At 43.3% G+C, this 70,614-nt stretch overlaps 4 protein-coding genes across 7 annotated transcripts; 2 read left to right on the plus strand and 2 right to left on the minus strand.

Annotated features, from left to right (window-relative positions):
* Window positions 1–254: 254 nt before the first annotated feature.
* CLN5 (CLN5 intracellular trafficking protein) lies at window positions 255–7,752 on the minus strand. 2 transcript variants are annotated; one of them, XM_052785947.1, is made up of 4 exons: window positions 7,589–7,752; window positions 5,417–5,582; window positions 4,037–4,262; window positions 255–1,453 (listed from the first exon to the last, which is right to left on the minus strand). In XM_052785947.1, the coding sequence occupies exons 1-4, from the start codon at window positions 7,705–7,707 to the stop codon at window positions 942–944; spliced, it is 1,023 nt and encodes a 340-aa protein (XP_052641907.1). In that variant the 5' UTR covers window positions 7,708–7,752; the 3' UTR covers window positions 255–941. The 2 variants fall into 2 exon arrangements, with proteins under 2 accessions (XP_052641907.1, XP_052641908.1); XM_052785948.1 differs by lacking the exon at window positions 7,589–7,752 and adding an exon at window positions 6,724–6,754.
* A 6,366-nt stretch (window positions 7,753–14,118) lies between these two features.
* On the plus strand, window positions 14,119–18,581 carry LOC128141328 (glutamine amidotransferase-like class 1 domain-containing protein 3, mitochondrial). Its single transcript, XM_052785949.1, has 4 exons — window positions 14,119–14,260; window positions 15,609–15,780; window positions 17,668–17,872; window positions 18,288–18,581. Exons 1-4 carry the CDS (start codon window positions 14,153–14,155, stop codon window positions 18,478–18,480), a joined length of 678 nt encoding a protein of 225 aa, XP_052641909.1. The 5' UTR covers window positions 14,119–14,152; the 3' UTR covers window positions 18,481–18,581.
* A 489-nt stretch (window positions 18,582–19,070) lies between these two features.
* Window positions 19,071–34,920, minus strand: ACOD1 (aconitate decarboxylase 1). 3 transcript variants are annotated; one of them, XM_052785944.1, is made up of 7 exons: window positions 34,649–34,920; window positions 33,579–33,712; window positions 29,274–29,370; window positions 26,002–26,163; window positions 24,799–24,888; window positions 22,008–22,213; window positions 19,071–21,174 (listed from the first exon to the last, which is right to left on the minus strand). In XM_052785944.1, the coding sequence occupies exons 3-7, from the start codon at window positions 29,298–29,300 to the stop codon at window positions 20,220–20,222; spliced, it is 1,440 nt and encodes a 479-aa protein (XP_052641904.1). In that variant the 5' UTR covers window positions 29,301–29,370; window positions 33,579–33,712; window positions 34,649–34,920; the 3' UTR covers window positions 19,071–20,219. The 3 variants fall into 3 exon arrangements, with proteins under 3 accessions (XP_052641904.1, XP_052641905.1, XP_052641906.1); XM_052785945.1 differs by lacking the exons at window positions 33,579–33,712; window positions 34,649–34,920 and adding an exon at window positions 32,231–32,353; XM_052785946.1 differs by lacking the exons at window positions 29,274–29,370; window positions 33,579–33,712; window positions 34,649–34,920 and adding an exon at window positions 27,549–27,629.
* Window positions 34,921–55,187: 20,267 nt separating this feature from the next.
* KCTD12 (potassium channel tetramerization domain containing 12) lies at window positions 55,188–59,904 on the plus strand. The gene has a single exon (XM_052785950.1). It carries the CDS (start codon window positions 55,470–55,472, stop codon window positions 56,466–56,468), a length of 999 nt encoding a protein of 332 aa, XP_052641910.1. The 5' UTR covers window positions 55,188–55,469; the 3' UTR covers window positions 56,469–59,904.
* Window positions 59,905–70,614: the final 10,710 nt, after the last annotated feature.

Here is a 70,614-nt window from a genome sequence, read left to right on the forward strand (position 1 = left end):
TGACAAGTGCAGATTTTTAATTGCAACTTTGACACCCAAACTGTGATTGCTTCTTTCACATTAAAGATTCTATGCTTTTTAAAGAAATTTAAAAGGAATATAAACATGACTTCTATGAAACTGACCTATTTGAAGCCTCAAGTAGACTTTAAGACAGGAGACTGCTAGAACACTGCAGTTGTTAGTTATGCACCAAAGTTGACATCAAAACAGGGTGTTTGCCTTCTATCTGTGCTAGAAAACACACACAAATCTTAGGAAGAGCCATATGTATTATGTTTACAGTACAGGTGAAGGAAGCGAAGTGGTGAAAAGATACCACCCATGCCATCTTCTAACAGATTCACTGCCCCTTCCCACCACACTGAATGCCTGTGATGTCATGAACCAGAGAACAGTTCATAGGTCCCAGTTGTACAAACCAAAGAAATACAGACCAATCTAAGGCACATGTTGAGGGAACTGGGCACATCTAGGCACTCAGGTTTGTTAGCTCCAACATAAGGATTAGCCAAGCTGGTCAGACCAGAAGGTCCTTGTAACGCTTGTGTCCCATCTCTGCTGGTGGCCAGGTGCTATCTGTCGCCACATGGCCATGTATGTGGAGAGTGCCTGAGACCAGAGCAGGCAGGCTGCCTCCCACTCACCCTCTGGCACTGCAGAGTTTAGCCAAGAGGAGCCACATCAGCCTACCTTCGGGCAGCAGGTGTCCATGATTACACAGAAGCTGGCCAAGTCAGAGATGCTGAAGCGTTCATGAATGTGTTATACAGGTAACAAGAAAAAAAGGCATAGTCTTTCATGTGGTTGAGCAAACCCTTCCCAACACAACTTTCACAGTTGGCAGTGAAACATACAACACTTCAATACCATCATGGTAGAGCGCCAAAATCCTTAAGGATATTCTGACATAAGGGCAAGTTCAGTTCTTCGGTAAGCAATTATACACCAAAGGATGTTTTGCTTCCAATAGGTAAAGGGACCTCTTCATAAATTATTTTGAGATAAGGGAACTTCATAGGTAAAAACCAGTATTCCAAGTTATAGAAGAGGTAAAACTGATGATTCAAGATGACACGATCAATTATTTTTAAAAGATCCACAAAAAACTCTCCAACTGTCCGATGAGGTTTGAATGGATAGTAGAAGTCTCTTATAGCTGCTGCCAATGTCCGGTTTCCTAGTGGTCCAAAAATAGATGTTTCATTTCCCAAATAAATAGGTTCTCCACTGAATAAAATTATGCTCGTATAGTTTGTTTGTATCTTCTTAAATACAGCTCCTAAGTCAGCTAGCTTCTGGTATGTTCTCAGTATGAATTTAGAGCATTCATAAGAGTCAAACCATACTGTTGACTGTTTGTCGGGACTTGCTTGAACTGTCCAGGTCTCATAGTAAATGCCAGTCTCATTGTCGTATTTTACCCATTTTGCCATTTCGTTAAACATGGTTCCTGTAAGAGATGAAAGTAAGTATTACAGAGACAAGGTAACAAATACGTGACTCAAAATAGTTTCCATCTATTTCAAGGTTCACCTCCCTTCCCTGCAAAAGTTTACCTACAATATTACCTAACCATACAAAGACACAAGGCTTGGGTTGGAGGGAGAAGTGATACATGTAAATATAGTTTATTCAGTGGGGTAAGTTATTTAAACTGTAATTCCTTTTTCTGCCCCATTTCCTGCTACTATGCCAGAACATCCAAATGTCAGAGAACCATGACACTTTGTTTTATCCATGTAGACAAACAGGGCAGGTAGTACAATCCAGAAGAGATCCTGACAAAGTGCTCACCAGTGCAACAGGTGTTTCTGCACTTCCTCAAGTTTTAACTAAATTCAGCAATTCAGGGCAGAAGTTTTCATGTCTCTCCACAAAAAAAACCTTAGACTGAGCCACCCTGCTTTTCTAGTTCAGCTTTGCTGGCTGAGCAGCTGCTAGGCTAAACAATGTGAATTGGATGTGAAGACCAGTAAACTTAAAGACCTTGTGGGTTATTTTTTTATTTAGAATACATTTGGAGTGTTTTGGTGATTTCACAGCTGGAATGAGGAAGACATCTTTAACTCAGCTCATCCCCCCGGTAGCTCCTTTCATTTGATGCATCTGCTGCCCCAAAATAGAGCTGAAGCACAGGACTAATCTTTCATTTGTTTTTCCTGTAGTCCTAGCACTGCAAGTCAGCCTAGCCCTTCATGCCCTCTCTTTCCTCAGTCACAGCACAAGGTACAACCATCTATGACTCAAATCCATCTAGCACCTCACACTCACAGCATGACCAAATTTTGCAGATTCTTCTTGTGCGATACATCAGAAGACACAGTCAGACAACAGATTGCAATTGTGATGGTGTTCCAAGCCATGATCTCTCTTTAGCTGCAAGTGTTACTGCTGTGGGTACAGTAACTGTGCTTGGTAGCTGCTGAAAGATAGGCAAAACTTGCAAGCCAAGAGACTGGCAGCAGTTACCTCGCAGTTCAGAGGTGGCAGACACCAGACAGATCTGTGTCACTAACACTGCCCTGCACGCAACAGCCAGACTCTTGCATTAAGTCTGAATTCGCTGCAATGTTGCATTTGTCAAGACCAGTGAAGAGCACTGCATGCCACACATATCCCCCCAAAACAAGATGCAAAGGTCAGACTGCCGGCTTTGCTCTTCATCAGAGAGTAAACACATCTCACACTTAACTCTAAGGTAAGGCATGTGTGCAAGCTACTAACAAGACCAGGATGGACTTAATGAAGTTCTCGCCTTAACATCTTAAATTAAACAAAAGTATTACAGGTTAATGCATGGCTCCATGATAATCTGTTGGAAAATGCCTAGACAATCAAAAATCAGACTTTGGATATTCCTGCCATATTTTCACAGAAGAAACATACCCCTAAATAACACTAACCTGGCCAATGGGCTTTAAAAGAAAATGAGATTGCTTCACTGCGGTCTCTGACACTGCTGACAAACAGCTCTATAGGATCTCACAAGGGCAAAGAGGGTCCAGCTGTTTCATACATTAAAGTCCTCTCCCATGAGATGGGATGCTTTTTGCCTGCTCTCTGATATCAGGCATCAAAGATTTAAGTTATGAGCTACAAACTCACAGGAAAGCAGCTCCGCTTATTTAATTGCTTAAAGAACAGCCTAGAATGTCTTAGCAGCACTGGATAGATTGTCTAGAGACTAAGTCTAGCAAAGCTACTAAAGGTGGAAGCAGGCAAACATAAAGCACCACATCACACTAGCTGTAATGTGACTCTCCACTGTGCCTTGTACACTCCACTAACTTCAGAGAGTAAGTGGTTTTGGTCACACAAAATGCAACTCTCCAAGTCCTCAGTGGACTTTGTTCGTAAGTCATTCACTGTATTACTACAGTGATCAACCAGATTTATTTAAATGACCTTTTTATTTTAGGATTTCAGTGCTCAGTATATACCAGGAAGCTATTCTGGTGATCATCCACATAGAGGTGTAAATCCTGGTTTTGTTCTACAACATATGACAGAGACCTATTACTGGGGACATTTGCGCAGTTTTTATGACACATAATGGGGGAGATGGAAATAGAGATTAATATTTTTTATATTTTTGAGACTATTTCTAAAAAAGCCTTATTTGTTTGCTCAGTAATGTATACATTTTCACCAGTTTTTCTATCATCTCAGCAGTCATCTGCCACTTCACAATAGAAGGTTTTGTTTTGGTGAAGCCACGTGAAAAGAGTCCATAATGGTTCTGTATAAGCTGTTTTGCTATTTTTACACTCAAGAGACTCAAGTGTTTTTGTACAGCAACACCAAATGACTCTCATTTAACAACTCTTCAGTGTGCGTTGCTCAAAAAGCAGCAGCCTCATACCGCTTTCTGTATTAAAGAGAGTGCAGAGATAGTATTTCAGTTTGAAATTAGCATCAATGACTAACATTGTGAATAACCTACAAAACATAAATTAAAAGATACTGCTTGACACGAAGACAAGGCTGACTATATTTTATGATATTAGCACTATCCAAAGCATTTGAAATCTACCTGATATTGTGGTCACAAGAACTAAAGTTCCATTTTCCTTCCAGTGTGCATCATCTATTCCTTCATAAAAGCAGGCAGCTCCCTGGTTACACCAGAATGGTGCATCCATGCCAGGCCGGAGATGTGGAAATGTGCAGTTCCCAAGTTGGAAGAGCTCATACCACTCCATTGTGTAGTTTTTGCCCGTTAGAGAGCTCTTGAAACCCACAGCATCATGCATAATTTTCTGGAAAAGAAAATAACAACCAAAACCCCCAAACTTTAACATAAAACCAACTTCAGCTTGACCTGTACAGAAAATGCAATGCTTGGGAGCTGTTGTGTAACAGGGTGAGAAGAGGGGAAGGGGCTCCTCTAACATCTTGGATTCAGTAGCATCGATGCACAACATACTATATTGTATCACACACATACTTTTGTCACAGTCACACTGTCTCAGTGGTTGTCCATCCATCCACTGTAAATTCTGTTATTTGGAGGCAGATACTTAGTGGGAGCTCATCATCAAAACTCAAGCTTACTGTTCAATCCTTAACCTCACAGGGGTATCAAAGAAATAAAGAGCAGAACTGAGTTACCAAAACCAGATCTTAAAAGGAATGAGATAAATATTTCTTTTAAAAGCTTTATAGTAAATAATACATAAATTCAGCCTTAGTTTAACAACTGAGATAACGATATTTGAAGCTATTTCTATTTTCGACTCTGTGCTTGGTTTTATGTTGCTATTTCATGTTCACTAGTATTTCTTTATTTGTTAGAGATCATGCTTTGAAGCTTAATTATGCTACTGCTATAGCTATAAATATTACTAAAGTTTAGATTCTTTCATATTTGCATGACTCTATGAATGGAGACTTTAATTCAATAGTGATCATAACATTGAAGAAAGAACCATAAAAGCAACCAACTCCCCATGATCCACCGTTCTGACCAGCTAGCCGTCCACTCCTGACAGATGTCCATGTTCATGCAAATATGTAAGTTTTTAACAACAGAAAAGTTAATACATTAAGCAAGCATTTAATCTGATTTAAGGGGACAAATAAATGTATTTTCCTGATGCAGTGCTAGTGCAGGAAAAAAAAGACACCCAAAACGTAATGGGGTGTGTATACAAAACACTCCCAATATGCAGCTCTGGGGGGGAACACATTCAAACCCACTAACAGTGCTGGTCATACCCTTTTCTTTAGCCGAGCTAAGTTCTGTAACTTCTGTTTGAAACTTACTGCTCTTTGGGTATCTTTCCTATAAATAGCCTAGCTTGTGTGCTCCAATACTCTTCCATACAACCTTACAGCTCCCATTCTTGACACCTGCTGTTGAATTCAGCTGAGTTTGCCACTATAACTTTGTTAAACAAAAACATCACTTTACCAAATGTCCCAGTAGGTCTCCATATTTGAATTCCCATACTGGAGCCTGTAATCGATACACTTCAATGACATCCTCCTCTTTCATAACTGGAATGGCAGAGCCAGTGGGACAGAAGGTGTAACGAGCTTGGCAGTAAGGATCAGTTTTTGGACGGTAATCAAAGCGCCTGTGTTGAGAAAAAGAAGCACACAGAATGATAAGCACAGCTTCATGGCCGGAGTAACTGTCTCATGGCTTCCTAAGGGCTGAGCGGAAGAGGTCAAGAGTCCAGCCACCCCCAAAGACATATTCTGTGATCCAGATGCTGTAACACTTGGAGTACACAAGTTTGTAAAGCTACTGAGGTGCATGTCTGCAGAAACAGGACTTAAGGACTTAAGACTCATGAATGCAAGTCACACTGTACACAGTACTGATAGCGAAGGAGTGGAAATGATGCAGATTACAAAAGGGGACTTGTATTCACAAAATCAGAGACACATAGATGCTGGGTAGAGGACAGTTTGAGACGTGCCTCAGAAGACTCTCCTAACAGTTTGTCTACACAGGGATTGACCAGTTTGCTCTGGGAAACTATTCTACACTAAGAGCTCCCCAGATGGAGCTATTTTTACTCTAGAATATTGCCAATATCAGAAATATTCTATTCCTCTATGCTAATTTAGATAAAGAGGCCTAAGAATCTAGCTAGGATCACTGTTTTCATTCATCATTCCTATTAAAACTCAAAAACTGAAAACCGAATCCACTTACAAACCACACTATATACGAACAGCAAAAAACCTTTCTGACAAGTCTTCCTTTCCCAATTTCCTTCAGATTCACTCACTGTATTTCACTTAAAACAAGGTTCCTATATTCCTGTTACCAAGGCAGATTTGGCTACACAGGTTGCCCAGAGCACAGCCTGAAAGTCTAACACACTCAGTTGCCCAGGGCTACTGAATGGCACAAATACCCCAGCCATGAGATGACTCAAGGACACAGGACTTCCTGAGCCATAGTCCAGTAGCCCTGCTGAAACACCACTGATTTTGGACTTCTTCTCCAAGCTTGCTGGGTACTTTAGCATGTCTGCCTTTATTTTGTCCAGGGGAAAAAAAGAATAAAAAAAAAAAAGAAAGAAAGAAAGAAAGAAAAAGAAAAAAAACAACCACCAAAGACTTATGCCAGACACACATTTAAGTCCTGTTTCTAAACTGCGCACCTAACATTTTCAATTTCCCCTCCCACTGCACCTTGCATCTGACAAGAAGGTAACAAGCATGTTAAGAAGCATTAAAATACCACATTTCTGAGTGTCTCACACTGACAGGCTCATACTCCAATTTTGACCATCCCGAGACCCAGCCTTTCAACTACTGAACTTGCTGGAAAACCCGAATGCCTCGTGACTGCAAGATCTGCGCCTTCTGGCATCACCTGATAGAAATTTAACTGATAGGAATTACGCAACAGGATTTCAAAACTTCAGGCGTGCATTAGATAGCAGCTAAACTATAATGCCTCCCTTTACAAACAGGAAGCTCACACAAAATACACATGCAAGCGTAGCCCTTCTCCTGAAGAGGGTTATTTCCTCAGCATAACCAAAGCCGTAGCGACTCGCTTCAGCAGAATGCGGAACATGCACTGTTCTGCTTTCCCCAACACCACCAGGTCTCCTCCTGGAGCTAAGACAGCTCCAGAGCCGCGAAGGGGATTTTATACCATTTCACTTATCATGAACCGAAGTATGAAGCAAACTTAAATTTTAAAAATAAAATAAATCGTAGCCAGGCTTCCTCATCACAACTTTTTGCTAGAATAGGAATGAAAGGACCATCTTCAAAGCAAGGGCTGCCGTTCCCGGGGGCAGCAATCCCGCTGCCGCCAGAGCCAGCGCAGCTCTAGGCCAGGGACGGGGCACCCGTTCCCTTATGCTTGTGAGCTGAACACACTACATACCGTATAAATGACAAACACCCCCGTGATTAAAAAAGGGGAAACTACTCATGGCCTAGTTAGTCTAAAACTTAAATAAACAAACGGAAAGCTGGCGGGCCGAGGAGGAGGAGGGGGGCGGTTAGGCGCAGGCAGCCGGGCCGGCCGACCGGGAGACGGTGCCGGGCGGCCGCGAGGACGCGCCTCTCTCCCCCGCTCCGGCCGCCGGGCCCCCGCCGCCTCACTCACCTGTAAGGCACCGGCCACCGCCGCTGCGGGGAGCGAAGCTCCCCCGAGAAACACGGCCCCCAAGCCGCCGCCAGCAGCAGCAGCAGCAGCCGCCGCCGGCAGTAGCGGGCGGCGCCCATGGCGGCGCGGCCTGCGGGGCTGCGAGCCGAGCCCCGGTGCTGCGGGCGGGCAGGGGAAGCGGCGGGGCTGAGGCGGGCTGGGCGGGAAGGAGGCCGCCCCTGCGCCCGCCCACAGGGCCCGGGGCGGCCGGCGGTGCCCGCCGAGGGCCCGCGCTGGAGGGCGTGAGGCGGGCAGCGAGCTACATGCAGGGTCCTGAGCAAACGCGGGTTTTTCGTCCTCCTCCTGAGGAACACCAGCCGTGTGCTGAATCGTCCCTTAAAGACGTCACCTGACTGAACTACGGTTTCAGTTTTCTGGAGACCCGGACAGCTACGCATTCTTTTAATGTAGCCGAAGTCCTTGTCAGCAGCCCGGTATGCTGTTTCAAGCATTGCTTCGGAGCCACTTTAAAACGCATATCCAATGCCCATCCTTACGACCAGAATCCACCGAGAGGGATGACTTCTGGGTCTGGACCCGGCACGATGAGGTGAGGCCTCACCAAATGGCAGAAGGGCTTCTGCTGTGGTAAACGGCATAGCCCTGAGCCTCTTCTGGCTGCCCAGAAGTCTTGTCTGAAGCCTTTCAGGGCTTCAAGCTAAATTGTTTGCGTACCCGTCACCCATTTCAGAACACTTACTCAGGTTGTAACAAGTTACATTGCTGGGATTATAGCGGTTTATTCTCTCATTTTTATGACAATAGCGAGAACTATCTTTAAGATGAACTCTGGCTAAGAGAAACAGAGAGGACAGGTTGGCTGGGAGGATCCCTGCAGCAAACGCAGCTTTTTCTAGCTCTGTAGAGTTCAAAACCGGCTATGCTGGCATCAGAGTCCAGGAGGCTAAGTTTGGTAGTTGGCATCAGCAGTGAAAGCGCTGGTGTGTGCTGTTCAGTGGGTAAATAATTGTGCTGTGAACTTTTGACTATCGGGAGCCAAATATCCCTGCTCATTGCATATGAGCCCCTAAAGAACAACCAGTTCTCTAGTCAGCACTATGCTAGGCTATACCCAAACAAAACGAGGTGGAAAACCCTGCATCCTACATAAAAATGCAGGATAGGCTGCTGAATATCAGTTTCAGTAATGCTGGAGGTACTAAAGGTGTTCAGAAAACCGTAAGATGGCTCAGCTATTAAAATATTTAATTTCAGCAACATTTCTGTCTCTCACTTCATTGCTGTCTGATTCTATACTGCTTATCTTCAAAATCCATGCCATTCAGCACAATACATTAATTTCATGTGTGTATACATAATCTATACACACCTATATTTCTGTATTTCATTTTAATCTCATGCATGTTGTGTCTACTTTAAAGTAAAGCTCTGGTTTTGTTCTTTATAAAATAAAGTGTCCTATTACTCATATGTGTTTCCTAGCTTGAGTGTAGTACAAGATGCCAGCTCTTTCATCTGTTCAAAAAGGTATGTGTTTGTATGGAATATAGCCATAATTCCTAGTTTTAGATATTTTGATGTGTAAATCGGGAAGTGCTTTATGAAATACGGGAAGCATAATTTATCCCTTCTATGAAACCAGGATGCAGGGAAGTGAAATGACATAATTAAGGTGCTGTAACTGCTTGTTAGTCAAACTAGAAATACAGTATGAACTGGTTCTTAGTCCTGGCTCTATTAAGTCTCCATTCAGGCACTGCTGTGGTTGCTGAAGGTGTCAGGTCAAACGACTAAGATGGCAAAGCTATTGTTTTGGGTTTTTTTTTTTCTTCATTTTAGTAGCATTTTTGTATCTTACTTCATTGCATCCTGTAGGAGTCTCTTGCAGCACAGTACTGTTTTTTCTTCTCATATGACCTAAGTTATGTTGTGAACCATATTTTAACATAGAAAATAAATGACTAATAAATTTGTGAATAAAAATACTGGAGCTAAAAAGCTCACGTCAGCAATTTCTGAGTCGGCAGATGTCTCGTTTATTACCCAGAAACATGTCAAAGTGCCCTTTATAAACCCACAGAGCTGATCTGCATCTTTGTCCACTAGCAGGCTTAGAGGACAGATTGAGACTGGCTACAAAGATCAGCTTCTGGAGTTGAAAGGATTCCTAAATTTTTCTCATTTCCCAGAGTATTTTCTTTTGATTAGTGAAAACCAAAACATTTTCCTGAAACAATGAAGAAGACTCTCGGCAATTTCCCATTATAAAACAGTACCTTCTCCATCTCTGCCCTTGACAGCAACAGGATGGAAGGAACAGAGAGAAAGGGGAAAATAAACCCTGCTGCAGCAGCCAAAAGTTGTGGGTTTGAACAGCTAGTTTTGTTTTGAACATCTACATGAGTCATCACACTGTAATAGTCACAGCAAAGAGGCTGTTGAACCTGAAGTAACAGCTCTTATCTCACAAAAATGAGCTTCTCTGGATGGTGCTTACATCTTCAGGTGCACATCTGCCAGCCTATATACTGGCAATATGCCATTCCGTAAGAAATTTACAGTTATATATGGAACACAGTAGACAAAACTACATAACTGGCAGTTTTGCTGCTCGCGGGGTTTTTTTATACTCACGCTGGCATACGTTAGCTATTGAGTCAGCTGGATGCACACTGAAAAATATAAATGTTACCTGAACTCATATTGAAGCCAGACATCTTGAGAAAAGGAGCCAGATACAGGACTCCTCTGCACCTATACTCTGCTACATAGCCTGAAATGCAATCTGAACTGTGTGTTGGGGTGGGAGAAAGTCAGATGCCATGTCTTTTTTAGAAGAAAGGAGAATGGCTGGGCTTTGTGACTGTGTACGGTAGGGCTAAGGGTTCCCCTCAGGTCCTCCTCAACCCTGAGAGCTAGGATGAGGGCTGTGCTCAGGACAGATGTGCAGTTCAGTGGGCATTTGGGACTGCAGGGCAGCCCCTGATTTGTCTGGCAGCTTAGGGGGCAAGTGAGGGAAATGATTTCTTTCCAAGCTGGAATTCCATAGGGGCTCTGCTGAAGCCTGAGAGATAGGATGAGGGCTGGGATAAGGATGCAGATGAAGTTCATCATGAGTTTTAAGCTAAGAGTGACTCTGAGATCTGCTGCAGGGTAGGGATAAGTGAATTGATGAGTCAACTGGATGCAGTCTGTGAAATACAGAGAGCTACCCAAGTCAAACTGAAGCTAATCTGACAATCTGTTGTTAGGCAACTAAGGCCCTTCAGAGCAGGATTTCCACTAGAGAAAATACCTTTCTCAAATCCTGAGCAGTAGGAAAATGGCTGGGGTCCAGGACAGAGCTGCAATTCAACCAGTTGGAGCCTGAAGGGGACAGTATGCCAAAGCCCAGGGCACACTTACCCCTTCAGGGTGTGTAGCTGGTTTCTCAAGGTCTGATAAGAACTGTTGTGAAGAAAGCCAGAAACGGCTCCTGCCTAGGCTCTCCCAAACAGCTCTGCTGAGACACCTCAGCAGGGGCTCCCTGCTCCTTTCCTGGGCAGCTGCTTTTAAGCTGAGGCTCTTGCCTCCCACCTGAGTTACACTGCAGCCACGCCTGGGCCCAGCCCCATACCCCATTGATGCAGACCCCAACCCATGCATCTGTCATTCCAGCTTGACCTTGGATCTGCTCCATCACCATGGACTTGCCTCGTGATCGGACTCTTGGGGGAATGTCACTGCTATCACCAGAGCTGCCCTGCTCGCCTTGCTCAAGGAGGGTGGGACTGGGCCAGGCTGCTGGGACACCTGCCTCCACTTGCCCTGTTATTGTGCTCAGCTCCCCTTGGGGAGCATCCAACCCTCGCTGTGCCCTGGCACCCTAACTCTGATGCTGCCACATAGCAGAGCAGTGAATTCTCTTCCCCACTCCAAATACACATTTATCTGAAGTCAGATAACACCTTTTGTCAGTTATGCTCGCTCTAGGGGTGTCAGGGAGCAGCAGGAGTAGGGCTGCTTTGCAAGGGAGGACGAGCCAGGAGCAGAGGTGACCACAGTGCAAGCAAGGGCAGTGACCTCAATGACCACAGTGCAGTCCTGAAGTTTCTGAATGGGAACAGGTATGTAGTAGTGGCTGGATCCAGCAACAGCCCCAGACACAGCAAAGTAGAGTCAAGCCCAGGACTACCTATAATATGTGTCCCAGGTCCATCCAGGAGGCAGGACTGAAGATGAGGCTACCTGCAGCACAGGTTCACAGTCTGTGCAAGAAGACCAGCCGGTATGTCAGGACAACAGGAAACAGGACTGGACATGCATACCTACAGCACAGTCTCCATGTCCAGGCCTAAGTTCACATGTTGCCCATGGGTTCATGGCCAGAGGGTGTGTGGGTGGAGGCCACAGCTGAGGCTGGCCAGGTTAATTACAGGGCTACTAGTGCACTCAGGGCTCTGACAGCAGCTTCTTCTCCCATCAAGGTGTGTCCTCTCACCTTGCAAAGATCTGGCTTCAGAGGTGTACTCCTTGTGAAATGGTCTTGTGGCTACTTGCTGTTGTGGGCCCAGGCTAAGGAAGAGTCATCACAGGGCTACTTCAGGGTGATACAGAGCCAGGGCAAGAACATGTCATGAGCTGGGATGAAAACATGGACATAAGACAGACACAGAGGACCATGACAAGGTCACAAAGCCAAGGCAGGGACATGGCATGAGCAAGTTGAAGCTAGACCATGGAACAGAGCCAGGGCAGTTATGGAGCTGGCACAGAGATGTGACATGGGGGACCTGAAGTGGGACAGGAATATCAAATCCCAATCAAGTCCAAGGTCCATCCAAGAAAAAGGGCTACCTATAATGTGAGTCTGAGGTCCACTCAAGAGACGGGGCCAGAAACAAGACTGGAGATGAGGTTACTGACAATTCAGGTCCGTGGTCCATCCAGGAAGACTAGCCAGTAAGCCAGAACAGAAAGGAGCAGGGAATTCCAGCTCTGAAGGTGCTCAGTTCCCTAGCTCTAACATTAACCATGGCCCTAACACACAGGAGTTTGGGACTCCACTCCAAACGTATCTCCAAACGTGCATTGAACTTAAACTCCTTCCAGACAGCAGCCTCTTCATAGCTCTCAAGCATGAGGAGGACTCCAGTGGGATTCCAGCTCTGGAGACTCAGTTCCCCAATCTCCATACGACCACCACCCCCACTCTCCTGCAGCTGAGCCTAAGGAGTCCCATGCCAGTAAGTATGTTGAACTGCCACCCCACTCTCACCAAACATCTCTGGGTTGAGATGGCTCCGCTGGAATCTCCCTGTGGTCCTACTCAGCCTGGAAAGTAAGGTGAGGGTTTGGTGCTGTACAGAGCTCTAACTCTAGGGTTTTGAGCTGAGAGGCATCTCCCAGTCTATGACTGTGGATTAGGTGGTCAGGCAATCGAGAGCTTTCTAAGCTGGAGCTGCACTGCAGTCCTGATAAATCCTGAGAGGCAGAGTGTGGACTGTGGTAGAGACCGAGCTGTAGCCCTACATTCATTTGGAGCAAACATTGCTCAGCAGACAGCATCTGCCCTTAAGCAGGGAGTTTCCCTATCTTGGCCCTTTCCTGTTCAGTTATCTCCCTATCCATCATTCCACACAGAATCCTGACCTCTCAATGTATCACTGAATGCATTTTACTACAGAAAGAGACTTTGCTTTCATATGCCATTTTTGTTCTGCCCAGTCTATGCACTGTCATGTCCCCTTCAGAACCCCCATACTCCAAATTTTTGGAAGACACTCATTTTTCTGCAAGATCCAGCTTTTCAACCCTCTGGTCCAGTAAAATTGCAGGTTTTCATTATTAAGCCCAAGTTTCTTATAAGAGAAGCAGCTCATGAAAAATAAAGGACCGAGAGTTGAGAGATCTTGCTAAAATTAAATGCAACTTGTTGCCGGTATGGCATTTGTGTGCACAGTTGTAAGGACTGGAGGTGAATGTCTGCCTTGGCCCAAGCGAGCCCTTTGGTTCCCTAGGGCAATGCCTTAATGACTAACCTGGGAGCGGGTGAAAGAAGAAAGGTTTGTTTTCCAAAGAAACTCTTGTTTTTCCTGGTAAAATGGAGCTGCTCCCTAGAACACAATATGAGGTTAAGGGAGCCAAATAGGGTACGTGGGTCTGATGACTAAGGGTATCACTGAAACAAACAGCATCAGGACCCAGCAATACTGCTGGCCTCTACCCAAACTCCACTTTTTTTGGCTTTCAAAGCAGTATATTTATCACACCTACGTGTAGAACAACGAACCAACCTCACACGTACACTGCTGAGCCTCTGCGAGGTCCTACTGGAAGCAGAGCAACTTTCAGACGTGCTAGGGGAATGCAGATGCGTAACAGCATTGCAAGGGTCACCCTGCAGCACCTTCTCTGCCTTACCACCCCGCTGCTGCGACCAGGCCCGAAGCTGCAAAATGGAGGCCGCGCCGGCTCCCAGCGCGCAGGCGCAGCAGCAGCGAGGGTGCTGCGCGGCCCGGGATCGCCGGCTTGAGCGGCCTCTGCGCGGGCCCGAGGGGCGGACGGCGGCGGGGGGAGGCAGCCATGGGCAAGCGGGTGGCTCTGGTTCTCGCCGGCTGCGGGGTCTTCGATGGCAGCGAGATTCACGAGGCCTCGGCGGCGCTGGTGCACCTCAGCCGCGGCGGCGCGGAGGTAGGGGGGCGGCGGGGCCCCGCTCGCCGGCACCCCCGCGGGGTGTGTGCGGAGCCGGTTGTGCAGGCTCCCCGGGGGCGGGGAGGAGGAGGAGGTATGTCTCCCCCGTCGCTTTGAGCCCCTCAGCAGCCGAGGGACCCCCTGTGCCGGGGCAGGCCATCCTGCAGCTCTGGCTGTTTGCGGGATAGGAGCCTCTCCCGCCTCACGGCGGTCTTTTCCCCGCCGCTGCGCACCACCAAGCCTGCTCATAACCTCTCTCCCTACCTTTTCCCTCCCGTCCTGTTTCACCCCCCTCCCCAGCGGTGCGAATGTCCCCCTGACAGGAGCAGCGGCCGCGGGCAGGCGGCTGAACCGGGGAGCGAGGAGTGGCGGGAGGCCTTGCCCTGCTCCTGAAGACGGGACCCGGCTAAAATTCCTGATCGGCTTTCCCATCGCTTTTGCAGAAGTCGGGCGCTCGCCCTCGCTCGGGTTCGCCTGCTCGTTTTCTGCTAGCTGTTCCTGGGCTTTTCGGTAACCCGGGTTCCACGGAGAAGCCTGGACCGGGATGTGGTGTGCTTTGGTCCCGTCCGTGGCTTCAGATGGCGGAAGGTGGTCGGTCACTTTCTGTCTGTGTGTAGCTGCGCTCAGGTGTCTGATGGTAACAGTAGCACCCCACGTTTACCACAAAATTGTCTTCTCTAAAATTAACTAAAGCGGCGAGCGCTGAGAAGTCTGCAAAGCAAGCATCAAAACAGATACGTGAAAACAGCTCCTGCAGTATGCCTTTCACAGAACTTTACCGTTTTGATGCAACTTTCCCCTTTTGTGCTTAACCAGAGTATGTTCTTCCATTTTTTGCTTTTCCTTCCTGCTACCAGTCTTGTAGGAAAGTGAGTAACTCTAATGTCTGCACTAGAAATGCTTCTAAAGTTTGCATCTTTATGTTTTAAACTTTTTTTTCTAAAGCTCTTTTAGCACTCTGATACCATAACAGTTAAGAGCAACCTTTCTGTGGACTCAGCTGTGTGTCTAGTCAGGCTGCTGGTATAAATTGTGGTGCTCTGTTTGTCCTTGGGGTTATCTGCAGAGGGAAGGTAGGCCCTGGCAAAATCAGTAAGTTTAATGTTGGCATAAGAGTGGAATCCTGTCAAAAACCTGCAGGAATAGGATAGGATGGCCAGGTTTACCCATCCTAATATGTCACCTGTCACTTTAGGTATTTAATGTGATAGATCCATCCTGTGGAATCCACTTCTCTTGGATAAGAGACTTCAGGAACAAAAACTGTATTGATTAAATGTTCTTTATTGTGGTCAATATGTATGAGTTCTGTTTATGTTCACAAAATTGCTTCATCCCTATATTCTAGGTGAAGATATTTGCCCCCGATATTGAGCAAAAGGATGTAGTCAATCACCTAAAAGGAAGTCCAACAGAAGAGAAGAGAAATGTGTTAGTTGAAAGTGCCAGACTGGCAAGAGGAAACATTCAGGATTTGGCTGAACTGAAAGCTAGTGAATTTGATGCGGTCATTTTCCCTGGTAGGTGCTTTTAAAAGAAAATCAATTGTGGTTTTTCAATTGCAAATAACTGCTTTGCCTCTGCAACTTTTTTATTTTTAAATCCGTTTAGAAAATAAATCATACTCTTGAATTTGCGAGGTGTGTGGGTTTTCTCTTTCTTTTTACTTATTTTCTTTTGAGGATGAGAAAATGTTTCAGCAAGCTCTCATGCTCAGTTTATTTATTAATTTATAGTTCATTAATTTTAAATGCCAGGGTGTTCTTTTGGTGTTAGGTCATACATTGCACTGTTCCTTCTTTCTTAAGGTTGTGAAAACTTTAGTACCTACTTGTGGACAAGAACACTGAACAGAGTAAAAAAGTAAGGCCAGAACTTGACATTACATGGTAATGCCTTATTTTTAGGGCCTCTGAAATTGTTGGCAGAATAGTAGGTTGCCAGGTAGACTATATTCCCTGTCAGATGTGAGTACATTTTGTTTTAATTATGTATCTGGTCTGCTGCTGATCAAGTTATACTAAATGTGTTTATGGATAATTTTTTATTTATAGACCACAGAATTGCCTTTCAGACATAATTAATTGTAATCACTTTAGAAATGAAGAAACCAAAGCATCACGAGGAAATTAGGACTTGCTGAAGATCACTTTCCAGAATATTCATAGTACTGTTAAATATTGCCTTCACAACTGTGCCTAAGTGTTAATTTTGAAGTTGTTACACTGTCTTCTGTTGTAAGGCCAGCAGAGGGAGTGGGTGTGTAACGCAGAGAAACACTTCCAACGCTAAAATGAGTCGGTGACATCAGGGCTGATCAGGGAGTAGAGGCTAGCAAATATTTTTGTTATTAATTTCATGCTGTTATAACCCAGGCTCAGGAGGGTTGTTGTAATAACTGTTAGAGGGAAAAAAACCCTATTAAGTTTGGAAATTAAAATCTTACCTCAGAGATTTCAGATAACACTCAAAAGTGAGCAAAGAGTAAAAGGAAAAATATTAAAAATGCAAAGCTTCTTGATGTTGCTCATTGAAGTACTTGTGGAAATTTCTGTTTGTTTATTGTAGAGAAGTTGATGTTGCACACATTCCGTAAGGAATCAAATATAATGGATGGTTACACTTACTAATAACCTTCTTTCTTTGATTATTCTGATGGTTATAAATCCAGTAAACAAAGGTGCTGTAAAATATAGTCTGCTAGTACAATTAAATGAAGATTAAATGCAAGTAAAGGATTGTTATAACTAATTTCTAGAAAGACAAATCCAGCATTATTTTTAATAGGGAATTATGTTATCATTCACAACTGGTATGTCTCAGAATATCATATGTTATAATTTCCTTTTTATGTAATATCCATTTTGTTTTTATTGTGTTAACTTTTTTTTTTTTTAAATCAAAAAATAATTCTAGGGGAGGAAAAAAGCTCTCTTATATTTGCTTAAGTATTGAACTAAAACTTGAGAGTGAATTACTGTAGAGGGTCAAATCACTGTTTGCATTACTCTTGTGAATTGCACTCTTCTACTTTTAACTATCATTGGTCTTTCTTCTGATTTCTCTCTTGCTTATTGAGGGGTACATATCGGATGTTGCAGCTTTTCCAGTGACTAGCAAATGAATGTGAGGTTTCCTATTTGTCTGTTTGTTGCTCATTGAAGCAAGATTAAGCTTTCTGGCCTATGTAACATACATGGTATAAAAACTGTGCAGTTAAACTTTTAACATTGTAAACCCATCATGTTTCAGGCGCTGAAGGCTTTCAGTATAGTAACTTAACAGTCCTATATATGCCAATCGTATGTTGTAAAAAAAGGAGAACTTCTGTCTGGTATTGAATTTAAAGGCTTTTAGCAGTGTCTTACATTTGAGCTCTTGGGGGTTTGGTTGGTTTTTTTTTTTAGGTGGTTTTGGTGTAGCAAAGAACCTCTGTTCCTGGGCTGTAGATGGCAAGAACTGTACTGTCAATGAGCATGTGAACTCCACACTCCAAGCTTTCCACAGTGCTAAAAAGCCCATTGGTTTGTGCTGTATATCACCAGTTCTGGCAGCTAAAGTCTTTCCTGGTTGTGAGGTCACGGTTGGCCAAGATAAAAACATAGATGGAAGGTAAGAAGAAAATGGATGGAGATAATTTACATGGGAATTAGGATTGGGAAATGGCCAGTCTTTTGTGCAAAAGTCTGAGGTCTCTGGTGCCAGTAAACCTTGGGTAACTTATTAGTGATATTTTTCACATATTTCAAATTTTCACTTGCATAATAGTATTAGGCACAGAACTCTGACGTACTGTGACAGAACTGACATACTGTGGCTCTGCACTTAAGACCTTGTTTTCAAAGATATCAGATCACTTGTGTCCATAGGGGATGGAAGAACCTGATAATGGCAGTCCGTTTGACTCCCTTGTCATCATCAACTGAAGAGTCACTTAAATATTACTGTAGTTCTCATTCAAGTTATGTTGGCAGAACTTTATGGCTGTATCATCTCTTTATGTTAATTACAGTCTTTTTGTTTACAGATTTCCTGATGCTGAAACGGCATCTGCTATAGCAGAGCTTGGATGTAAGCACATTTGCAAAAATGTAAATGAATCCCATGTGGATAATGCCAATAAAATAGTTACTACCTGTGCTTTCATGTGCAAGGCTCCTCTGCATGAAATCTTTGATGGTATCGGAACAATGGTACAAGAAGTCCTGAAACTTGCCTGACTGGAAGCGTACAGACTTCTGCAAGGAAATCAATTTAGCTAAGCATAAGTATTTAGCTTCCTTTGATTGTATTAATAAAATAATGCAAATACTAAACTTTACAGTTCCTGGTTGGTTTGTTGTTTTTTTTTTTTTTTAAATCTGTAATACATCAAATGCTTATTGCTAAGTTTATCTTCTTTATTTCTCTTAAAATAGAAAGCATGCGTTGAAGGTGGTTGTGGTGGTGATGGGGGTTTTCTCCCTTTTTTTCCCCTCATGAATCTGAATGTATTCAGTCTTGATAAGATAATGTAGGAACCCTCCATGTCCAATGGGGTTTTATCACATCACTAATGATTATCAGTAACTCACATTTGGTGTTACCCGTCTGTCATTACAGATGAAATAGCTGTAAATGAGTCCGTATACCTTCAGTGTAGGTGAGTAATTAAATTCTACTTTCTATTTGGAAGGGAAAAAGAAAAGAATGTGGTTATTTGGGGTTTTTTTTCTTCCCTTGCAAGTCTTTAAGCAAGTATAACTAATGGACTTCCAAAATCTTTGCAGAGCCCCCTAGATAAACTGACTTTACAAACCAAGAGTAAGTACAAATGAATACATTGCATGTGGAAAACACACAAGTTTTGCTCTAATAAATGAAATAATTTGACGTTTAGTTAGTAAAATGAATTAGCTTTATTTTGTGATTTTTTTGCATACAGAGTTTAGTGCCCTAAGGAAGGTACATCCTATATATATTAGAACATGTGCTTTGATCTTGCAAATGTGAGCAAAGGTCGTCAGCCCACCTTAGAAGCACAATCTGGCAAGGCTTTGTACTCCTGCAGGAGCTAAAAATTCCCAGAATTCATTATCAAGGTAAAAGTTGATTGTCACTGGGGACACTTAATTGTCTCAGCGTAAGAAGCATTCTGATGCTCACAGGTCTCTGTCACTCGTAACGAGTGTACTGTAGCCCATGCTTTGCAGTGCCTGAAGTAATCTAAACTGTCATCACTAGTTAGTGCTAATCATGTCTTGCTGAGTGAGCACCTTGTAACTGGAGCGGGAATACAGCAGGAACAAACCTATACCACAGAGCAGCCAAAAATGGAAGGTGTGTTGAGTTGATCCTCTTGCTCAGCAGCTGGTGAGATCAGGAGGGGCACTAACCTTTACCTCATCGATGCCAGACCAATCACTACAGCAAAGCCTGACGTTGCAGAGTAGCAAGTGCTACTACTCTGTATATGTGCTGTGTTTATTTTAGCACAAACGTCAAAGCTCAGAGGTAACGTGGCCTCTTCAAGGAGGCTTTAGAGCTAAATCTACAGAACTAAATATATAAAGGTTTTTATTACTGTCTTTCTCACAGTGATGTTTCTCATGGGCACAGCATTTCCATACTCCTCCAGAATTTGGATTTCCTTTATGGAGTTATTTAGCAGAAGCAGAACATTCAGCCAACTTCTGGCAGAAGATCCGGGAAATTTTTGTGTTGTGCGCAAGCAGTGCTCTGCCTCTAGAGGTATAAAGATAATTGAAGTTGACTGCCAGGAGAGGATCTTCTGTTCAGCCTGATTGAGCTGTGCACACAATTGCTAAATTATTTACTTGGTCTAAAACCACAATATTGGACTGAGCATGGCTCTTGTGTTACAGGAGTCCTATTAAAAAGTGCTTGAGTCACTAAATAAGAATTTGTCCTGAATTTTGCGTTTGCTTTGTGAACAGCATCTAGCCGTTGGTTGGAACATTCAAAGGAAGCGTAGCTTCTCCGAAAGCGCTCTAGCTGACTGTCCTGATAAAAATGTACTTAATACAGAACAGTCCTCTACTTTTTCTAGGTTGTACACGGTCTCTAGAATGCCTTCTGTGGCTTCTGCAGGCAGGACGCTGGAGGCATTGGACTGAAACTTTTTCTCCAAGTCCTCCTTTTTCAGAGGTTTCCTCCAGTGTCCGTAGAATGTATCGCAGCGGTCGCTGATCGGGTTGCCATCCCGAAGTGTGACACTCACTTCACAGTAAAGACTCTCAAAGCTAGGTGTGTTATCGGTAGGGTGCTCCAGCTGTGTTTTGCTGAGGAGCTCCCGCAAGGCTGGCCGGTGAATGTTCTCACTGGTGAAGGACTGGACCGACATGCTGCCATCCAGCAAAGCAGAGCATGCGACAAACTGGAAGGAGTGTCGAGCTTCGTGCTCTGAGGTAGGGCTGGGTCTGTTCACATATTTGACTTCTGGGACTTTGAGAATGACTTTCTCAATTTTATCAAGGGGGAGAAAGTTGTCACTGCTCTCTACAAGCTTCCTCCTAACAGAAGATGCTGCATCAGCCACCCAGTGTGTTCCAAGATGAGCAGGAAAGTGTTTGATGGCCACGTCTTGTTGGTCCAACAGCCAGGGATAGGACTGCAAGGTTGGCAGAGCCTGTGGGTTGTAATCTGTATAAAAGGCACCTATCCCTGACTCCATGTCCAAGATCTGTTTGTTTCCTTGAAGGCCCTGTGATGCTAAGCAAGCTGCTTCCAGTCCATGCTTGGCAGCATTGCCAACGTGGAGGGGCTTCGTTTGGGTTGCTGCGTTAGCCAGTGGGGCACCTGCATAGGAGGCAGCAATAGCCAAGGCGTTTTTACATTTCAGCTGGTCAAGAGCTAGCAGTTTAGCACAAGCTGCGGCACTCCCCATCGTACCAACCACAGTCGGTGGGTGAAACCTGAGAAAACAAAATCTCTTCATTACAATATTTCAAAAAGTCATCTGAATTCACTATATACACAAGCTCAAATTTCCTTTCACTGCTGTGGAGGATGGATTGGACCTTAAAGAAACATACATGCAGAATTCACATGTGGTCATAATGGAAAAAGTTATCATTTTTCCCCAGGAACAAGTTAAACTGGAGTAGTACCACTTACAGCAGGTCTGTAGAACTGCTCATAGTTCAAGGCATACTGAACAGAATAATGGCAAAAGCGTCACAGTTTATAGTCATCTATAAATTATCTGTAAATAATTTATAGTCATCTATAAATTATACATATTGGAGGAGGCAAGTTTTATTATTCTGAACTAGTTTTGCAAAACTGGTAGAAGGAACACACGGAAAAATAGAAAGAAGACATCTAGTCCCTCGCACACTTCAAGGCTTTCCCCTAAGCACACCCCATCTTGGGCTCTGCTCTGAGGCCAGCAGTGGTCACTCCTTTCTGCTGAGAGCAAACCACTGTTGCAAGTGAGGCATGATCGTATGTATCCAGGAGAGCCTGAGACCTCTGCTCTTAAACATTGCCCTTCTGCTGCTGTTTTTAATTAATAGGGAGATCATTACCTCCTTGTAAACTGATCGATGCTCTCAAAGAGAGATCTATCAGCTAAGCCGTAAGGAGTCATGTAAGTGCATTTATGTTTAAGATGAACCTTTCCTAAATTTCCAGACAAATGATATAGGAAATATGATTAACTGTGCCATTTGTATTTTAACTGGCATTTAATTAAGTATACTAACACCAAGAAAAAAATCCTTCCACTCAAAGCATTTCTATGTACCTTTTTGGAATATTCCTGGCTTCGCTGGAGAAGCGCAGCAGCCTGCCTTGCACTTCAATTCCCACATTGAAAGCTAAGAGCAGATCGAGACCTGAGATTTTTTTCTTCTGAGGAAAGGCCTCTGAGAGTGCAATCACGGCGGGGAGCACAGCCCCGGATGGGTGTGTGGCTGGATGCCATGTGTCGTCAAAATCCATTGAGTGCACCTAATGGAAAGAGAAGCCTTGACTTGTCATCAGAAATAAACTCTGAACAAGGCAAGATTGGCTCAGTCAAATGAAACTACGGTAACTGGTATAAAAAAGGACTGAAGAACTAGATTTTCCTTAGAAAACAAAACTTCAAAATTCTTTCTTTTAAGACCTTGTTGTGGTTTAACCCCAGCCAGCAACTAAGCACTACACAGCTGCTCACTCACTTCCCACCCATCCAGTGGGATGGGGGAGAGAATTGGGAAAAAAAGGTAAAATTTGCGCGTTGAGATAAGGACAGTTTAATAGGACAGAAAGGAATAAAATGATGATGATGATGATGATGATGATAATAATAATGTGATCATAATAATAAAAAATAATTGGAATATACAAAACAAGTGATGCACAATGCAATTGCTCACCACTTGCTGATCAATGCCCAGTTAGTTCCCAAGCAGCCATCCCCTCCTAGGTCAACTGCCCCAGTTTATATACTGGGCATGACATCACACAGTATGGAACATTCCTTTGGCCAGTTTGGGTCAGGTGCCCTGGCTGTGTCCCCTCCCGACTTCTTGTGCCCCTCCAGCCTTATCGCTGGCTGGGCACGAGAAGCTGAAAAATCCTTGACTTAGTCTAAACACTACTTAGCAACAACTGAAAACATCAGTGTGTTATCAACGTTCTTCTCATACTGAATCCGAAACATAGCACTATACCAGCTGCTAGGAAGACAATTAACTCTATCCCTGCTGAAACCAGGACAGACCTTTACTCCCAATATGGCTCGGTGAGAAGTGGCAGTGCAATACAAATCTTGCCTCAGAGGAGTTTAATTCTAACTGAAGTTGCACCAGTCTAGAACCTGTATGACAATGTATCTTATTTCCTACAATAGGTTTTTGCTGCTTTAATTAGACTGGTATAATTAAAGCAGCAGTTCTAGGTCCATGATGTGAGTGGTGAATCTTCACTTCCCCCAAAACAGTATATAAACACAATGAAATTACTTTCCCAGTGCTGCGACTGATGCTGCCGTTAGGGCTCACACCATTAAAGCTGTGGCAGAGGCTAACATACAGCTAACTGAAAGTTGTAGCAGCACTTCTCTGATGCAACCATCCACAGGCAACAGGCACAAGCCTACAAATGTAGATCAGACTTTAGCCTGAATTTTCAGCACGTCAAAACAAGACCTGTCACATGAGGAACCTGATTTCCCGGGGTTGCTGGAAGTAGGAGAAAGCTACAGTCTTAAAACTGGGATGAGCTGCTTAGCCCTTGAGAGTATCCAGAGAGGTGCCTCCTCTTTCCCATGCCCAGAGCCCAGCTGCTCGGGAAGATTTGGGGCATTCCGAGCATGGCATACGGCTGCTGTTCTGGTAGCAAACTGCTCCCAGCAGTGCACTCAGTGTTTGCAATGTACTGCTTGTCAGAAAACTCCCAAAGTTTTGAGAACCCCCAAGGACTTGAGAGCATCAGGGACAGCATTTTTAGTAACATAAGAATGCCTTAAAAGCTGAACTTTCATGCCTATTCACCTGTGTCTTACTTCACAGCAAACTGGGAAGGTGGTCAGGCTCCCCAGTGCTCAGGTCTTGCCCCGTAATACTGGGAATATGCACTTCTGAGGACTGCGTTTCTGAACAGACAGAAGAAAACCCAGTCCCTGCCTTGAAAAACTCTGATGCCAGTGCAGAATAAGGAAAGTTGCACCCAATACCCGGTAAGCTGTGTTCCTGACGTCTTCAATAAGTGCTTAGAATTGACCTGTGACCGGGATGTAATCTGAAATGATCATATACATGCTAACAGCCAGATTTGAATATCACACGGGCTGCTAAGAGCTAAGGGGGTACCAGATCTCATTTCCAAGGTAATTTTCTTTACATTGGAAATGAGGTGTCAAATTGGACCTCTGATCTTGTTGTCACACTAATTTAGATAGGCTTAATATTACCATTTCCTTGGTTGGTCACCTTCCCTAGTTTTGCATAATTGCCTAATTTGTCTACCCCACCTCTTGTGCATATTTTGATTTCAAATGGTTTCAGCCTCAATCTGAATTTAGACAAATGTCTGGGGAGTCAGTTATTGCTTTAATGACGAAGTATGTGTCCAAAATATATAATTGGCTTTTGCAAGCTGCGTAACTGAAGATTAAATTGCCTTGTGATATTATATGTGTGTATGTATATGTGCATCTGTCTGTATTTGTGTTTTTCTGTAAGTATACTTTGCCAGTTGGCATGAAATTTGGATCCTGGTGAAATCAGTGAGAGCTAGAGTAACTCTTTGTAATGCGGCTGAAGCATGGTTGTGACAAACTGCAGAGTTCTGACCTTTGAAAACAGCCCCAAGTCCCACATTAAAGGTAAGGGATGCTGTTGAGTTGGATCAGATATATATTATACTTTAAACTTGGTCTCATTGGAAGAAAGTTGAAGCACATTAGGAGAACAGTCTAGGAAAGTTTTGTAGCAGGCTTCAGGCAGAAGAATAAAGTGAACTAAGATTTTAGGAGCATTCTGTTCTCTCTAGAGCAAGAATGGCATCAATTAGTGTGATTTAAGAGCAAATAAAAGAGCATCACTTACAGCCACTCCATTCACAAAAGCTGCATACAGAGGAGGCAGTCGGAAATCCAAGTGGCCCCAGATGGTACTGGATATATCTGAGCTGTAGATCTGAAACAAATTGACGTAAATTAATTCAAAAAGTCCTGAAACCAAGGGTAAATGTGCCCCGTACCTCTGATGTAACCAAGATCAGACCATACCCTCTTGGGACCCAACTCCTCCCTTTCATGAGAAAAATATTGTTCTATCAGAAAGTATGAAAAGAAACTCTGTTTCCTGTTGGTTTATGTCAAGGGCTCTTTCCACAGAAACAGAGCTCAGGGGGCAGACCACCACCCTCTGCCTGGCCATTCAATACCTTCACACAACCTCTGGCCACTGACATCCCTTCTCACTGCCCATCGGCAGTTGTCTCAGGACTGTCATCATCTTGTTGGGGAATATCTCCAGTTAAAGATTTTCTACATTTTAGCAAGACCGTGGGTAAATTATATATGGCCTACTGATGCTGGTATCCCCACGCTGTAAAGGGCTCTGCTCTTTTCCTTTTGCTGTGCAGATCTCTTAGCCAATGAAGAGATCTTTATGGAATTAAATAAAGGGGCATAAACTACCACGGTTTGGGAAGGGGGGATCTCTGTGTGAAGAGACTTACTGGCCTACAGAGCTCTGGAGCCTGAGTCCAACTAGCCAGGTCTGACTGATAAAACAGTGGGCTAAACTCCTCCTCATTGATGCTCTCCTGTGTTGGGAAGGCTTCTCCTCAAGGTCAAGTACTCCTCTAGTTTAAGGAGAGCAAGACCAGAGGAGAAACAAGACCAATGTACCTCAGACAACAGTTATGTTTTATGGACTGGAAGTAACCCACTACTAACTCTCCATCCCTTTAACAATCCCTTATTTTGGGAAGTCCAGTGTTAAGTGGTTTTCTTTGCTGGTGTTTTTAATAAGATCTCATAGGTGAAAGAAAGGAAGGGATTCTTAATTAACTGTGTTTGTGGTGATGTGTCTGAGCGTACAGTGTTACACAGACTTTTGCTCATCCAGAGTTAAAAGTAACTTGAGCAATGAGGTTTCCCCGTCTCCAGTGGAAAGAACACCATGTCTCTCTTTCCATCCCCAAAAGAATTTTACCATGACAAAGTTTCCCCTTATAGCCCAAATGTTCCTATGTTTTTCTTATAGCTAAACCTTAGGGTTTATTAATGCCAGACATCTTACTTTGCTGTACTGTGTCACTTTGTGGCAGACCTCGGTGCTGGTACCCAGAAGCCCCACTCCAAGAGTATCCAGAATCATTCGCTTGCTTCTCTGAATGACTTGGTCTGTCAAGTGGTTTGCATTCAAACCATGAATCACATTGGCAAAATTTCCTGTAATTGTCTGAGAGGGAAAAAAAAAAAAAGGAAGTAGATATTTCTCTTCATTTAAATAAAACACATTTTTTTTCCTTTCTTCTTTTCTTTTGCTTTCAGTTTTGGGCTACTGCTTAGCATGCTGGCCATTCCTGTTGCCCTGCCCTTGCTTACATGAATTGCATCAGCAAAACTAAAGTTTGAATTCTTCCCCTTTTTTTTCCCCAGAAATGCCACAGTGTTATTTATATTTTATTTATACTTTCATCAGTGTCCTTGTCTGTTCCGTATTTCTGCTGCTTCATCCCTGACTTGAGTCCTTGAGGGTAAGCACTGCAGGTAATGTAACTTTGCAAGATATCTATATCTATATCATCTATATCTATATACACACACACATATATAAAACAAATAGAAGCAAAAAACATCTGGCTTTCCATAGCACCTTCTTATTGCTATTGAAATCAGTGGAAAAGTGGCATTTCAATCCAGTGCAGCCACTACCACGCAAGGAGGCAAGATGTAATCTCCCTGAGTAGTAGAATTACTATCCCAAGTCTTGCTGAGCTTGAAGCTCAGTGGAGATGGGACTTGGCAACCCTACCTTGCACCTGCCGCTCCTGGCTCCCAGCTCCCATTGAATTCATGCTTAGCTGGACTCCCAGCTTTTCTCTGAGACACGATCTCACCTCTTTGAAAAGCAGTGGCTCCTTGTTCCTGGCTCCTGCTGATCTGGGAACTACATTTCTAATTTTTTTTTTTTTTTTTGCTTTCCTATTGAGCATTGACCCATTATGCAAACTCAGCCTGCTTCTTCTTGGCTGATGGTGTTAGCTGCTGTTGATATCTCTGTTAGAAACTAATCTAGAACTTCCCTTCTCCGACCATTAGAAACTTCTCCCTGTAGAGGCATATATTATTTACAACCAGTCTATACACACCCTTACTTTTTTATATAGGCATTACTGAACATAGCTCTTCTCCCTCTTTGGAAATTGTCTCTTTCCATTTCCCCTTATCCTTCTCTTTCCTCTACTCCCCTGCACATAGCCACAGAGACTGATGATATTTCCTCTTGGCCTTCATTTTGCTAAGTTAAACAAACCAAACTGTGCTGCTCTCTCCTTTATAATGCAGACTTACCCCTACTACGCTAGTAGCTTTTCATTGCGTTGTTCTGATAGGATTTCTCTTTTCTGGCAGTGGTGACCAGAATTGTACCCATTATTTCAGACAAGTTCTCACTCAGCTTTGTACTAAAGCATTAAGACTATCTTGAGGTACACAAGTCATTTAAAGCAGGTGAACTGCTTATTCCATGGTGTGATGCACGCCTACTGAAACGTACAGAGCAAGGATACAAAAGCTTAAACAGAAAAGTGCATCTTACAGTGCAAAGAAACAAGACAGTACCTTTGCCCACATCTTGGAGGGATGGTGTGTGGTCCCAGAAAGATGCAGCAAACAAGCTGCAGCCAGTGATCAGGGGAAATCACTCTCTCACTGTTTATATGCTTATGTCTGGGGTGGGGGAAGGAATATTAGGCCTTTTTTATTGCTCATCTTGTCCTGCCCATTTCCTCCTCTGCCTGGAGATGTTCCTTTTTTCTTCACTTTCAACTTTCCTCTGACTAACTGTACTATAAACTGCTGGGACATATATGATAGGACTTTGCCAGTCACATTCACATTGTGTAAATTGATATATGTGATATTTTATTACCAGGTAGAAACTGATAAATTAATTCGAGTGTCTTACATTTGGTAGCATGGAGAAAAGAGGTCATCAGGTTAATAGTGTTTTAACAGCATGAATTGCTATGTGAGGCCATCATTTCTACTATCAGGTTTTCTGCATCTCAGGCAAGGATGTCTTCTCTGAGGAAGGAGGCACTTCTCCCACCACGAGTTTATGGATTTCGCTTCTGTGGGAATGTCAGACTACTGCAAGATGGTGAGTGAGAAATCCCTGCCCGTCCCATCAGGAAGGGAGCAGACCCCAGAGGAGCATAAGTAGAGGCCACTGAATGATTCTGAAGTGAAAAGGTAATGTATGTCTGAAATTTGGGAACCTCCTGGATTAGGGAACAAAGTATCAAGTTTTTTCAGAATTGCAGTCTTGCACTTCCATGCTTAAGTGCTGCCTAAAACTTTAGGAACCTCAGTCCTTTACTCACCCTAGCCTCAAATAATTTTATAAAGCCTTATCTAACTCCTGAGTGCTTCCAGGTAGAGACCAGCATGGGTCTACAGGTGAAGTTAAACATTGATTTGAGCGGCTACTGAAAGGTCCTGTTTCAGGCTGTGTCCTCTCCCTGCTCCTGTCCCTGGACACATAGTCCTCCTTCTCCTCGTGCCAACGCTGATGCTGAGCAGACCCCTTTCTGAGCTGGTCCAGCCTGACTCCACAGACAGCTTAGGGATTCTCAGCTGTCAGGCAAAACTGAGTTTCATTGCCTCAGAAATGCAAAATTAAATCTAGCAGCACAAACAGGGAGAGAGAAACAGGGCTAGCAGTATTCTGTGAAATTTTAGGAGGGCACAGAGAGGTAAAAAGAATTGGGAGGGGATCAGCTGTTCCCCAGCAAGCTCTAACCCAGACATTTGCCTATTTTGCCTGTGCCTTGAGCCAGCTCTGCTTATGGACATCATCTTCAGGTGCCTAACTTGATTCTGAAAAATTGCACTGGGTAAGAGAGTGCCTTAAATGATAGAAGCAGTAGTGTGTCTATTCATGGATGTAGCCAAAGAGCCTGAGGCCCAGGACTCCTAAAACCCAGCCCTACAAACACATACATACTTCTTATGGGCTAACCTGCATTATGTGCAGGCTCTGTTTAAAACCTCTTCCTGTCTTTCTCTTAAATATAAGCAGCTGTTCAGCATGGCTACTAAACCTCTTCCCACATACATTTCTCTATGAGTATACTACAGCTTCCTCACTCACGCATGTATAACCTGCATCTACATAAAACATCCCAGCAGCATTTCCTAGTTCCTGGGTGAGACGTGCGCTTTGGCCAAATCCTGACCCCGTGGGGAGACAGAACTGAAATGTGCTTCAGTGCTTCTTCCTTGCCCCCTCATTTCCACATTAAGGAAAACCTCAGAAGTAGCCTGGATGTACTGAAGAATTACCTTTGGTGCTGGTAAAATCCAGCCCATCTAAAGGGATGGCTCATGTTGACAAGGTTGGCAGTGGTTAGAAAGGTTGATAGAAGTTCATGCTATTAGGCTGAAACAGGGAAAGATTTTGTTAAATTTCACTTTCGTTATTTCAGCTCATTCTTCCCTCCAGAAAAATGGAAGAAAATATCTAAATCACTGAACCACAGAATCACAGAGTGGCTGAGGTTGGAAAGGACTTTTGGAGATCATCTGGTCCAACCCGCCTGCTCTAGCAGGGCGACCCAGAGCAGGTTGCCCAGCACTGTGTCCAGCTGGGTTTTGAATATCTCCAAGGATGGAGACTCCCCAGCCTCTCTGGGCAACTTGTGACAGTGTTTGACTACCAAAAAATTACGTATTAAATAAAAGATACTCAAACCCTAAAGTCAGTCCTCTTTCAATCATCTTTTTCCTTTATCTTTGGGATATCACTTATAATCCCATGCAGTTTCTCATTTCTTCCTCCTCCTCAAGTGAGATTGAAGTGAAATTTGCACGTCCTTGACCCCTCTGTGCTTCTGGATGGCACAAAAGAGACACAACAGCCCCACAGCCAGTTAAGGGGAATTTTCCTAGCATAAAGAAGCATTGTGGGACCCTTTTCATTTCCCCTGACAACTCCAATAGATGGAACAGTGAATACAGCTGAACAGCTGAAAAGTATGAGAAAAGTATGCAGTAACACAACTCCTGATTAATCTAATTTATTGCTCTAATGACTGCTCTAATACAGGTAGCGTTATACTGGAAAGCCCACAATCAGAATTGTGCAAAAATGGCCCGTAACCCTTTTCATCTCTAGAAGGCATAGTGTAGTGTCAGCGTGTAGGACTGCATCGTCAGCCTGCATCACGCCTCAAAACAAGGTCTATACAACAGCTTACAGCCTACGTCTTATTTCCCCCCAAACACTTTGAAACACCTGTTACAGGAAAGAAGCGCAGAGGTCCAGCTGCCTTTAATCCCATGTAGAGACTCCAAAGTGAATTCAGATGGGAACCAGGACTTGTGATGTGCCTTGCAACGTGATGTGCGGTCACACGCTGCTAGCTGATCTCAGATACACGGTCACTGCCTTCTATAACCATGACTGCAGGATGGATGGTCCCTTGCATTGCAATAGTAACATGAAAAAGGAAAGCAACATGATTATTATTGCAGGGGGAAGATGCATCTATGCAAAGTCGTGTACCTCCACAGGAGAATTCGTAGGGGTCTAAACAGAAGGTTGAAAATCTGTGACTGAGAGTTTGGCACAGGCTGTCCAGCCTGACAAAGGGAATCTGCTGCTTTCCTCTTCTTTGACACAATACGTGTGGTTCAGCAATTTGGGCAGACAATTTGTTAACTAGCGAGCATGATGGAAAGACAAAATGCGTTCATCCAAATGCCATTTGCAACTTCATGCACAGCTACAGTAATCAGCTGTGTTGATTACAGAACAAGGCTTTAGAAATCCAGTGCCCCACAGAGTCTATTTTCTCCTGCTGACATCACATTTTTAAGCTGCTTTTTTCTTTCTTTTGCCTCCAGCTATTTTAGGCTAAACTCTGCCCACAACTGCAAGCTGTATGTTTGCAACTGAAAGCAGTTTTGGCCTTAGCCTCATGTTCCTTTTGTTCTAAAGAAATATAAAAAATTATGACAAAATACAGAGTCCAGGCTTCCTTTTCTCTAAGCCAGCTTTTAAGATGTAACTTTGTTCATGGGCTGTACTAAGATGAGATAACAGGAGGCAGGTGCCAATGATCTGCTCTGTTTACAGAGCCTCTGCTATTGCTGAGGGTCTGAAAATGCCTTACAAGTACAGGACCTGCTCCTTTTCCCTCTACTGGGATATTTTAAGTACAGTAAAGAGGTGAGAATCTTAGCGAATGGCCTGGAATGCGTAGCTTGATCTAAATCCTGTTAGCAGCCCTATAGCCATAAATCTTGGGTTCCTGTAACTCTGCACCACTATCATTATAGTCTCTTGTGCCTCTTTTTCCCAAGCCTACCTTCCCATGTTCATCCCAACAGCAGTTACTGACCCAGCCAGCAATAATACACAGCAAATGTAGTAGGCAATGACTGCACCACGAAATGTATAATTCTGGAAATTTCTAGCCTATACTAGTTCTCTTATTCACTTACTTGCACAACTAGTGACAATGGCAGTGCAACCTCTGAGAAGTTACACCACCCTTGATTTCCTTTTTTGAACTTCCCACAGCAAATCTTGGAAGTGCCAGGCCACATTCTGGTAAAGGTTGCTATGAGTCAATGCACTAGGTCTGCATTACACTGTCCTTTTTGCCTTCATAAAATAGTGGTGCTATTCCTAAAGGCGAGTCCTTGCAATTCATTTAAACTTGTAATGTAGACACTGATTTGCTTAAATAAGCTGTAAGATAGAGGTACCAGACATAACTGGGATAATCATGTAGGATCTCATTCAAGACAGATCATTTCAGTATAGACATACCGTGAACAGGGCTCAAGCTGCTCCACTAGCAGCAAAAGCATATTTGAAGCCAAAGAATGTGTCACTGAATGATTAGGCAAGCCCCTTCGACATCGTTTATGACGTAGTGTGAAGGCGTCTGAACTATAACAACGTGAGAAGACACCACAGTTCCATGAAATTCCTGTTGACCCAGTGTAAAATTTAGGTCTCACCCATACTATAGCCTTTAACTGTAGTACTAGTGCCAGCATTCAGATGCTGACAGCGCAAGGGGCTACACCATACTCGACTGCCTTGGCTTCGGAGCTCAGGGGGACGAGGTGTAGGGGAAGGTGACGCAGCCAGCCCCAGTCCCCTGTGAACTGCCTCTGTACTCTGGGGTACCACCACTTCTCCCTGGGATGCCTCGCAGCCACATTCCCAAAGCTTTTCTTCATCCCACTGTAGCTTCCCACCCTATTTTCTAAAGAAATAATGTTACCTGGACTAGTAGCAGGTGGCCGTAGGATTTCTATATGGCATGACCTCCAGTATGAATAATAGCAGCAGGTGTAGGAGTATCGTGGTTTAACCCCAGCTGGCAACTAAGCACCACGCAGCCGCTCACTCACTTCCCCCTGCCCCAGTGGGATGGGGGAGAGAATCAGAAAGAAAAGGTAAACCTTGTGGGTTGAGATAAGAACAGCTTAATAGAACAGAAGGAAAGAAAATAATAATGATAAAAATAACAATAATAAAAGGATTGGAATATACAAACCAAATTATGCACAATGCAATTGCTCACCACTCACCAACCAATGCCCAGTTAGTTCCCAAACAGCGATCCCCCCACCCCCAGTCCCCCCAGTTTATATACTGGGCATGATGTCACATGGTATGCAATACCCCGTTGGCCCCTTTGGGTCAGGTGCCCTGGCTGTGTCCTGTGCCAACTTCTTGTGCCCCTCCAGCCTTCTTGCTGGCTGGGCATGAGAAGCTGAAAAATCCTTGACTTAGTCTAAACAGTACTTAGCAAAACTGAAAACATCAGTGTGTTATCAACATTCTTCTCATACTGAACCCAAATCGTAGCACTATACCAGCTACTAGAAAGAAAATTAACTCTATCCCTGCTGAAACCAGGACAAGGAGATCACATAGGTTTTCTGTACATGCATAAACTTTGCCATAACTTCTCCTTGTTGATGGGTTTGGCAGCCTGGGGCAGCCTGGAGCACACACTGCTCTCTTAATCAAAGAGCAGTCATGTTGTCTATATTAACTGGCCAAAATGCAGCCAGATGTCATCACAGGACTTGTGCCATTTGGGGAGATGATAAAACTTGACTAGCATAAATTCAGAGTTTGATTAGCAGAAACCAAATTAGTGTGAGCATATGTGAGGGATGTGGCAATTTTAATTAAATTACCAGCAGAACTCCAGTGGTACAAACGAGGCTTTAGTCACTGTGCTGGGCTGCTGCATCATACACAGAAAGGACCCAGCAAAGACACCCTCCTGATCATTTCAGAGCAAGCCAGATGTCAGGCCATAACAGCTCCCAGCAAGCCTGTTGTGGTGGTCCAGTGGGGAGATGGGGTATCAAGATCTAGTATATGACAAGCTTCAACATTAATTAAAAGAGTCTCTCTGCATCTAAACTATTACTCAGGGATTTTGAACCCCTAGGAAATTATCCCAGATGCCATTACAAACTTTTGTATGCACTGGAAGGGCTAAAATAACACCTAAAGCATATAGCAGAATGAATAACAAAACATTATCCTTCAAACAGAAACAGGCTTTGGGATGAAAGATTCACCTAATTTTGTGGGAGTCCATCATTTACCTGTCAGCAGCTGCAGAAGCACTTGAGACAGGTACTGGGAGGTGCTGTGTGAGTTGGCAGAATTGTTCCTCCAGCTTTCACTGCAGACGCTCACTCTCCTCCTCTCAGCTTAGTCCCTCCCAAACATAAACCCCCTGGAAGGATTTGAACAACGAGCCATGTTGCAAAAGCCACAGAGTACTTGTTGCTAAGGCACTGCTCATTCTGCAAGCTTGAGCCATGGGTTGATTTTTCTTCCCCCTCTTAATTTCTGGACTGCAACGTCTGCTCAGACAGCATGCTCTCATTGAGCTCTCCAAGGCAGCTTGGTTATCCCATGAGCTACACACATGTCGCTGCCCTTTAGCATCTCTTTTGGGACAATCCAGTAACTGGAAAAAGACTTTTTTTCCTCATCTGTTGTTGTAGGTAGCTAGATCATGCACTTTCCACCCCAATACATTTCAAAAGTACCAAAAACTATTGCAAAACAGCCTAAAATTACACTTTAAATATGGCAGTCTCTGATTTATGGTGTAATTACAAAACATGCCATGGTAGTTATTAGTCATGAGATTGAGTATTACATGTTTCAGACTGTAAAATATACGGAGGAATTTCTAGCTGTGATTGTATATTCACCTCTAAAGAGAAAACGGGCTTAATTACACCAACATTTATGAAAGGGAGAAATAACAGTAAAAACGGAAGAAAAGTTAGATTTGAAGACAAGAGCTGTGAATACATAAAACATTTTTATTATTACACTTTTCTAATTGAACATTTAAGCAGAAGCTAATGATTTGATTTAAATTGGTCCTTTTTTACATAAGTAGCATTTGAAGAATTTTGGGGTTTAGAATTTATAATGACACTATTTTTTCCCTAACATTACTCATCTTCAGCATAGTAGATTAAGACAGATGCAGGAAACATTAAAAATCAAGGAAAATAACTACTTTCACAAAATGAAAGGAATGATTCTGTAACCTTTGATCATCCATGTTGACTCTTCAGCATCAACAGGGTTTAAAACTATTCACCTAAAACCGGTACCTACTGTCAGATGTAGTGGACAGTATTTTATTTACCTTTTTCGTTCCCTGCAGTAGCTGGAAGATATCCCTCCTCACGTGGCCTTGGATGCTACAGGAGCAATAGAGTTAGCTGTAAGGAAAATAATATGTTGTTTGAGTCACGGCGTTTTTTATTTAAAAAATTACTTCAGGTCATATTCAGTGAGAACATACGTTAGTGGTACCACCAACTCACACAGCTTATCTTACTGACATGGGTAACTGTTCTGCATGGCACAATGCCAGCACTATGACTTTGGTTTTAATATAATAAGCAAATAAACCAATCTTATTCCTCCTTTCCACAGTTGGAAGATTTCTCCATTTCTGTGATCTGGCTATTTCCATTCTTTAGCAAATTGGGCAGTTTTGAAGTCTATTTTGAAGTCTGTGTTTTCTTTAGGTATTTTTTTTCCTTTTATATTTCCTTGATTTGGTATGGTATTTTATTAAACTTAGAGGGGGGGGGAGTCAGAAGAGAGAGGAGGTGCGTTTTTTCTTTTTTTCCCCCAACTAATTGACTGAGTCACAAATGAAGGAATACTGAAATGTTGTGGCACATCCTAAAATGCCAGCACAATTGCAGCAGGTTGTAAGTCGTACCATTCAAGCAGCAACACACAGGGTAGGGCCAATGCAACGCTGTTTCACTGCATGAGAAAAGCAGGAAGCTGCCTTGGGCAGTAACTTTTAGGAGGCAGGAGACAGCTTGCTGCCTGTGTTGCCTATGAACAAGAAAATAAAGCTGAGTGGGTTTTAGACTGATCCACCCGTCGCTGCTTTGTGCTTCTGCGTTCCTCTGCAGCTGTTGCTGCCAAAGGAAGGGCTCCTAAGGAGGAACGGGGTGACTGATGCCGAGAAGTGGTTTTTCCCCACAGCTTCCTGCTGTCTCGCCCTACTGTCCTCAGCAACAGGACTGTCCTCCACCTTCCAAGCCCAGCCCAGCCCTGCGTTACCCCTTTTCCTCCTGTGCTAACAAGGCCCAGGCATATTTCCCCATGCTATTCTATTCCCTGCAAATTTGGGAAGCCTATCCAGTCGAAATCAAGTAGGGAAGGTGGATGGTTCCTTGGCAAGGGTGGAGGAGGAGAGGAAAGAGATAATATGTGGCTGTATAGGAATAAAACGTGACCTGTCTCATAGGGATGCTGGAAGAGCACATTTTTGTGGGGCAGGGAAAGGAAAGATGAGGAAGAAAGGAAAAGAAGGGGAAGAAAGAGACCCCAAGCCCCTATATATTCGCACTTTCTAAGGTGCCCTGATTCCTCCCAGGTCTCCTCTTCCCAGCCCCCAGAAACGTGCTTTACAGCAACACTGAATTTTCCTGTGCTGCTGAGAAGCTGAATAAATCCCTGCTGCCTGGGAAGGGAGGACTAGCACTAACTGCTCATGCCTCCCTTAGCAGCAGCAAGCTGAGACAGGAGAGGCCCCTCTGTTTAACTAACCTCCATGAGATAAAGGGCAACTGCTCCAATTTTTTGGTGTTTTAGAAGGAGCTGGTCAATGTATACAGAGCTATTTGATGGAGGAGTAACCAGTTGGCCCAGAGAGCCTCTGTAGCTGAGCCTAAATCGGTACCAAGTTCGGCAACACAGTAAGGTCCACACCCTCTACCATAGTCCACGTGTAATTTGTGATCACTCGGTTGGTGCTGGCCCTTGGCAGGCACTAACACAGGCTGCTCTGCATGTCTCCCTGAGCCAGGGTTATATGGCTTTTTGTCTGCCCTCATTTTCCTTGCTGGCAGCATTTGGCTTGCCTCTTCCTGGTCCTCTGGACAGCTGAGAGCAACTCAAAATACCCATGGGGGCTGTGTCCAGCTGACGGACACGTCTGGAGAAGGAGCTGCTTGGCAATGGTGGCAGCAGCTCCTTCGCTCTGTTTTCTTGGCCAGGCATGCAAGGACCTAGGGCAGATGAGCCTTGTGCTATCTGTCCTCTGCTCCAGACTTTGTTCTGTCAGTGCCATCATTTCTGGTCAGAAATGCTGCCTGTCTCTTTCAGATGCAGTAAGAAGGTTGTCTGTGAGTTGACTTTGTGCCAGAGACTTCTTGACACGGGGGTTTGACACAACATAGGAATTGACCATGTTGATGACTGCTCTTGAGCTGTGGCTGAGAAGAAAAACCCCAAACCAAGCCAAAAATCCCAAGCACATCATTCTTTCCTAGGATCAGACTGCTCTCACACATTAACTGTACCACAGTCTTTTCCTGTAGGTACAGACATCTTTGCTAGCCAGTACCTGTTAAGGCAGCTGCTCCAAAGTTTGCAATTTTGCATCATGCATCCAAACTCGCCTTTCATTCCTGTATCCCAGGAGGACCTGCGCCGTGAAGCCCTCCCTGAGACTGTAGGTCAGCAAAGGGGAAATGTTCAAGAGTCTGGGAGAAGGAGAAAGGGCTTGTGGTCAGACCTCTGCATATTCTCCATGTGTTCATGAAAAAGGTGGGAAAGAAACCATGGCTAAGGGAGGGAGGAAAGTATCTATTCCTATCTACTGGGTGAAATGCAATATATTTTAATGTGATGCTGCGTGCAGATAGAGTCAGAAGTATGGTGAGCTTACTCACTGACTCCAAGTGAAAAATATTGATAGATCTGTGGCCACTCTCAGTGTGCTGTGAGATTTATTGCCTGGTATTATATCCCATCTTTACGTGGAGAAATTGTCCATCCTTTCATCCTTCCTTTCTTCATTCCTTCCTTCCTTCCACTCTATTCTCGTAGGTCAGCTGGGAGCATGTCTCACCTGAAACCAGTGCAGGATGCCAACTTCCCATAACTTTATAAAAAAAGTCCACTCCAGTTTATGCCCTAGGAGTGGATGCCACACTGATGCTGGAAAATAGTGATCTTTGGTCAGACTGTGTGTGACACATGCTGGAATGAAATCACGATGGAGCTGGCTGTCAGTGCTGGACGTGGCACTTGGAAAGTGGTGAGCCCTCTTCTCTCTCCCGTCCCACAAGTCATGAGCCTGAATAATCTCCATGAGGGCTGGTGTTTCTGACAGGACCTGGAGCTTCAGGGACATTCAAGAAAAAAAGTGCAAGCTTGAAGGAGTAAGCTGAATTGGAGAATCTGCTTCTGGGCTGCAACACAGGTATGGTCAGTCCCCGGGAAATCCCTGTAAGGATATGGAAAGATGGGCTTCAAAAGCTCATTAGGTTCTCACAGGAGGGTGGGCAGCGTATAAAGGTGAGTGGGGTTCCTTCCTCCATGTCATCACACTACAAGGAAGCCTGTAGTGGAGAGGCATGGCCTGAAGGTCCCCATCATCCACATCATCTCTGAGCCTGAAGGGCAGTGTATCCAGAGCCTGCCCATAGGCTTCTGCTGTTTCTGTACTCTGAGAGCCACATGAGAGCCTTCAAGGGAAGGACATGAAAGCCCAGCAATCCTTACCTTCAGATGAGGCATTTCTGAACAAGCTGGCTCATCTCAGACAGGATCTGGTTACATAGGATAGAGGAACTCACAGGTTACCGCAGTCTGCAGTGGGATACAAGTTCAGCTAGACAGTCAATGATGGAGTCATTATTGGTGCATACTTCTCTACAGTGTGGGTTTCATCCACAGCAGACACCCTAGCACAGACTCCAACCTTGCAATTGTTAACAAACGATGGGTTTAAAAGACCACATATATTTCGGACCTTTATTGCTTTAACTTTGGTCTTTCTGTATCCTCAGGCTTCGCATCTTCCACATTTTTACAGTGATAAGAGCGAGAAATTATTATAATAAAACCTTAAATTCTCAGTTGACTACATGACTTCAGGTGGCGATGGCTTTAAATGAAAGAAACAAATACTTCAAGACTCTAGATCAGGTGTTGAGAGAACTATATTAATATAAATCAGGAGTGAATCTGTACTGGGAAATATGAATGATTAATAAATATCTAAAAGACAGAATATAGCAAATCTTAACACGTTATTCCTATAGATTGCCACGAAATTATACATGCACAAAGCCATTAACCCCCAAAGAGTTCATATTACATGAAAGACTGGCTGAGATCTGTCATGTACCTACTCTCAATGTAGGTCAGTGTATACACATGGCAAAACTGAAGGAAACTTAAGGGAAATTTTCTTCTCCACCTAGACACACTCTTGCCTGAGGTTCTGCTGAAATTTGGATGATGTCCTAAGTTCAAATTAAACATGATGAGATAGCCACATGAGCAGTGACCACATAGGGAAGGGTGCAGATAGGAATGACATTTCTTAAACTGAAAAAGCGTGGCACAGGGTGACACACTTGTGTTTATCCATCCATCTTTTAAGCGTAATTATTACACAGGTAGGCAAAGTCACGGTAATGGCACACACAAATTAGGCATGGAAAAATGGGCAGAAGAGCATATGAGCAACAGCAAATCTTCTTAACTTTCCTGATGGCTTGTTCATTCATAACTGAATCATACATTTTAAACATTCTTTGCATACAGAAATATATTAAATGCACCATGTATGGAAAAGATACAGAAAAACTGGAAAGGATTCAGAGGAGCCCAAGAACAATAACAGGCTTAGAAAGCATGGCCTGTGAAAGAGGTGCAAGGAGGTTTATTTAGCGTAGAAAAGAGAAGTTCTATTGTTTCACATCATAGCTAAGCCAGTCCAACCACTGACACTTGTCTGATGCCCTCCCCTGGGCTTAATTCAATGAACTAAGTCAGCAGAAAACTAATTTTATTGAAGAACCAAAAGCCTCTCCGCTTTATCCTCTGAACTGGTTCATCACAGTCATGAGGGCTGGCTGAATGGGGAAAAAAGTAGGGTGGTTCATTTTGGCAGCAGCTAACCTTCAGACTGGCTTAGCTTTAATGTGAAAGTGCACCACATGTGGGTACATGATAGAGAAATACAATCTGTGTATTTTTAGGAAGAAGAGGATGTTGAGCAACTTTGCTGTATCCACTGAGAAAGAAGACAAAAAGAAATCTGCTAAGTATTTGCCAAAGATTCTTGGTTTATGTGAAAAAAACCCTTTACAACAGGAAGGGTACTGGGTACTGAAACATTAAAATACCACACATAAGAATATTGTGGAATTTCTTTCACTGGAATCATTACTGGTGTATTATGCTGACGTCTGCCAGGGTTAGTCCAAGGTTTCTTATCCTGCCTCAGTGCAGAGGTGGAGTGGAGGATGATCCCTTGAGATTCATTCCATCCCTCCCTTTTTCTGACTTCACCATTTACTGAGCTCACCCATCGTGCCTGAATTAGCTCTACCTGAACTCAATGCTGCTTGGAAAAATGGCTTTAACAAGAACAGTGTCAGATGCTAATACCGCTATTTGACTAATATTTTGTTGAAGACCAGAGAAGCATCTGTGAACACACTGTCCATGGACACATTACCAGACACACCGCTCATGATCTGCTTTGTATTCTGGAAAACTTCCTAGATTTGCACAGATGGTCTCTAAATACACCATGAAAATAAGCCCATGAGAATAAGTCATACTTCAGAGGTGATTCCCAGGCTTACGGTTCAGACCGCAAATGGGATTGCAACACTTGCAAGTAGTTGCTCAAGCATGATGGAAATCCAGTTGCTAATACTGGAAGTAGGGTCACCAGCTGGGAAACGTGTACACTGAGATATACAACTTCATTAATATATCAGAAGAAAAGTATAACAGAGAGCAAATTTTTGTTGAAATATGAGTCACGTTCATATTCAAACTGCAGAAGTGTGAAATTGGAGTTAAAATGAAGCAGAGATGTGTGGTATTTAGGAATTTTTTTTTTTTTTTTTTGGAAAACTTTTCTAGAAGTGACAGGCTGCAAAATCAATGAATCAGATTTGGAAAATACTGAAATGCACCTAACCTTCTGTCTCCCCATAGTCAATAAATGCCATTATTAATGATGTTCTCTAGTGAAGTGTTTTGGGGACAAGCTAAACACTACAACTTTCTTATACAAAACTCCCTACTCCCTTTACTGTAGGGAGGTTCTGGGAAAAGCCTTGTAGGACTAATAGAACCAAAAAAATTTTACAGGCCTTTATTAAGAAAATATGCCAATTTCTTTAATTAATAAAACTCGGTTATCTAAAGAAATAGACAAAACAGTTCAAATGCAGCAAGTCTGTGGATTCATTTAGACTTTACCAGTGAGGGATCAAGCTAAGAAGTATGCTTTCTGGAGTATCTTTTCAAGTCTTCGGAAGTCCTGTCAAATGGAGAGGATCAATAACAATTTAGGGAGAGCACGTAAGCCCTTCAAAGAGATCTGAGCACAGAACTTGCTGCATAATCACGCCCACCCTGCCAATGCTGTGCAGCCTCACGTGGGAACCACCACTGTGGGACACAAAGCCGCCATCCGTGGTTTGAGGAGCGGGCAGCTTTCTTCTTCGACAAGCCCTGCTACCTTTGAAGCTGGGATCTACTTGTTCTAATGGGACTTATTAAAGAGGGAGAGGAAACTTCAAAAGACTTCACTGCCTCTGTGAACTAACTAGTCAGAAGGCTGCACTGACAACCACTTGTGACATGTACCAGGGTTTATTTTTTAACTTGTTCCTCATTCCGCTGTTTAACATTAGCATCTTCTTTCAGTTTCTGTGTGAGAATGCTGAAGTTTGCAGACACATCATAAAATAATCAGTTCCTCTACCTTAGATGGGACTCTCCCGTATTTCTCCCTGCTGGGCTCCATGTATTTTTTGCTCTGAAGTTTTGTTGTCGGTCACACATTTTTAAAGCCATTGCCATCCTGATTCAGCAGTGTGAAACAAGGTTGTGACTGCCTGACTGATGAGAGGTGTATTTTTATCATAGGGATAATTCAATGGGAAGGGCAGTAATAACCAACACATGGAATAGGAAAGAACAAAATCCTGAAGATGGGTCTGCAATTCCTCCAGGCCTCTGTGTGTGTGTGTTCATTTGATTTAATTTCACTCACTTAACATTGATCTGTGCTGATGCTGTCTGTTCCCCCTCTGCCAGATGCAGCCTATCTATTTTATGAATCCAAAGCAGGATGATGCACAAGTAATCTCCCCTTTCTTGGTCCTGACAGTGAGCCTTGGGTCAACATCCTCTGCTCATTTCCTTCTCCCACTTCTGTCTGGCCTTATGGAATGAACGACTGACTTAGCTGATTCACGAAAATACTACTTCTCATCCAAACCTCTTCTGAAAAAAGCATTTCATAAGACAACCTTACTTAGAGGAATAAATTTTAAAATTAATCTTGGGGGGAACTTCCAAGTGTCTCCAGCTTGACAGGTATGTCTTTTCAGTGTGTAGAGTTAAAAGGCCAGGGATTTTGTTTATTTTGGTGACGCTTCATCAAATATATTGCCCATCAGGTAACTCAGATGTCCCATTTGAGGAGTCCAAACTAAAGATAAAACCAGATCCTTATTTATATAATAAATAAACTGACAGAAATGCTTTGATGATTATGTAGGCATCTAGTTTTAGCATGTCTTGAGACTGTTGACCTCAGTGATTCACATCTCATCTTTTCAAAGAAAAATATTTTACTTCACTTACTCTCTCACTTTATAGTTGCGCCTTTTATCTTACTTCCCTTGAACTCCAGAGGCCTAATTCATCCGTTATGTGAGTCGTCTTGGGATAACAGAGGCCACACACAGGTGACATTTCTTGTTTTTACTGGTTCTGCTTTTGTCTTTGTCATTCAAAATATGGGCAAAAAAGGAGGAGAAAAAAAGAAAGGATGACCCTGCTTGATGTACATCATCACACTCATCATGAGGTCTGGTCTTCTGGCTTACTCCCCACCACTTTCAAACAAGCTAAGGCAGCTGCTGTCACTCTGTCCCTGCTCCCGTCCTCCTCCAGTCCTGTCCCCACTCCTTGCAGGTAGCAGACGTCATATTTGGCATATCTGTACTGCTAAACAGGAGAGCGTGCAGTGGTGAGCTCTGGTTTTGGATCCCTGATTATCTACATTGCTTAATCTTCAATCTTGTGTTTTGGTTCTTTATTGGACCACTTCAGTTAGCTCTATCTGCAAGACAACCTGCTCCCCAGCCATTAGCAGAGTGGACACGAGCCAGCCGGTCTCCCCTGACCTCAGAACCACGGACTGCAAACAGAATTTGCAGATCTGGAGAAGACAAAGTGCTGGCCAGCCATCCCATCTGCTGCCTTCCTGATGGACTTCTAGTTACGTGGTAGAAGCACTAGCCTTATTACATTAGTGGTGTTTGCTCCTGTCAATGACACTGCTACTGTATTTACTGCTGAGAAAAGAGCTGAAATAAAAGTGATTGATAATTAATCAGGTGATTCTGGAACAACCTTTTACTTGCATGACAGTGGTACCATGTTTTTTTAACCTCTAGGAATAGATGGCAACTGCACCTGCCAGTGAAGGCTGCCAACAGCATCAGTAAAGATATACAGTTCGTTCACTTTCAGGTAAATAAAAATTGGGTTAAAAATAAAAGTAATGAAAAGTCACTTGTACTCCTTGCTACATACCTATACAGCTATATTCCTTACTACATAGACTGGAGCGAATGCCATATGCATGACTCGGAGGAATTCACATGGAGAATGCTACCGTTCAGAGTCTGGAGGGTAAGTTCACACCACCCTGATGAGGCTGGTTGGCACTGCCCAGAAGCAGAAGTGCCTTTGTTTGAAGGAACCTGAACTATTGAACATTCTTCGTGAAATGGCTTCTTCGAGCTGTGCTACCGCACTGCCTTAAAAACTGCAGAGAGCAGAGACAGCACTGCCACCTACTGCTCCCAGGGACACGGCTCTCACTCTCACCAGGGGAACCAAAGCTTGGGTGGTATACTGTAAAAGTAAATGTTAAAGAATAATTTAAAAATTCATCGTTTGAAAATTATTTACGATAAAATTAAATACCAACTTTGCCCCTTGCAAAGCATCAGGGAATAAAATAAGCTACCACTATGGTCCTGTCACAGTTTCAAAAAGAAAACAAGCCATCTTGCCACCCCTATTTTGCAGCTTAGTCACATACTTTGATGCTGTTGCCTTTGGCTAGTTCAGTATAAAGAGTTTCGGTAGGAATTTACTGAAACTGTAGGCAATTAACATCTCACCAGACTAAGGCTTTATATTAACAATGCTGCCCTTAAAGAAAGGCATGATGGACAACAGACAAGAGTGATAATAGAAAGAACAACACACAAGAAAACTAAGTTCAAAATCATATTAAAATGCATGACCTAAAAGTGATAGTGCACATATTTACACTTTTTTCTACATCACCTGTCCTAAACAGCTGAAATTATTATCCTGAGTCTTAGAAGTCTTGTCCTTGATAAACGCTATGAGAAATGCACCTAAAAAGTTACTATTTTAAGGTCATAATAGAAACTATCACAATATTCATAGTGCTAAAATGGTACATTATTGGTACAAGCTAATAGAGACTGCTATTACTCTAAAGCTTTGTGGAAACAGGGCACCAATGTTTGCATCTAGCAAGGGACGTGGTTCATCTAGATTAATTCAGTTACAACAGACCTGACTAGTGAAGGGTAGTTCTAAGATCACTATAAAGTCAGTGCTAAAGAATTTGATTAGAATTTATGATTTAACTACTGAGTTGCAAAGGTTGACAGAAACTGCCAAACAGGTGGTGATTTTTTCCTGCAACACCACATATGTATATTTTGAAGGAAAGTCACTGTACTGTTTGGGAAATTAAATTTCAGATCTTCCCCTAGGAAACGCTTAGATGAAATAAAGAAGTGTATACGGAAAGGCATGCATACAGTGCAGTCAGTCATGCATGCTGGGTGAAAACCTGGCTCAAACCACAGGGAACTTTGCCACTGAGTTAAGAGAGACCAAAATTACAACTTCTATATTTACATTTGCATGTGGATTCAGCAGGAAAGATTTGCTTCCTGGCTTTTGGAACATCATTTCTTCACGGTAGATTCTAAAGGAAACTACTTTTCACTTTAAAACCAGCACTTGGCACACAGTGTGCCATTACAATCTGTTCATACTTTGTCTTCCGATGCTTTGAATCAGGATCATCCTTGCCTACTGCTTCACTACCCAAGGTATATTAATGCTGCTTTGTAAGCCCATTCTTTTGTCCCTACTAGAGTCCTCACTCATAAATAATTCAAATCGCTGAACCTGAGCCCTGCTCTACTACTGCCTTTAGTCATTTTTATTTATGCCTGGAAACTCTTCAGGTTGTCAGAAAAAAGCTGAGACAAATGCATGCCAATGTATTACTTTAGTGCAAATTCAAACAAGTTAGCTTCTAGCACTTATGGTTTGAACAAGAGTGGGGCAAAGGAATATTTCCCCAGCCAGACACGATTCTCAGCTGTGAGAAAGGGACTAACAGCATTACCTCCCAGACAACCAGGTGCCTGGCATTTCCCATCTGAAGCATATTTGACTGGGTCCTCATTTGGATACATCAGGCTAGGAGGTTTGCCCAGCCACTGTGAACATACTATGAGTCCTTTCTAAAGAAAATTACTATGAATTTTAACACAAATTATGATACTGAACGTGATACTCCCAGACTAGTTAAAACATGACACACACACAAAAATAATAATAATTAACCCCCCCCCCCAAGAAATCATCTGAATATAACTTGGGGTAGTAAGCTACTATGAAGTTCAAACGTAACAAGGATGGATAGTGGAAGTTAAGAAAAAAATTATATGGGGTAAATTAGTACATATTTGCTTATCTGTGCAGTGTTAGCAGACAAAACATATCCAGACTTCACGTGCATTTACCAGTGTATCGCCTCTCAGTCTGCTACAGCATCTTGAAAGAGCACAAAACTACCTACTGTCTAACTAGCTCAGGTGATAGATGTTTGTGTTTTAGGGGTAAGGATTAATGAATGAAATTAGCTATGCTTTCCTGTACAGCGCTTTGCCCGAAGTAGTATGGATGGATTTATGATCTGCATAATAACAAGGGTTGAGATACTCAAAGCTGAGGAAAATAGAATAGAATAGAATATCTCGGTTGGAAGGGACCTACAATGATCATCTAGTCCAAGATTTAGCCAAACAGCTCCAATTAATGTGAGTGGGAATTGTGTGGCTAAGACCGCTAATTAGCTTTCTGTCTTTAACCAAGAATCTTTACAGTGGCATAAATTTTCTTATAGAACCTAGTATTTGTGCTCTGGGTAAGATGAATATTATATATATAGAATATATATAGAGAAGAGGAATTGTTTAAATCCCACAAGAACACTCAAAATAAGATGCAGGACTGGTGAACGGAACAAAGCAGGTGTTAGCTCAAGCTGGTGTGATCTGTAAGGTTTAAATTCTCAGTAAGCTTACTAACAGTACCCAGCTGAGATTAGTAAACCAAATTTTATTCTTCACAGAGAAAGCACAATATCAGCAAAACAAGTTTTGCTCAGTGGATGGGAAAAGGGTTTATGCAGAAGAATAAATTACATGAAGCAGAGAAAAACTAGTTGGGCAGTGGTTGTACAATCAGTTTTACAGAGTGTCAGTCATTATAATATGTATAGATGAGATTATCTTGATGTTTCCCAACGTGTATATCAAATATGTATTGCTAGAATGTAGCCAGCTCACTTCTGAAGGGCTCCTGTGGGTAACATAGTTACTAATACTAAACATAATTACAAATATTTTTCCTTTGTACAGCTACCAGAAGACCCTCTGCATTCCATTCATCTGCTCCTCCAGTCCATCCTACTCCTGACCCCTGCTCTGGACGCGTGATGCGTAGTTAATTTGGCACTGTTGCTAATCTGGCCTCTTGCACCTGCAGAGATGCCAGTTCTTAGGGCTGTAGGTAAGCACCTCCTATGGCTTCCCAAACATTTTTTCCTACCACAAAGCAAAAAAAAACCAAAGAAGTGCATTGAATATATTCATTCTGGATGATGGAAAAAAGCACCAGTACAATAAAAGGAAGAAGGTAGAGTTTTCTTGGAGAAAGTAATCAGAACATGCCCTACTAGTACATCTCCTGTTATCAAATGGCAGTGATCCAAACTTCACCTTTTTCCACTAGAAATTGAGGGGACAGCCACATCAGCCTTGACCTGAGGACAGAGGCTGAGAGGTTAGGAAGAGAGGTTACCTGGGTAGGTTACTGCTGAGTATTTTACTGTTTAAAGTCACTCCACTATCAAACAGGTCTGAATAACCACATTTATTATCTATATACAGTATTAAAGAGCTGGCTATGTAGCTATTGTACTCCTCTAAAATACTGAGAAAATGAACTTGAAGGCTCATAAAATACAGATGTAATTGTTCTGTACTTTTTTTGCTTTTCCTTAGCTATATATTTCACTTCTTCCCTTCTCCTCTTCCCTCTTAACAAGCCTTATGCTTAGCAATTTTAATTTTTTCCTTTTTCGGACTGTCTGTCACAGACAGTGTCTTGACTTACAAAGAGATCTTTTCTTATTCCAGAAGCCTTTTTTGTCACTATGACTGCAGGCTTTATGCTTATCTCCTGCCTTTCAGATAAGCCTCCCCTTCACTAAGATCCATCCTATAATCTCGACTTCTTTCTATGTGATTTAACCTCCCTGAGATGAACAGATTTTTTTTGCTTGCTTTATTTGAAAGGATTTCATTTAGGGGACTCAGTTCTGATACAATCTAGACTCGCAGCATGCAGTTAGAAAATACAAACAACAATGAAGAAAGCTTTCCATTTTCTGAGAAAGCCAGTTTGGCAAAAACTGTACAAACACAACACACATGAAAAATTAAAAGGTGAAAACAAACAACCAATTTCCTTTGATAGGCATAACTCTTTCCAGGCTAGCAAAACTTAATGGCATATACTTCTGCCATTGCCTTGTTGCAGATACATGAAAGATAATTTCTGTGCTTAGTTCATAAGTAATTAATAAATAATCTTTATTTTGTCAACAGCTCGCAGGTATACAAGGAGAGGAGAGCTTCTTAAAATCTAATCCTATATTCTTGAGGGCTTAAAGTCTCTGTAGGCTGCTGGAATTAAGTGGCTGTGATTTATCTGTGAATTCAGACATTTGCTTCATTAAAACTTCATTAAATCTAAACACTTACACTCTTGATTTCATATATTTCTTAAACGTCCTGACAGTCTCTCAAAAATGTATTCTGTTGATATGTTCATTTTTAGCAATAATGTATTATTTATATTTACATACATGACTGAAACCCTCAGATATTGTAGACAGATGATATCTTACCAGAAATCCCTATAAAGCAGAGTGGTAATCCCTCTATGTAAACACTCAAAACAGGAAAGCACATTCAGAATTTTCTAGACACATTAATTTAATCCTACTTGGGCCTCTCCAACTAAAGAGCAAAATACATGCAATGAACTTTTCTAAGAAGGAAGAAAACCTTGCTAAACTCACCTCCAAACAAACTGCAGCAACTCTCAGTTTTTCTTTACAGGTAAGAAACAGCTGCTTTTCATTACTTTGGGCAGTAACATCTCATTAGCACGGCGTCAGGAAGCTAGGGAACCATCAGCTACACCTGATGAAGTTGATTCCAAGTTTCTTCAAGCTTGACTCAGTCCAGGCAGAAAAACAAGTTGGCTTATGCAGTGGGTAACATGTAGGAGTAGTTCTGGAAACACTGCTGAGGATGAGGGCTGAAGGAAATGTTCTGGAAAACTCAACTTTGGCCCCAGCAGAGGCTGACTTCTGCTATTTCACTCCCTAGGCAGAGATTTTTGGCAGTTAGGCAGCAAATAATTTCCCCTGCCAAGTAAGTGAAAAGAAATGTATTCTCTGTGACACTTTAGTTTACGTGGCAGGTCAGGGAGGGTATCAGTGAATAGAGGTCCAGCATCCCATTCTGGCATGGGTTGCACAGCTGAGATACGCTGCCTGCAAGAGCTAAGAGTATCTAATGACAGCCTTCACTCCCAGATGTCCCTACTGGCATGAACCCTAGTTATAGCCATCAGTGACATGCACTTTGGCAAGCTCCTGACAGAATGGGTATTTTCTAGGATGCCTGGAGCAGCTAAGAGCTTGTGGAGCTCCACCCTCCGCGTAGGAGCATCTGTGCTCTGAGGCCAAAGGAGAAACAAGTTTGAGTATCCTAACAATAAAGGGTCTCTCTCTTTATGTGTATATAAATTGGATTTCATCTTCCAGGTGGGAATGTGAACACTGAGCCTCTAATGAGACTTCATTAATTTCATTTCAGTCTGTGTCAAGAGATGATGAAGTCTGGTGGACAGATACTTAACTGTGGAGCCCAACAGAAAGCTGAACCACCTCTACTGTGTTCAAAGTATCCTTCAGGAATGATACCCTGGGGGGACATGAGGAAGCAGGGGACTGTGAAGCACTGTACAAGCACTGTGAAGCCATTGATTCCTTGACAGTTTAATATTGCTTATCAGTTTACAAGGGCTGTGAAACAAGTGGGGTTTGACACCAATACGGTCAGTTCTGCCATCGAGGGTACGAGCTTAGGTAAAAAGTGCTAGATTAGTGAATAGTATACCTCCCAACAATCACAGCTAAAGCAAATACCTAAATCTGAAACACACCATCACCAATGTAATTATTATTATCTCTTTTACCATTGAAGAACCACTTTGTTGAAAAGAACAATTATGTCAGTACATTTGTAATTCCTTTTTTAAAACACATTTTTCTAAGAAAAGGGTATAAGCAAGACCTGTAAATTTTGAAAATTTCATTAAAAAGCATTTTCTCTTGGATAGAGTTCCTGTTGAGGGATGATACCACCCTTGTGATTAGCTTCTCAGAGGAATAGGCTTAGGGACAATTCTTATCTTCCTCCTCTGCAAACCAATGCTCTTATCATTTGATTGTAGCTTCCTCCAAAAAACATGCTTTTTCCCCACTAAAACCTATTCTGAAGCCTGACCAACCAACCATACAGGAAGGCAGGCTGATAAGAAGTGGGAGTAGAGGTTGTTTTTGATATCCTAATTAGCTAGATAATGAGTTGCATTTTTCCTATTAGGAGAAGCTCTTTTGCTGAATCCTCATACTGTTGAATTCTAGGAGACAGCATAAGGCTGTTGATCCATGTTGATGGTTAATGTAGAAGATTAATGTAGTTTCCACTCATGTTTGCAAAGGTCTGGTTGTCTTTCTGTCGTTGCTGTGGTAGAAGCTAGGTCAGAATGCTATTTATTCACAGATAGGAAAATCACCAAGGGAAGATTTGAAGACGTGAATGAAACATTTTACAGAGATACAGAAGATTAATTTCAGAGAGCCAAGGCTCACAAAAAGAACCCTGATTTAAAACTGCTCCATAGGGGTTATGAGTAATTTAGCACAGGATAAAAACCTCACATGTTGCCCATGTAAAATACCACACCACTACATGTTATAAAATGACATAGCTGTCCTCTGCTTTTGTTGGTATCAGACAGTGCTGTGACTTCCTGATAATTAACCAAAGCAGGGAAACAGGAAATCAAGAGTCACATTTTCCTAGATATCACCTGAAAAGAAGCAGCTGGGAGTACTTCCACATTTGGCATAAGGTGCATAGCCTCTTTTCTTGTGTCCTCCAAATTCAGTGACGCTCAAGATGCATGTGGAAGGTATCCCCTTCAATGCTTTTCTTCACTGAGGCAGAAACAACCTGCATGTCACCATGACATTGAGAGGGTACCTTTTGCCATCCAATTTTTGCAAAAGTGCTTGAAGGAAATTAATACAGCTCTCAACTTCACTAATTGCTCACTTGATTATGTGATTATTCTCAGCCACACTGTAGCTCTGTATTGGCCAAGGACATGGAATACACAGCTAATGGCTGCCCTCCCTCCCTCCTTCCCTCCCTCTCCCCCAGGCTCTGCAGAGCATTGCCCTCACAAAATTATTCAGAACAATGTCTATCACACTGGCAGGAGGAAAGTGCTTGAGCACTTGATGACCTCCTGAGGTCCCTTCCAACCTGAATTATTCTATGATTCTTCAATATCTTCCATGCTTGAACACATGTATTTTCATCGCAACTGGACTTCCTAGAACATGTGGTTCCAGCTAAACATATTCAACTGTACATGCAAACACACAGGCAAAACAATCTCTGTGAACAGACATTATCAGATATAACTTCACAGATACCATTCATTACAATTCACATGAAATATGGAAATTATGAATTTGTGTATTTCTGTTGCCCAGCTATATGCAGTGTATGAGACAGTTTGCAGAGACCGATTACTCTGTTTAGAAGGAGTTGAGTTATTCTGTCTTTGGGTGGAATAACGCACAATTCAGGTCTTTGCCAACATTACCTGGTATCACTTGAGTATAACGCTGAGCCTGATAATTTCTCCCTGAGCAATGACTCAGAAATAGGAAAGGTTTTTGTCTAGTAGCCATCCATTGACTGTCAAAGTCAAACCTACGGAACTGCACACATTTTAGAGAGCATTCAAGTCCCCAAAATGTGAAGAGTTCCCAACTCTTAGGCAATAAACTCTGCTGTGGGACTAACCATACTCTTTTTTTCCTGCATCCTCTAAGCAAGATTGTGAAGCTTAAATGAGCATATTTGAGCCTCTGGTTCAGTTTAGATCACTCACTCCTTTTGCTGGTTTTATTCAGGAGGCTAAATATTTCAATGAATTCAGTATTAAAAATGCAAATAACTCAGTCATATCTAATTAGGCATTTTCTAAGCAATATTATACCATTTCACACAATACAGACTGAAAGAAGAAATAATAAACGTTAACAATCACTTTTAGTTCAGAACAGGGATAAAATGTGTTCTTGCTTTGTGAAGTTTCTCACGAAGAAGTTGAATATACTATATAATAGTTTGCATCTACTTTTTGTGACCGAAAAAGTACAGTTTTCTCTTTATTATGTATCTTGGGTCGTGCTGCAATAGTTCGGAGCCCTTCGCATTTCTTAATTGCAATGTGGGATTACTCCCACTAGGTGTTACCCTTCCTCTACGGTTTGTGAAGGAAACCGTCCTCCCGGAGTAAAGCTGGACCACCGGTGGGTGCGCTACCCAAAATGCAGAACAGGGGCTCATTCTTCATCCCATCGTGATGGAAACATCTTTCTAAACACTGACGCAACAAAAGACCTCCCCCCCCCCAAAAAAAAACCAACAACAGACCAAGACCCCCAAAAAACCAAACACTCCAAGACCAGTGGAAACGTCTCAAAATATTAAAAGAAGAAAAGTTGTTGGATCCCATCAGATTAAGACAGCAGGCACCCAACACGTAGCTAGTTCTGGTAGGCAGCTAATAGCAAACACTGAAATGTGACTGTCTTATTGAAGGAGCTATTGCTCAGAAATGTCATGGTGCTGCACAGTCAAAGAAATTCAACTACACATTTATTGTCATAAAGCCTAGCCTGCCCATTAGACCATATTTAATATTTTAAGGCCCTTTACAGGGGGTGTATGCCTTACGAGGCATTCTGTGGCAGCCTTGAATGTTACATGTACTAATATTTCACTGTCTCCCACACAAAGTAAGAATAAAACACTGAGATTATGACTATGTCACACAACCTGGTGACTGACACATAAGTAAAAATAGCTGCTATATTTACCCGTTGTAATACCCCCAGATGAAGTCCAATTCTCCTCACTGGAGACAAATGGAAATGGAGAAGAAACCAGTTGAATATTTTGTGAAAAGAGGAAAAAATCTGTTAAAGAAGTTACAATAACCAAAGCCTTTCAGCCAGGCAAAGTATCCTCGCTTGCATAAAGCAGCAGTGAGATGCCCAGAGAAGATAATCCTTCTGAAGAGAGGTTGCTTCAAACCAGATATTTCAGTGCTGGGCATGTTTTTAAGCCCTGAAAATGACAGCTGTCTCAGGGGCAAACACTGCAAGCTGGGTCTTTGCCCAGGACTGTTGAACAGGCTGTATGAACAGTATCTTCCCACGAGAAGGCTCCTTGCTCCCTTTCTGAAGGGGAGTCAGGGGTCAGCTTGCACATTGGCACATGAGACACTGCAGTGGGACAGACTGGTTTGTACTCCTAAAGAAAGACCTTGGACAGTGGCCCAAATAAGGTGCTCGTTACAGCTGTGTTGTGTGTCATGTCGTGTGCCCCCCCGTAATGCGCATGGCTTTGGACATCATACGGCGCTGCACAGGAGAATGGTGGGTCTTTCCCATCTGGCCTCCCACTACACGATAGGCAGGTGGAGTTAAAGCTCTGGAGAGCCAATGTCTGAAGGAGCAGCATAACTTACTCAGCTGTGAAACTTCTGAAAACATGAGCTGGAAGATCCATTAAGTCCAGGTCTTACGAAGTCTGGTCTCAAATCTACCAAAGCTCAAGGCAAATAAAAAGCTCAAGTCTAATAAATATGTTAGTGCTATTTTTGTTAACCTACATTAATACTTGCCTAATGCCAGTGAAATTATGTTTAATTAACAGATGAATTAAACATCCCATTTTTTTATATGGGAGCATTTGTAAGACTCACCTGCTGGTAGGTACAAAATCTTCCACTATAAATTCTGCTATGAATAAGTGCCTGCACAAGCATTATATGATCTCATCTTCTGGGTGCACAGTTTAATCACAGTGCTCTCGATAGAGAGCCCACACTAGGGAAGCAGAGTTTAAAATATGAATCTGTGGGAGGCTCTTGAGGTGGCTTCTTGCTAAGTATGGCCGGGAGCAGGGTGACGTGGGGGGAGATGCCACATTAAGAGACTGAAAGGTTAAAGTAACTCCATGAAACTGTCACCAGCAAACCACCATGTGAAAATTTCATGTGCTTTTAGTCTGGTGAATTGACCCTAAAACAGTAAAAGGGAAGAAAACAAAAGTTCCCTGAGTGCTAGCAGATAAGTCACATTATTTCCCCCTTTTTTCTGTAGCAACAAACTCAGATGTTTAAATGGGTAGCAAATCAACTTCATTCAGGCTTACTTTATTTTTCCCTGATCTTTCACAACTGTTTTCACCTCTCTCCTACTCCCCTCAAAAAAAGAAGAAAGAGAGAAACAAGCTGCTTGCTACAAAATGTCAGCAAAACATCAGATTAACCTACTTTGCCATTTTGCTTCCACTAATGAAAATACTTGGTGGTCAAAGTCCTGGCAGCTGGCTTTCCCGCATGGAAAAAGTAATGTTCTGCACCTTTGCTACCCTACTCTTAGTCTTGTTCAGATTAAACTCCTGTAATTTCCGAGTGTCCGGTGCCCCAAGTCCACCCCATCTCTTTCCTTAGACCACGATATCTCCCTGTCAGCTCTCCCTCGACACATCATGCTTCTTTGTCATCTATTCTCTTTTCAAAACTTCTATTTCTCAACTCCCCCTCTTCCTCCCTCCTCTTCCTCCTTGTCTTCCTCTTCTTCCTCTTCTTCTCTTGGGCAAACTTAGCTTACTTCTTGTGAGCTAACTTGCCTGTCCTTCCCCTCCCATTTCTCAATTTTTGAAGGACTTCTTACCCCGTGCCTCTGCATCTTTCCATTTCTACTTCATGGACGAATGCATTAGGGCATTTGCAGCAGGGTAGCCTAGAGAGGGCTTCTTTCACCCCTGTGAAAGGAAGGCACTGACCGTTGCCTTCATACTCCTCAGACCTTCCTGTCCTTTCAGCTGTTCTCTCGGGGAGGAAAGCACACTTGAACTCCCAGAGGACAGCAGCTGAGTACATGGAGGCAGCAGCTCTTCACCGCTGCTTGCAGAGACACGGAAATGTAGATGAAATTCAAGCAAAAGCCTGAAACATAATTTAAATGCTCTCTGCCAACGCATGTTAAACAGGTGCTTATGTTTCACGCAGATCCCGATGTACCTCATTAATCCAAATTAAATCCGAGCTGTAAGGGCACCCATTTACACACATATCCACGCAGACACGAGGAGCCAGGCTCTCCCAGTAAAGTGCCGCTTGGCAGGCAGCTGGAGGGGACCCCACCCGCTCGGGGGTCCCCCTCGCCGCCAGCGCCTTCCCCCGGCCCGCGGGAGCCGAGCCCCACGGCGGGGAACCCCCGGCCCGCGGGAGCCGAGCCCCACGGCGGGGAACCCCCAGCACGGCGCTCTCCGTGCCACCCGACGGGGCGCGCTGCGGCTGCCGCCGGGTCTCCCCGCAGGGATGGGGATCGGCGGGAGGTCCTCACGGGGACCTTAAGGGCGTTAAAAACCTGCGCTGCGCGAGTGTCTTGCAAGCCCAGAAGCAGGCGAGGGACCCGGGGAAGGCGAGTGCGGGCAGCCTCGGGGCGAGCGGAGCCGAGGCGGGGGGGGGGGGGTGGTCTTGCCTGCGCAAAGACGAGACGTCTCGGAGAAGCCGGGGAGCGAGCCGAAGCCCGGAGGGGTGCCGGGGCGGTGGGCGGCCGGGGCGCTCCCGCAGCCGCCCCCCCCCTCAAGGTTTTACCCCCGCCGGCCGCACACCGCCGTGCCCGTCCACGGCGAGGGGAGCGCGGCGGCCGCGCGGCGGGCGGGCAGAGGGTCCCCGCCGCAGCCGGGGAAGGAGGACCGGGGCGAGGGGGTGGGGGGGGGAACGGACGACAACGGGGGACCCTGCGTCAGTGCAGGGCCGTCCCCTTCCCCTCCCCGTGCGCTCGGCTCTGCCTCCCGCCAGCCTCCCACGCCTCCCGCGAGGTGCGGCCGCGCTACATAAACACGGCCCCGCCGCCGCCGCCGGGGCTCTCCCCTCGCAGCCCGACGGAGGCGCCTGGCCGGCAGCGGAGCGGCAGCGCGGCTCCGGGGACAGACGGGGCGGGAGGCTCCGGCGGGCAGCGGCGGAGAGCTGCGCGCTCCCCCGCGGGAGGCGGCGGCCCCGCCGGAGCCCAGGCGGCCGGAGGAGGAGGAGGAAGGGCGGCGGCTCCCCGCCGGCGGCGGGCTCCCTCCGGTATGGCCCTGGCGGACAGCGCCCGCGGGCTGCCCAACGGCGGCGGCGTCTCGCCGGCGGCAGGCGGCGGGGCGGCGGGGAGCGGGGCGGCGGCGGCGGCGGCGGCGGGCGGCTGGTCGTCCTTCCCGGAGATCGTGGAGCTGAACGTGGGCGGGCAGGTGTACGTGACGCGGCGGTGCACCGTGGTCTCGGTGCGCGACTCGCTGCTCTGGCGCATGTTCTCGCAGCAGCAGCCCAGCGAGCTGCCCCGGGACAGCAAGGGCCGCTTCTTCCTCGACCGCGACGGCTTCCTCTTCCGCTACATCCTGGACTACCTGCGGGACCTGCAGCTGGTGCTGCCCGAGCACTTCCCCGAGCGCAGCCGCCTCCAGCGGGAGGCCGAGTACTTCCAGCTGCCCGACCTGGCTCGCCGCCTGGCGCAGGCTCGGGCCGCCGCCGCCGCCCGCCCCGCCGCCCTGCAGCGCGACGGCTCGCTCTGCGCCGACGAGCCGCCGCCGCCGCCCGTCCTGGGCTACCTGGAGGCCGAGTCGCTGGAAGGAGCCGCGGCCTCCGCCCCGTCGCCCACCGCCAGCCGCAGCCCCTCGGGCGGGCCGCTTCTCACGCCCTCGCAGTCGCTGGACGGGGCGGGCGGGCGACGCTCGGGCTACATCACCATCGGCTACCGGGGCTCCTACACCATCGGGCGGGAGGCGCAGGCCGACGCCAAGTTCCGGCGGGTGGCCCGCATCACCGTCTGCGGCAAGACGGCGCTGGCCAAGGAGGTCTTCGGGGAGACGCTGAACGAGAGCCGCGACCCTGACCGCCCTCCCGAGCGCTACACCGCCCGCTACTACCTCAAGTTCAACTTCCTCGAGCAAGCCTTCGACCGGCTCTCTGAGGCCGGCTTCCGCATGGCCGCCTGCTCCTCCACCGGCACCTGCGCCTTCGCCCCCGAGCAGGGCGGTCCCGCCGATGACAAGATCTGGACCAGCTACACCGAGTATGTCTTCTGCCGGGACTGAGAGTCTGCCCGGCCCCTGGCGTGGGGATAAGGCGGCGGCCCCTGCACGCCCTTGCGCCCACCGTCCCCTCCCGGCCTGGAGGAAGGAGGACGTGGAGGGGGGCTGCGTCCCCCTGCCCTTCCCTCGCCGCGGCGTCTGCCTCCACGCACGCGGCGGGTCAGCCCCCAGGGCAGCCCCCACCCCTCCTGCACGCACCTACTAATGGCCCCGGGGACAGGAGGTCACCGTGTTGTGCCTCAGCCGCCACGTCCCTGCTCAGCCACCTTATCCCGGCTCGCGCCATCATCCGCCCTCCCAGACCTCCCAGTAGCTGTGTCGGTAGTGAGGAAGGAGAGAGGTGGTGGGAGTAGACAAATAACCCGTCCCAGGAAAGCGTGCGTGTGCGCCCGGCCCCTGCCCCTCTACGCCCACGGTTATGCTGGGGTGTTTTAAAAACTACCCGTTTAGGGCCTGAGGATCTTTTCGGTTGCTTTTCAGCAACTTCTGCTGGAGATGGCATGATAAATGGCTGTCTTTTCTCATCGCCATACCCTTAAGCAGGATTTCGCCTTGTTGGGTGGACCCATAATGGTCCGTTTTATCCTCCTATCCCATCAAAGTGATGCATGTCTGTGAAGGACCGTCACATAGAAGGTGATGCCTGACTGTGAGGGTGTGGCACTCCGGCTCATACCTCATCTCTAGAGATGAGTAATTCTGCAGGAGGTGTGCGCGTGGCCCTTCCTGACGGGTGGCATCCATCTCCCTTCTCTGCTCCCTATCTCTCTGAACTCCCCTCTCCAAGCTCTTAAACTGGACCAGGGCCTGCACAGCAGGCGCACAAGGCTGAAGTAAAAGGACAGGTTCGCTGGATAACCAACCATTTGAACTACAAAGTGTCCTCAGAGACACGCATTTATTCCCTCGAGAGGTAAAAAAAAATGACGCTTTGAAAAACTAAAGTGCTTGTGAATCGTAACTTTCATGGGTGGTGTGAAGTCCTTATAATTCTCTTGAAGTTACTGTCTATAATATGCGTAGAAATCTCAATGCGTATTTCCTTAAACACCCTCAAAACAATGGGGGAGAGATGAAGCCAGGCATGCCAGAGTGAAGGTAGGGCCTGCTTCTTGGGAAGCTGAAATCTTGTATGTTGAATTAATGCAGATGTACATCATAAGTGTAATCAAGAGCACCCTACTTGTTACTTTAAGTTTTGTCATGTTAGTGCTGTTAAACTTTGAAGCCAACAGGATTGATGCTGAAACCACTTTTTAAGAAACCAGGGAAATGACACTGCTGAGAGTTAAGTACTTCTTCCTTGACAAACTTAGTGCTTCTTAGAAAGGATTAAGCCCCGTCCTTACAAAAAACAAAAACGATGCCAACTTTCTTCAGGGGAAATTGCCCCTTCTAAGCTGTATTTGTTTTGTGCTATCTAACAGTCTTTCTTTCCCAGAGGAGGCAGCCATAGCTTGCTTTGGAACAGACGATCTAAGCAGCAGGTTTTACAGTAGGGAAGATTGAGCAGCTCTTTCTAATAAATTCTTGAAGATTGGGGTACAAAATCACTTTCCTTTAAAACCTGAACTTGATTTAAAAGCCTGTATTGTCCCTTCAGACCTTCACGAAAAAATATCCTAAATGTATCCAAAGTGTTGAAGAATTTAGCAGTACATATTAAAGGCTTGAAGTTACATTTTTAAAACTCTTGAATAATAAATTGTTCTAACTCCAAATTTAGAAATACTGCTAGCACTTGTATTCTAACCAAAGAATTTCACAGTAGGTTTTTATTTTTAAAACTTTAATTCCTCTGAAAAGAGCTATAGCTACCTATGTATTGAGTTGAATTTCAGTGCTCAGTCTCTCTGTTCACCACTTGGTCTTTCATTAAGTGCATGCACAACTGCATAAAACTGAAAATAATTTGCATCATTATGTTTTTTTTTTATATTAGAAAGATTGTTTATCAGTGTGATTAAATGGAAGATGCGCATACGAAAGCACTGGGTATTGTCCAGTTGTAGATAGTTGTATAATGGAGTATTTTTAAAAGGAGAGAAACGTATACCTGCCAAATTAGATGAGCAATAAGATAGAGTAAGAGGCCAATACACCTGAAAATGGAATGAAACCTGTTTGTCCTATGCCTTACTCTGAGGTGATTTCTTTGTGCTTAACTTATTTATACCACAAGTGAAAGGACATTGATCACAGCTACTAGGTCTTTACAATGCCGTTCTCGAGAATAATGACTGTCTTTTTCTAGTTTCTGTTAAGTAATTCTGAAGTATGTTTTTTAAGATTTTGTATAAAATCAGTTTTCAGTAAAGTGTTCAAATTCACTCTAGACAGCTTTCTTTTTTTAAGAATCTGGTAGCTTACTAAATCCATCATAGGAACTATGAATAGGGGCAGATTTAAATTGAACTTGTGATTTAGTGTACATATATATACAGTATATAAACATTTTACACGAATCATTTAGTTTTTTAATCATTTTAGTGCTACAGAATTTCATAATATATCTAGCTGAGCATTTACATATAACGCTGTGTACATAATACGGTAATGTTTTACTGGTTTCCTATACCTATTTCTATGGAAAAAATGAATATGAATATCACCTTGTAGAACTGAAATCGATTACGTATTTGCTTGAATGTGAGTCATAACTAGCTTCCAGGTGGCTGAATGCATCTCTAAAACAAAGATTGCCTGTATTTTGATCAATGATTGCCTATCTGTTTGCTGGCAGATGACCCAGAAATTCTCATACTTTAAGTAAACATGGGTGTAATAAAAATATAAACTGATGATTTTTTAATCTTTGTGTTTGTGCTAAAAACTCTAAGTGTTAGTAATATTAGGAAATGGGGCCCTTCATTTACTGACAACTCATTACATTTAGGGTTAAAATGATGGTGCCATAAACATAATAGTCATTTGATGGTTTGCCACAGAAGACGATATTTTTCTTAAACATTACTCAGTAATTTCAGTAAAATATTTAAAAGGTAGAACGCCCAAGGCAAAGTCACTGAGTTTTGCTGGTCTCTTCTATTGAGAGCTCAAAGAATGGATAAACACGATGACTCTGCTAACCTGTTGACATGCAGAAGGACAAAAATCTAAAGGCACAATACTGTATACATTTTGTAGCTGTTGCCGTTCACAGTTCATGTACTTACGGATGAATGCAGTAGCATTTACAAGTGCTATTAAAAAAACAAAGGCAGTCTTTCTTTTAATTAGAAGTTAAGGCATAGGTCTTTTCAGTGATGCATATCAAGAAGGGTGACTTTGCAGATGTTTGATAGGATGTTTATATTTTTATACATGTAGATAACGAGCCACTTACTCATTCTTATTTTCACATGTATAGCATTGAAAATAAAGATCCTCCTAGGAAAATGTTGCATACCAAATTAAATTCTTGTTCTTTAAATATTAACTCAGTTGTGTGGTTTATGCTGTCCTTTTTACTCTTGGTAAAGATGTCATTAGCTTTGCTCTCTCTTCCACAGTATCATATTCATAACTTCAGCAAAGACTCCAAACTAATATGTAAAGCAGAAACATTAAGCAAAGAATATTATGTGTATAGGCATCTCTAGTAACAGCCATGACAAGATAAACAGAACTTTTAAGTGTCACAGAGAGTTTTTGTAGTACTGGTCAATATAAATCAGTCCTCAGGAAACCATAGTGATTAAACAGCTTAATTTGAATAGCACAGAATAATTGTTGAAATAAAATGTTAACGTTTTTTATGAAGCTGGAGAATAATAACATTGGATATAGTGCTCATTTAATGAAAGAAACATTAATACCTAAGGAAATAGATGACCCGAGAGAAATGCGTTTAGAAATTCTGTTAAGGAGCAGAGGGGTGATCTTGTTAGCTACCTTGTGATCTCTAGCAACCTATTACAAACCTGAGGATTTATAATAAAACCTGTGGTCAGTTTCATTCAAAGTTAGTAATGAATTGCTAGTATAGTCCACGTGTGTGAAGTGCATGTGTATTTAATAGAGCTTTCTTGGGTAGCATGGTTATAATGCAAAGGAACCAGCTGAAGGTAGTTTAATCAACTGTTTTATTTGACAGCTTGATAGTATTTGAGAGCTTTGTTATCATGCAATAATTTAAGAAAGGAGGTTGTTCCATAAGCAACAAAACTTTGAGTCTGTCTTTCTGCAGGCTTAGGTCTCATTTCCTTTACACTACCACTTCAGTTACTCTGCTCACGCCCATCCCTTTTATTTCACTTCTACGAGGCAAAAGACGGCATGTTCTTTGACAGAGCCAGCTTCTGCTATGCTGAAGGTTATGGCTGAATTCTACCTTTCTCCCTCAGTGAACTACAGATTTTTTTTCCCTTCCCTTTCCTTTACCCATCCAGCAGTATTAATGGAATTTGTAAGAACGTAACATCTGCGAGGTTTTTTAGTTCTTTTAATTGTGTTTGAAATTACCCATCATCTCGGAAGTTGTTAAGGGGGACAGATGTCCACCCAAATGGACAATGCAAGTGTATGAGCCTTATTTCCTTAGCAAACAAAGCTAACAACAAATTACTGTAATTAACATCTGGCACTGTCTATATAAAACCTTTTGTCAAAGGAGGACAGAGTAGTCTAAGCGTACTAAATCCCTATAGACTGAGGAGGCGAGTGGTCACGCTTACTTTTGCGACACTGGCCAGTCAGCCAAATTAATGGATGGACGAGAATGGCTTAAAAATATTTCTAGCCTCCAAATTCCTGCATTGTTTCCAAGTGTAGCTCAAACAGCTTTGAGCCTTGTTACAACAGCCCTTCTTGGCTGCCTGTCTTAAACCTGTCTGTTGGTACCTTTTCTGGCGAAACTTTTTGTTATAAATATGGAGCTTTTAGGACTCCTTCTGCCCTTCTGGCTGGCAAAAATGGATCAAAATGTGCAGGAAAATATTTTCTAAAGGCTAGATTTGACTCATGTTTTTCTATTATAGGAAATCTTCAGCACAGTTTTTAATGAAAAATTAGGGGAAATGCGTTATTTATTTAGAAAGTACTAGCATTTAGTTTTATGAAACTGAATGCTAATTTTGTTTTTCATTAAAATGAGCTGCATGTGTTTTTCCCCTTGGAGTGAACTGTACTAGATGTAAGGCTCTGCTGCTGTGTTAATACTGCCATTGCTAGTAGTCTGTTGGAAATACACAGCACAACTGCTGAGACAGTCAAAACCATAGTCGGTCAAATTATCACATTTCTTCCCTGTTCCACTCTCCACTGTGTTCAAACTGGAATAAAATTAAACTCTGTTATACATCTCTTGCTCTAAAAATTTTTTAGCACATACTATGGAGTATTTGATACTTCCATCAAAGCTGTTGGCAGCGGTGAGTCAGGGTTTTGAAGCAGATCTATTTCCTTGTGAGGAAATCAGAGCTAGGAAAAATCCTTGCACAAAATGGGAGCAGCCTCATGGGGAAATTTCTTGGTATCACAAGAAATTCAAGATATTTTTCTGTCAATCCAAATAATGCATTCACACATTGCTCCTATCTTGCAATGCTTCCCTCCCCCCCCAAAAAAGCTATAGTCCTTGATGTAATTTGTTTGTTCTAGGTCTTATCTGATATCATCTGGACAAAAGAAATTTTCTTCTTCTCCTTCAAAAAAGTTCACTGTTTAGCTGCGGGGAAATGACAATGTTAGCAGTACATCTTGCTTAGAGATATGGACAGATGTGGGTTAGTATTTTATCATCCTTTTTAATTCAACATCATATGAAAGGGAGGGAAGTTCATACAGGAGCGTATAGGAATGAGCCAATGTGTCCTGTGATGTCAGTATACAGATGATGCCCAGCTCGATGAAGCCTCTGACTTGGCTTTTGCAGCTTAACAATTTTCCCAGACTAGAATTTAAGTAAGTAAGTGTTAACTCACTGAAGTTCAGCTAGAAAGGACGAGAACAGCCTATCTAGACTGCGATAAAAAAGCAGCTCCATTGATAAAGAGCATGTGATCTATCATTTTCCTTTGTAATTTTGAGGTTAAGCCACAACCTTGGTTAGTTTGCTGAGGAGCAGGCTGTGATGTAAAAAAAAAAAAAAAAAAAAAAAGTAAAATAAAGGAAAAGCCCTTTCCTCCAGTCCTCTCCCTGCACACGTTCTCCAGCGGGGAACGCAGTGCTGGTGTGGTGGGAACGACCTTTCTTTTTGGTTTCAGAGATAACTGCAATAACCCACAATGCTGCCACCTCAGTTTTGACTGTTTTTCTGGTCATGGCTGAACTTTAGGGTCACACCAACACTTAATAAATGGTCCTTTAGCAGAGCATATCGTCAAAACTATGTAGATTTCTGTAGATTTGGTTATAGTTTGGGTTTGACTCAGATTTTCCAAATAGCTTAGTGACAATCTCACTCCTCGTGTTACAGCAAAGTCCGTGATTATTAGAAGCCTGAAGTTAAAGTTTTTTCCTTTAAAAGGGCAGAGACCATTCCAGGAATGTGGTTTGTTTTTTTTTTTTTCTTTCAGTAAGGGAACTCAATTATGGATTTTTTTTTTTTTTTCAAATCTGTCATCTTGTACAAACACTCCTGATTTTCCTCACCTTGTAAAATTCAGTTCCACATCTTCCTATGGCTGACAGCTCAAGGCACAAGTATTTCAGAAAGCTGCAAGGACCAGGAGGTCTTGCAATGACTCACAAGTGCTACATAGCAATCCCTTCCTGCTGTGGTCACTCTTGCGGTCAGAGCCAAGCTGGGTGGGCAGCTGGGTCCCAAGCCCCAGGATGACCCACAGACCTGACCACAGCTGCCCCTTCTGCCTTGCTTCCTTCCCGGCCATGACCGAGGTGGCTCAGTAGTCCTTGAGCCAGCACGGTCTCGCTGCCAGTGCCTTGCCTGAATAAAAAAGCAGCATTTGTATTCTGGTAAGCTCCAAGCAGCCCAACAGCCACAAATTGGCACTTCTTCTCCCCTAGACTTCTGACCCACTTATTTCCAGGGTTTGCTTTCACGGCCTGTATGTTATCTGCTGTCTCAGGGTATGGTTGGAACATGGGAAGGATTTAGCCGTTTGCAGTAGGCTGCCTAATAGTTTATCTGCTGTGGCACTAAAGGGACGATAAAGACGACTCAGTTAAAAATAGTTTTACAGTTCCTTAAAATTTTGTGGTCTGAATAAACCATGAAAAGTGCTGCATAAACTATAATAAAACTGGGTAAAGGCACCTTTTCTTTTATAGGTGAGAACAATGGCTTTTTTAGTTTTGCTGGAGCACTAGCATATTTATCCACTTGGACTTGTTTGTATCACGTTAAAGGCTGGAGAGTGCTCAGTTGCAGGTAACTGGACCAAACAGTCATATTTCTTCAGAAAATGTTAGAAGAAGAGTATATGTATACAAATGCATTAGTGTTTCTGTTTCTAAAAGAAAAGTTTATAGGTTGCTTGCAGATTATAAGACTGATGTTTTTCAACACATCACGTCCTAGGGTTTGAGGACAGAAAGAAATGTCCAGATGATCTAGTCTGCTGTTCTACATAGCATACACTGCAGGGCTTTCCTGAATAGAGTCTTTAAATCAGGCAGTGAATCTCTTAGACTGCCATCTAATCTCATGGACAGTACTGCTGGTGAAAAAGAAGACATCACAGTGCTTGATTAATTGTTCCGCTGCAAATGTCACCAGCTTTGGCTTCCACCCAGAAGGGTCTGTAATGTCTTCTTCACCGACACCAAGAGGCTGGAGAGAGCATTCTGTAGGTGGGTATGTACGGAGGCAGTTCGTTTGATCTAAATCTGGGGACAAACTGTCCTGTCTTTTCCTTCAGTTCCCCGCCACTTGTTCCTGTAACCAGTTTTGTGTTGGCACTGCTTATGTGGCCATGGGGTGAACCAGTTCAGGGACCTGGTGCAGATGAAAACCTTAAACAAATAAATGGAAAAAGGGAGGTTAGCTGTCAACCGGAGCAGCTCCCTGAACTGGCTCACAGCATAATAAAGTTACCAGTGCCAGGAGAATGGTCTGATGACTAAACAGAGTGAACTCCTGTGGTCTGTCAGTAAGGCATGTTATTTAGACCTTTAGTCATCTCATGTCTCTTCTCTAAATCCTTTTCAACTTCTTTTGAACTGCTGATTTCAGATACTGCTCATTCTAGTACGGGAATGCACTAAAGCCAAGTACGATTTTTTGTCCTGTCCTCTGTTTTTTCTGTTCGTCTGTCTGAGGTTTGCATTGGCAGTCCCAGGGATTTAAGCATCACTGGAGTTTATGTTCAGTAAACCACCACTGTGAGCACCTGTGTTCTGTCCTACAAATGCTGTCCCAATTATTAGTCAAAATGCATAGCAGTGTACAAGGTGTTTTCTTATTAAACATTATACCACAGTTTAACTTCTAACAACTAAATAGCCTTAAAAACCAAAGCAAAACTAATACAAGAGGATCTATTTTCTATACATCCGTGTTGATGGACATTACTGTGTCACACAAATGTTTGGTATCATTTTTTACTAGTTATTACATTGCATAGGTAGTTTTCAACTGGATAAATGGATGGCTGAGGACTGACATCAGGTTGGCAGGCTTAAAGTTCCCAAATTACCCCATTTTTTTTAACCACTGTCTTCAAACACAGTTTATGTTTTTCCCAGTGCTTTGGAGCTTCCCCAGGGTTCTGAGACTTTCTGAGAAGGCTGCATTAGTAATTACACAGGCTCAGAAAGACACTAGATGTAAATTGGCCAGACCTGATTAAAAAAAATACTTGTTGCTCATCTTTTTTGGATTAGTCTCAGAAGGGAAATTGTTCATTATTCTCGACAGACCTGCAGAGCAAAATTTTTATAGTTTTACTGAACTAATAAGCCTCCAACTTACATCTAGTAATGAATCAATATAATTTTTCACATTGCTCCTAATAAAATCAAATAATTTCATTTTTAATCATGCTGACTACTACTTCCTTTGTATTCTTTTTCCTTACCTTATTGAATTTGTATAATGTAATTAGTACAGCATTTGGAATTTATAGCTTTTTATTTATACAGGTTGTGATAGCCTTCTCTTTCCCTATTAGAGTTTATATCTATGACTTTTTAATAGCAGCTATGTGGATCCTGTCCTGGGATGTACTGGATAACTGTAGCTCCCGCTGATCTCAATAAAAGGTGCTGTCACTGTAGGATGTACATGACAATTTAGCAAAAACAGTTCTCTCTTTTACATTCAGGACTTTAAATTTACATTTATTTGCTGAAACTGTAACCTAGGATTTAGAAATATAGTATTTTTAAAGGTAAGTTTCTTGATATGCAGTTAGTGGGAATTTTTACTATAATGTTACTTTGTGTTTTGACTATCTAATCTCATTCTATTGTGGTGCATGTCCAAAGAATATCTAGAGGATATACCAAAGCAGTATTTTCTCAGATCTTTCCTAGCACTGTTTTGACACATCTGAAAGTTGCTTCTTCCTTATATTCAGTTATTTATGTCATTCCTAACCTCCATTTACAGAGTCACCTAAGAACATTGCTGATGTGCATTTTGGAGTGCTACATGTGTGGCACACAGCTCATTCCTTTGCTCTGACCTGGACTTGCACTCACTGGACTTGGTATTTGCTTTTTTTTGAGGCCCTGCTTCCAATACATTCTTCCGATATGTATGAATTGGTGCGGAAATCAGAGGGACAACATGGAAACTCAGCTGTGGTAAAGGCATGTGGCCAGGTAAGAGTGTCATCAGTGACAACTTAGCTCCTAGACGCTGCACACTTTGCCTCCCCACCCCACGAACTTATGGTGTGTGGAGGCTGATACTGTCTGGATAAATAATAAACACTTAACATTACAAGTAATAGGTTGTAGTAGCTTTTCTCTTACTTTGTATTCATCAGGTTACTCCTCAAGAGAAGGCCCTACTGTAGCTTTTGGTTATAATTCCCTCACTGTAACCCATACAGTTGTCCTCACCGTTTTTCCCTTGATAGTCTCTTAAGTAGCTCAATGTTCTTCCCGTATTTTCATTTGCAGAATTAGATTACAGAAAATTAGAGGAAGAAATGCAGCTTTAAATTAGCATCCTTAGACAATGTGAGATTACTTTTAACCTTAGTTTTTATAGCCGCAAATGGGAATAAAATAGTTGCTGGCTGAAATCAGCAAGTCATTCCCTTTATATGGAATAACAGAATATGTAGTTCTGAATAACTTGGTTTAAATCAAGCAAGAAAGTCTTCCTGAGGTCAGAGTGGCTCTCTTCTGTAATAGCAGTTGCCTAATACTGAATGTTTTCCGCAAGATGAAGTGTGTATCATGCAGACATTTCACAAACAGAGAAAGGCAGAACACAGGACAATCATTTCAGAACTATAAACTCCTCCATGTCTCCCACCTTTTTCCAAAGATACTGTGTCCTTATGAAACTTCTTGTGTTTTCCTTCTGACCAGCTAGGAAACATATTTCATCATTCTTCGTTACAGAGATGCTCTCATTCTACAGCAATTTTCATCTTTCCTAAGGCGATGTATTGGCCTGCAGTTTTGCTTTCCAGCTATTATCTTCCTTAACTGAACCTTTATTTTTTCTAAATCTTCTGCAACAGCTGCTGCATGTGTACTTCTAATAAGTCCGATGTTGGATTCAGTGATTTACCTACTTTGTGAACTCGTTTAGCTCTTACATTTTCACCTCTTTTGTATGAAAAGGCTTCTGGCTGAGGCACATGGTTCTGTCTGTGTATACACATGGCATATCTGAATCTGTGGTATCTAGGTACACAGGAATTGCCACACCATCTCAGCTAACTGCTTTGCTCAGTCTTTTATCTTCTCTGATCATGACTGACAGTGGGTACATCAAAGTAAACTGTAAGAATCTCTGTAAAGCCCACAGAGCATCTGAGGACTGTGCCATAAACCCATTTCTAAGTATGTGGCAAAGCATTTTGCTTATGCGTTCAATAAGGAATTGTACGCTGTAAGTGTACTACGTAAAAGTATTATGCTTTGCTGATTTCCTTTCTCTAAGGAAAGGTCACTAGAAGAAATGTATTGTGAATGTTCTTCTGGTTTACATACGTGGAGAAACCTACACAGTGCTGGTGTACCTACACAGCAGCTACACTCTACCAGTACTGTATAAATAGAATTGCACTCCTCTTTCTGCTCAGCTTCACTTGGGTCAGGCTTTGTAAAAAAACTTGCAGCTCTTCCAATATATTATATTTTTCCCCTTGAAATGAAAAATAATTTGCTCTGTGATTTTTGGAGAATGTTTTTATTATTTTGATAAGAAAATGTTCTTTTCCATGGTTATTTTGTATATAAAAGATTTAGAAACAGATTTTTTTAGTTTTGTGAAAGCCTTAGTCTTTTCCTCAGGGTTTCTCCTCTTTATTGTTACTTTATGAATTTAATGTTTTTGATTGTTATATTTTAGAAGATTTTTAATCTGCTTGTTGTGTGCTTTCAATCAAATTTCATGAATTTAATAGAGTAATCTTGAGATTTTTTACTTGTCCAGCTAAAACCTGCTGCCTACATTAGCTTTATGGGACCAGGCAAATTCATATGCATATATAGGTGCATCTACTTAATTCCTCTTTTGTTAAAACTTTCTTTCCCACCATTATTTTTAGTTTCTTTTTCTGAAATTCTCTCCAGCTGTACACGGATTGATAGTTACACTAGGGTAACTAGCTATGTAACACTAGGATAGTTACCTCTGGGTAGGGGTGGGCAAATTTTGGTGAATTGCATTGCTGAAAAATGCATTTCACAGGGAGCTTTAGGTATGTGAAAACAGAGACATAAGTAAAACTGACAGTGCCTGCAACTGTTTTAGGTTAAACCAAAAGGCCTGGGGATATCAACTGCGAACCGGAGTTTCCCTTAGCTGCCTGTATTGAACGGAATAGAAAACTTGTCTCAGATAGGGGAGCTCAGAATACAGCTTCTCTTTGCCTGATCTAAGCAGAAATTTGTATGAGCCCTTGCAGGTGAGTGCCCAGCCCAGGTTGCTAATGGGTGTCTGCAGTCTTACTGATCCACTTTAAAGGGCTGGAAGGACAAGTTCAGCTGCTTTTTTTGTGAAAACTCTAAGCAGGGTCACTGTACCTCTGTGCAGAGCATAGGTCCTGCATGATCATGAGATGCTTTCTAGCCCAATGCAGATGGGGAAAGTCTAGTGTTGGGGAACCGCCTAGCAAACGGCTGAAGTGCCAGAGGTCATCACGCAACACAAGTACAGCACTGGAACTGGTCCTGTCTCAGCAGAGAGAGAAGCGGGGCATGTGTGCTCCCCCCTGCACGAGACCTCTATTAGGAGGCACAACCTATTACAATGGCAAGAAGGTCTCCTCAGTCGCTGGAATGGATGGGGCAGGGATAAGAAGGCTGAATGGACTTGCATAAGCAGTACCTAGGATCTTTGTTGATGTTGGTTTTGACAATGTGAGCATCCATTTCCCAGATATCCCTCCTCTCTCAGCATGTGGGGAGCAAATACAGATTTCAAGCCAGAATAAAGAGCACTGAGTCATGTTTACTAAGTATGTACTTATTTTTAGAAATAAAATCAGAATTGCACATTTCATAAGTACGAGTGCACACATAGGCATATAGTTCTTAGCATAATTCAGTCATCCCAGCACACTGTAAGTGAGTATGACCACCAAGAGGGCATCATGATCATCTTGGGTGGTCCAGATCATGCATTCCAGTTTGCTCCAATAGGTAGAAACATCCATAGGGATGAGGAAACATGTTTCATCTCCCTTGCTGCCCCTGCCCCTGTCTTGCTGTCCCTTGCTGGAGCAAGGACACGGTAACATTAGTTTTCATACAACCCTTCATTCTCAGCATCCTGTACTTTTTTTTTTTTTTCTGGAGGAAGAGAAGTCTTCCCCACCATTGCCAGCTGATAGAGAATAATTTTTAATTCATCAGCTACTATTTAGATCAGGTAGATTTGAAATGGCTGTCCCCTTGTAACTTACCAGTTCTTTCTATCTTTTCTAGGTGACAAAAAAAAAAAATCTCCTTTCCATAAATAGAAGCTCCCTGATGATCTCTAAATTATTCTTTTCCTAACAGAGTCTGTGGTATGGCAACATGGCCAAGAGGTTTGGGGCTTTGGCAGTGAATGTGAAGGATGGAAAGAAAGCATAGGAAGATAATAGAAATATTGACCAGTAGCCTCTGTGATGGGCAAAAAAGTGGTGCTTTTTTTCCCAGATCAGAAGAAGTAGTAACATACTCAGTTCTTTCCTTGTCAAGACCTTTTCTTGGATGCAGGTGTCTCCTCAGGTTTCCTATGAGAAAAAACAAAGCTCCTGGGAGGCAGAAAAGGCTTATACAAGTGCAACCCTCACATGAACTTTTTGTCTTCTTGGACAGTTAAATATCAGAGAGAGAGAGGTGAAACACAGAGAAGAAGAGAGGAAGAAAAAGGGAAGGGAAAGGAAGGGAAGGGACTCATGCAAATACTGAGACTGGCCAGATATACATTTGACACTTTATTTCCATAAAGAAATACTAAGAAATTTCAGAAAGAAGGGCATGTGAAGAAATGCTAAGAACTGCAGACAGTCCATACAATGTATTCCAGCAAAGGCAAGGGGAACAGGCACATATCGGTCATTCAGTCCTATTGCAAACAAATCGCTCTGTCAGTACTTAGACTTGAGGCAGCTTTGTTTGCACATGGCTGGGATGCCGGCTATCATTTCCTAATGGCATTTAAATAATCCTTTATTTATTGGGTGTTTTGGTTGCAATATACATTGGGACATTCATGCGATGGAAAAGAGAATGGGGCACAACTTTGTATTGCAATGTGTTAGCAGAGACTCTAAGTCCGTATAAAGTACTAACAAATAGACATCTGCGTGTACAATAGCACCATCGACTCCCACATCCACAGGGTTGTGTGGCGGGAGTGCGTTTGGCATCCTTGGTTTTCCTTCCACCCTTGTGCGGAGTAAGCTCCAGAGACGGCAGGTACACCTTCTGCCTGCCCATACTGGCCCTGCAGAGCAGCAGCATCTGGAGCACGCATTGTGGTTAGGAACTCCAGACGAAATGCTGATCTGCAGTTCTCAGCTACAGAGGCAGGTAAATGAATGGCAGGGAGATGGTAAGAAAGACC

Source organism: Harpia harpyja, chromosome 4 (genome assembly GCF_026419915.1).
Source record: "Harpia harpyja isolate bHarHar1 chromosome 4, bHarHar1 primary haplotype, whole genome shotgun sequence".
Lineage (NCBI taxonomy): Eukaryota > Metazoa > Chordata > Aves > Accipitriformes > Accipitridae > Harpia > Harpia harpyja.

Bases quoted from the DNA above. Each gene is read 5' to 3' on its own strand.
- CLN5 (XM_052785947.1), bottom strand. From the start codon at position 7,707: ATGGGCGCCGCCCGCTACTGCCGGCGGCGGCTGCTGCTGCTGCTGCTG. The intron at 5,583-7,588 runs GTGAGTGAGGCG...TTCTCAACACAG, and splicing joins CGGTGGCCGGTGCCTTACAG to GCGCTTTGATTACCGTCCAA. The intron at 4,263-5,416 runs GTAAAGTGATGT...TTTCTTTTCCAG, and splicing joins GAGACCTACTGGGACATTTG to AAAATTATGCATGATGCTGT.
- LOC128141328 (XM_052785949.1), top strand. From the start codon at position 14,153: ATGGGCAAGCGGGTGGCTCTGGTTCTCGCCGGCTGCGGGGTCTTCGAT. The intron at 14,261-15,608 runs GTAGGGGGGCGG...CCTATATTCTAG, and splicing joins TCAGCCGCGGCGGCGCGGAG to GTGAAGATATTTGCCCCCGA. The intron at 15,781-17,667 runs GTAGGTGCTTTT...TTTTTTTTTTAG, and splicing joins TGATGCGGTCATTTTCCCTG to GTGGTTTTGGTGTAGCAAAG.
- ACOD1 (XM_052785944.1), bottom strand. From the start codon at position 29,300: ATGGGCTGGATTTTACCAGCACCAAAG. The intron at 26,164-29,273 runs GTAATTCTTCAG...TTTCCCTCTCAG, and splicing joins GGATTTTACCAGCACCAAAG to ACAATTACAGGAAATTTTGC. The intron at 21,175-22,007 runs GTACATAGAAAT...TTGTTTTCTCAG, and splicing joins GCCAGGAATATTCCAAAAAG to GTTTCACCCACCGACTGTGG.
- KCTD12 (XM_052785950.1), top strand. From the start codon at position 55,470: ATGGCCCTGGCGGACAGCGCCCGCGGGCTGCCCAACGGCGGCGGCGTC.